Consider the following 72,089-nt stretch of genomic DNA (forward strand, 5'->3'; position numbering starts at 1 on the left):
TATGTGACTATACTGGTATATTGATTGTAGTTATACTACTATTAGTTAGTTGGTAACTATTAAAGGTTACTAATTAAATATTAGTAACCCACCAATTTATTGTAGGTACTAACTAATGGTAACTATTAGGTTCATGGCTCAGAAGCCTCGCAAACTCTTTTCACTAGGTTTCATTATCCCAACCTATTCACAGCCACACAGGTTTGACAACTTAGGGCAATGCTATGAGACCATGAGATTAATGACAAATAGAAAAAGGAAATGGAAAAGGCAAAAGTTTTAAAGGCGTTCCATTGGTTACTGCAAACCCAACAATAATAACCAGATCTAAAATCAGAATAGTGTTCACAGAGTTTTCTACTCAAAAGTTCTATAAATACCACAGCTGTGCACCTGACATGATAAGCTGAATTTCCCTTCAGCGGAAAGAGCTGAAGGAACGCGAGTTGGTCTGTGGCATCTGGAGACTTAGGACTTTGCAAATCCATGAGTAAATAGGCTGTCTGTGGGGCACTACTGTATCCTCAAATACTGACCCAAAAGACTCAAGTCCCAGTGGTGTCTCTCCTTCTGCCTCTCCAACTTGGCATATGCAAACAATCTCACTAATCCCTGGTCAAGTGCAGGCATAAAAAGCCCTGATGAAAGAGGGTAAGAAGGAAATGAAAGAAAAGACGATCCTTGGATCAACAGAAACATTGGGATTTCCAGGATGTGTCTCTTCCGACCTTCACAGTAGCCGGCAAGTGCCCCACAAGCAGCACACCCCAGTGTGGCACGCATGGCTCTCCTGGTCTGTGCCCTCACTGCTACTGGCCAGCACCTTGGGTTTGCAAAGAGCCTCTGGCAGGCAGATCTGATGTCATTAAGGGACCCCTGCTTTCTAGTGCAGAATGCATTCAAAATTGTTTGTGACAGTGGTCCCTCCATTCTCGTAATTATTTAATTCTTCTGAAATGCAGAGATTTGGCATAAGGCACTGGACTGGAAGCCCACGGCAAGTCAGCCTTCTTCTCTCTTGCACAGGACACCGTCCTATCTGGAGCTGCAAGAGTGCCAAAGGTCCATTGGAAAAGAGCTTGTTCCTTTCAGTTGGATCTGGAATTAGATCTGACTGATGTGCTAAGTGCTAAAATTACTTATGTGTACTTGGGAGACAATCAATGGACAGCCACCAAACTAAATGAGTTTGTGACACTTTTTCTCTCTGCTTTTCTCTCTCTCTGGCTCTCTCTCTCTCTCTGGCTCTCTCTCTCTCTCTCTGGCTCTCTCTCTCTCTCTCTCTCTCTCTGGCTCTCTCTCTCTCTCTCTCTCTCTCTCTCTCTCTCTCTCTCTCTCTCTCTCTCTCTCTCTCTCTCTCTCTCTCTCTCTCTCTCTCTCTCTCTCTCTCTCTCTGGCTCTCTCTCTCTCTCTCTCTGGCTCTCTCTCTCTCTCTCTCTCTCTCTGGCTCTCTCTCTCTCTCTCTCTCTGGCTCTCTCTCTCTCTCTCTCTCTCTCTCTGGCTCTCTCTCTCTCTCTCTCTCTCTCTCTCTCTCTCTCTCTCCTTTAAGACACTAAAACTGAAAAGCCAAATCCATTAAACAATTCATACGTTGATTTACAAAAGACAACAAACATATTCTCTGAGCAAGAGAAGCATGTCTTTTCTTGCATCAGAGTTCAGGAACACTGAGTCTTTCCATTCAAGTCCTTCAAGGTACATCAAGTTGAAGGGTGATCTAATAGGTTTTCAAGGCAAAAGGAGCGTTCTTTGTCCACGTTATTCTATTCAATAATTGTTCTGCCATTGAACACATATAGACTGATCATTTAGCCTTGATTCCCACATCTGCGAAAATAAAGAATTAAAAATCCTATTCACATGGCAAACACAGGCAAGCTGGGTGCTCCCAACCCAGACTCGACCCTGGGTAAATGCTGAAAAAGTTTCTGTTCAAAGAAAGAGTGAGTTTTGCTTATGAGAACAAACAATGAATCATAGATGTGAAAGCAGAAAAGGAAGTAGTAATAAACATAGTTTAGCGCTGCCGCTTCACAAGGAAAAAGCTAGACTCTTGCTGGGGACAGCACTGGGGTAGTATCTGACCCAAGGCCATGCAGCCATGTCATGGCAGAACAAGCACTGGAGCTTATTCTCCAAACTCCTAGGCCAGTACCTTTCAACTGCAGGTCAGGAATGAAGTTGCTGCTAGCTAAGTGAGAACCGGAAATCCCCCTTTCTCTTCTCTCGTTTTACATTTTGGTAATAGTAGTAATAATAGTATTGAAAGAGTAGCCTTGGCCACTCCTTGTGTTTTCACATTCCTTGAGAAACAGCAAGGTCAGCGGTACAAGCGATGATGCTGGGGCAGTGCTGCTTAGAGTATCCGAGGGCCAGCAGCCTCAGGGTTCCTGGTAGGTTAGCGCACTCTCCAGGGGTGGATCCTACACATCTGGATTTTAATAAACTCTTCGGGTGATTCCGACGAACACTACATTTTCAGGATCACTGAGCTGGACAAAAGCAATCTGATGACTGGATCTCTGCAAAGGCACCCGCAGCCCTTAGTGGCATGGTGGGGACCATGGCCACTGTTACTGGTTGACCACTGCATTCTTTTCCCTTGCCTGTACCCCAATACGGAGACTTAGAAAGTCAGACATTCTCTTTTCCAGTCTGGCAACTAGGGTTAGCCAAGAAACCAAGTTCTGACTATTGAGATGTAGGGAGAGATGAGGATGTTGGGGAGAATATTTTTCTTCTCAGCAGAAAACAAACTAGGAGAAATTCCAAGGTGGTCTGTGCCCACCTATGTTCCCAACTGAGTTTCCCAGAGAAGAAACTCAAGGAAACCACAGAGATGCTGGCCCAGAACAGCGGTATCACTGAAACACTGAACCACAACAGTGTGTCCTTGATAGGGAAGGATGACCACGTTTCTGCTTATAGATCTATATCATCAAAGTTATCATTTTGCTAAGAACTTTCGTGTCCCTAACAACCATGAGTGACCCTCATAAAACAGCATGGAATGTACATTTCTGCTTAGCATTTTAAAATGAAGTAGAATCAACTCGTGGATAGAAGGCTGCCATGTGAGGAGATGATGACCGTGAAACAACAGGAGAAGAAAAAGGGAAGGAGAGGCCAACTGGGCACAGCCTCGTGAAGGCATGTGTGCATTTCCTAGGACTGCTGTCACTTTGGGAGGCCGAGGCAGGTGAATCACTCGAGGTCAGGAGTTTGAAACCAGCCAGGCCAACATGGCAAAACTCCATCTCTACTGAAAATACAAAACAAATTAGCTGGGCGTGGTGGCACACACCTGTAATCCCAGCTACTCGGGAGGCTGAGGCATGAGAGTAGCTTGAATCTGGGAGGCAGAGGTTGTAGTGAACTGAGATCATGCCACTGCACTCCAGCCTGGGTGACAGTGTGAGACAGAGTCACTCTGTCACAAGAGAGAAAGAATGAAAGAAAGAGAGAGAGAGAGAGAGAGGAAGGGAGGGAGGGAAAGAAAGAAGGAAGAAAGACGGATGGAGGGAGGGAAGGAAGGGGAAGGGAAAGGGGAGGGAAGGGAGGAAGGAAGGAAGGAAAGGGAAGGGCAAGGGAGGGAAGGAAGGAAGGAAGGAAGGAAGGAAGGAAGGAAGGAAGGAAGGAAGGAAGGAAGGAAGGAAGGAGGAAAGAAGGGAAGTCCTGCAAACTGAAATCTGAAAACACATTCATTCTCTCACAGTTCTGAAAGCCAGGATTCATGAAATCAAGATGTCAGCAAAAATAAACTGCTCCACACCACATCTCTTATTGTGGGTTGAATTGTAGTCTCTCAAAATGTTGAAGTCTTGACCCCAGTGCTTATAAATGTGATCTTATTTGGATATGGGCTTCTATTGGTGATCAAATTAAAATGAGGTCATTAGAATAGATCCTAATCTGATATGACTGTGTTCTTATAAAAGTTTAAAAATGTGGTCACAGAGACAGACATGCACAAAAAGAATGCTGTGGGAAGACAGAGGGAGAAGGTCACCTACCAGCCGAGGAATTCCAGAGGCTACTACAGGCTGGAAGGAAGTCAGGGAACAGATTCTTCCTTATGACCCTTAGAAAGAACCAACTCTGCCTACGTTAACCTCCCTCCTGCCTTCTGGGGGCTACCGGCAGTACTTGGCATCCCTTGGTTTGTGGACACATCAGTCCAATCCCTGCCTTCACATCATCTCTCACTCTGTGTCTCTGTCTCAAAGAAGGACAATTGTCAGCAGGTTTAAAACCTGATTTAAATCCTAGGTAATTTTATTTTGAGATCCTTAACTTAATTATATCCGCAAGACCTATCTATAATAAAGTCAAGTTCGCGGTGGCTCAAGCCTGTATTCCCAGCACTTTGGGAGGCTGAGGCGGGTCGAGACCATCCTGGTCAACATGGTGAAACCCCGTCTCTACTAAAAATACAAAAAAATTAGCTGGGCATGGTGGCGCGTGCCTGTAATCCCAGCTACTCAGGAGGCTGAGGTAGGAGAATTGCCTGAACCCAGGAGGGGGAGGTTGCGGTGAGCCGAGATGGCGCCATTGCACTCCAGCCTGGGTAACAAGAGTGAAACTCCGTCTCAAAAAATGAATAAATAAGTAAATACAGTCAAGTTCACAAATACCAGAGTTCAGGACATGTACATAGCTTTCTTGGGGATAAAATCTACAACAATGTGTTACTATACTACCGGGAAAACATGATGTAATGGTTATTAAGAAATCTGCAACGGACAGGGCGTAGTGACTCACGCCTATAATCCCAGCACTTTGGGAGGCTGAAGTAGGTAGATCACAGGGTAAGGAGATCGAGACCATCCTGGCTAACACAGTGAAACCCTGTCTCTACTAAAAACACAAAAAAGATTAGTCGGGTGTGGTGGCAAGTCCTGTAGTCCCAGCTACTCACTTGGGAGCCTGAGGCAGGAGAATCACTTGAACCAGGACATGAAAGTTGCAGTGAGCCAAGATCGTGCCACGGCACTCCAGCGTGGGCAACACAGCAAGACTCTGTCTCAAAAAAAAAAAAGAGAGAAATCTGCAAAAGTCATATTTTGTACCTTATTTTATACTCAATGTGTGTCAGCAAGGGAGGGAGGAAAGGGCAAATGGGGTGGGAAAAGTAATTGAATTCTGAGTTTATCCTCCAATTTAGCTCACCCAGAAGAAAAAGCGTAAGTTCTACTGTGTTTGATTGGGGAAAAAGTTTTCAGTATCTGCATTTTTCTTCCACCTATGGCTTTACTTAAAACAATAATTGGCTATGATTTTGGGGAGACAAAAATCAGCACAACATGTGAATTGGCTAATTATTCGTCCTTGCCATGGACATAGCCAGTTTCAGTTTTCGGTCGCATCCTAAGTATGACATGTCAGTGACAAATTAAATCAATTAGGTTGAGAGCTCCTGGAGGGTGAATAATAGACTGGGATAAGAGATTCTGGGGTTGGAGTAAAAGCTCTGCTTCTAATTAGCCACAGGAGCTTCAGCAAGATCCTATGTTTATCTGGCCTTTCCCTTCTTCATCTGTATAAAGCAGAGGTTGGCCAGGCTCATCTCTTAAGTTCCTTCCACACCATGATTCTTTGCACACGCTTCCTTCAGAATTTGGACAAGAGTTGAATTTTTTTTCTTTTTTCTTTTTTTTTTTTGCATATGATCAGTATGGAGATTTATGGAGATGCTTGCTTTTTCTACAGCTAAAGAGGGAAATACACACACGCACATTATACACAATAGCAGCGAATGAACCTTTGCCAGGCTCACACACATTTATACAGCAACAGCAGACATAGTGACACCAGACTGCAAGTAGAGAGAGTGACTCTGTCAATATTTACGGAGACGAAAATGGTAACGCATCCTGTTTTTCCTTCCTTCCTTCAACAAACACGTGTGGAAGCCGTGTCTCTGCCCTGTGTGCCAGGCCCTGGGTCTAGGCACTGGAGAGAGAGAGAGAGCCATGAATCAGATGCAGGACCTGCCCGGGGGGTGCTCTGGCTTACTCCGAGAGATGGACAGGATGACACAGCACAGTGTCTCGCGTGCTTTAGCTAAACACCAGGTGCTGTGGGAACTTGAAAGTGCATCAGCACCAACCCCAGCCTTGGGGCTGTCAGGAAAAGCTTCTGAGCCAGGCTTCCCAGCCACGTTCTGATGGACCTGTAGCAGAGGGAGGTATGGTTTGCCCTATCGCTACCTTCAAGTCACAAGGCAATTTGGATTCTGCGTTGTGTTGACCTTTAAGTGGACTGCAGTGAAGTGGGAAGTGGCTAGTGCATTTCTGTTGGCTGGATTAAACCTTTCTGGATCTCTCTCAAGGAATCTGACTGACAATTAATTTCACCAGTTATCTTACTCAGCCACAGTCTAGATCAAGCCACATGAGTCCTCCAGAACACTCAGCCCAGCCGCAGAATAGCATCTGAAGTTCAGTCTTCCTGCTAGTCAAGGCCCCCTAGTCCTTGGTTGATGTTTGCAACATCAGCGGGTACCGTAAATCCTGATAAAACATGGCACACCAAATTTGGAGGCAGCTTTACCTTTTTAGGTGTAGGAGGTGCCACAGATATTGCGAAATTCATCCCATTCAAACTGATCTGAATGATTGTTTATAGTCACGGGATGAGCCCCAGGATACTGAGTCCAGAGATTTGGGGATCAGACCTTGCTCTGCTGCCTGTGGCCTTCGCAAGCCTCCATTTCTCCATTTGTAAACTGCAGTCGTCAGTTCCTAGTTGGGCTGCTTTCCTGAGGTAAATCAGAAGCACGGAGCCCTATGTGTACAACCGTCTTCGTTGAAGCTAAGAGGGCTCAGTGTCAAGTACTAGCCTTGATTATAATGCCAGGAGGCCTGAGTTCTGGTCAAGGTCTTCAAGCTTCCCTTTAACTCTTCGTCTTAAATTGCCAGGCCCCTATTTCCCATCAATATACATGTGAAGTCATACCTAGTTCTAGGACCTAGATGATCTTTCAGTACTGCAGGCGTAGCAGGGTATTCTGTGATTCTATCCATGTCTTTGCCATTAAGGACTAACACTTCCTCCGTGTAAGTGACGTGAAATCCTTTGAAAGTGTATACTCACCAGAGAAATCATCATGCTGCCTCTCTGGTCTGTGCATGCAGCTATGGCTGCAGCTGCTGATTTCTTGTGGCCAGTGCTAGACATAGAGGTGAAGGTACATCAAATGTCCTGTAGCAACAACAGCCCTGTTGGCACCAAGGGCACTTGCCTGGCTCGATTTGCTCTATGGTATGCACACATTCCCCACTCCTTGCCAGGGCAAATGGGCAGCCACGGGTGGAGATATCATTGTGTTTGAGACTAAGACTTAGAACTGGGGCTTTGCAGAGGTGTGCCTGGACCCTTGTTCCTCCAGAGCCCGGATGCAGCCCCTCTCTGAGACAACTTGTGATAGCCTCATGGAGTCCCCACTGTGGAAATTGAATTTCTCTCTGAACACAGGCATTCTCCCAGATCGAGCATTTGGAGCAGACTGAACATCTCTGACAATAAGCCCAAAGTTTCATAGCAAAGCAATTTCACTTGGTAATTTGCTCGATACTAAATGCTTTTAGTTCTTCTAAGTTCATCTCTCACTACATTATTTTCCCAGGACCATTCATTTTTAACATAATAAGGCTAGCGTGCCCGCACTGTAATAGGACCTTTGCAAGGTGGTGCATATGTTACAATGCCTTATTTTCTGTCATGGAGATTTAATCAAATTCACTAAGTTGGAGGCCTGTAATAGAGATTTTCAATAATATATGTTAAAAGGGTTTTTATGTGATGTCTGGCAACTTGTGAATAAAATCAGAGTGAGTGTGTGTTTGGTACTTCCACTAGATGATGAATGAACTGACCCAAGGGAGCCCAGATAGTTCCTCCTCCCCCAGATCCATAAGCCCACACAGTCTATGTTGTTTTGTTTAATGAAGTTTCCAAATAGAGGTGCATCTTATCACAGAGTAGAAATATATGTATGTCCTTGGATTCTCTAAAATCTAAAAAAGAATACGAAACAAGCATCGATTGCAAAAGGACTCCTTTAACCGTCCCCTTTGCCATTAGCAGCACCTGATAGATGTGGCTCTCTGGTTTGTTCTCATTTTGGGGGAAGCAGAGCAATAACTCAATCAGGTTCAAAATGCCTGTAATTTATTCCAAAGAGACTCACTTAATAATTAAGTGAATAGAAAATGGCCCGGCTCCTCCCTTTCAAACTGAAATTGTTTCTGTACTCATTTTTCAGAATGACCTGTTAGTTTTGTATGTGATGCACCCACATTTTCCCCCACAACATACATATTTTTGTTCTCTGCCTCTTGTTACTGTTTTTGTCTTATCCTGTGTCTTAAATGTTAAACTATATCTTATATCTTAAAAGGTAAAGAGGCACTTTTATCTTTAGGGAGCAGAGGAATGAGGAACTCCAGAGTGATCTACTGGAAAACACACAATATGTAAAGAAGGTGACAGTCTCTTCTCTCCTATCTCCTTATTCCAGCCAATTAAATTGCTCAAACTATTTTCAGCAGGACAGATCAGAAATTATCAGTGTATTAAACATAACAATTTTAAGTTTTGACTAGACATGTATACACAATTCCATCGAATAAGTACATCTTGTTTTGACATCATGAAAATGACCTCCATCAAGATATCTGAAGCTCTCACATCACCTTTTGTTCCTTACTAACGTGCTTTAATACTGATTATCCACTTTTACGGTCATGTAGACAGTCACAGAATCACAGTAGACAATTCAATGTGCTGTTATTTTACTGCTTCCTTTGCAGTCATTTACTGAATACCCACCAGATTTGTACTCCATGCCAAATGTCTTGCTCGGCTTACACCACATCAGAGCTGGGTTGTGACTGTACATTCCCTGAGGGCAATGATTCTGCCTCATTCTGGTGATCTCTGAGCCACATCTGACTCTGCCTAAAAGGTGAATTAAACTCAGTGAGGCTCAGTTTTCTCTCTGTGCATTGAGATGAATAGTAATATATACATCCCCAAAAGAAAGGGGACAATAGATTGGAAATCACAGATACCACTTGAAGCAATATGCAAAGCATAAAATGGTGCTATATGTAATTACAACAGCTCCAAAGACAGGGCTGTGGATCCATAAAACAGGAGTTTATGAAGAGAATCACTGAAAAAGTGTTTATGCCATTGACAAATAGGAAATGAATTCCTAATACCAAAAAGTAGGCGGTTTTGAAAGGAGATGCTCAAACTATGGCATTAAGTCCTTGATGACAAACTCAACGGGACTACATTTTAATGGTGTGTTTTTGCTAATAGGAAACAGTCCCTTTCCTCAAGAAATTTAGCATTTAGGAACAGAGTCAGACAAGACATTCATCCCAACCAACCCAAGCTGGTGCTCCTCATGCTTTTGTTCTCTCATTCAATCAATGTTTATTCAAGACTTAATATGTGCTAGAATCTGGTCTTGGCTCAAGAGAAACAGTGAAAATAGGACAGTCCATGCCTTCGGCTGCTCAGACACAGAAAGTGAACAAGCAAACATATAAATAATGAAAAGTAGCTGAAGCCAGGCACGGTGGTTCACGCCTGTAATTCAGTGCTTTGGGAAGCCGAAGCAGGCAGATCACTTGAGGTCAGGAGTTCAAGACCACCCTGACCAATATGACGAAATGTCATCTCTACTAAAAGTACAAAAATTTGCTGGGCGTGGTGGCTTATGCCTATGATCTCAGCTACTTGAGAGGTTGAGGCAGGAGAATCACTTGAACCTGGAAGGCAGAGGTTGTAGTGAGCCATGATCATGCCACTGTACTCCAGCATGGGCAAAAGAGTGCAACCCCCTCTCAAAAAAAAAAAGTAGCTGAAAGTCACAGCTAAGGGACATAAAGCTTGTGAACTAGTGATGGAGATAGACAGTGCTCAGGGGAAGTTTAGACTGAGTGATCAGTAAGTTTAGATTGAGTGTTACTGAGGAGGTAACATTAAACTGAAACCTACATGGTGAGGAGCTAGGCATCCAAAGATCATGGTGAGAAGAGGGTGGGGAGTTTACACCAAGAAGAAGGGTAGCAAATGCCACACCACTAGTGTGGCCAAAAGATGGGAAAGTTGGAAGAGGGAAAAGACCAGCTTGGTCACAGCTTAGTAAATAAGCAGCCGCTAGTGGAAGATGGGTTGGGGAGACAGAAACAGACTGAATGAATGAGGGCCCCTTTGGTCAGCAGTTATTGTCAAATATGTACAAAGGTAATTTTGCTGGAATGATTCAGAACCAGAGTGGACAGCTCCATGGATGAGATAGAGCTTTAGCCAGACTTCACGAGGATGATAAAACGTATGTATGTGAAATCGCTCATACCGCAGGTCGTTGACTCTGAGCACACCAGGTGTGTTTCAGAATTGTGCGTGACTTTCAACCACAGTCATCAGCCACTTCCATCTCCAGTCCAAATTGCTGTTGACCTGGGAAGATGCTTTTTCATATTCACCCATAGAAACTTATCAAGAGCTTCATACCACTCACCCCTCCAACAAGGAGTGGAGATACTTCCTGGAAGAAAGATGGTAGCTGTAATAGAAAGTTTATAGACTTTAGAATCAGCTAGCCCTGCATTCAAATCCCAAGCGCCCCTCATGTGAACATGCATGATTGACTCCAACTCCTGCCAGCCGTGGCATGCTCTTTGTGAACCAGAGATAAAACTGTCCAAGCACGGTGGCTTACGCCTGTATTTCCAGCACTTCGGGAGGCCTAGGTGGGCAGAAATCATGAGATTAGGAGTTCGAGACCAGTCTGGCCAACATGGCAAAACACTGTCTCTACTAAAAAATATAAAAATCAGCCAGGCATAGTTGTACATGCTTGTAATCCCACCTACTTGGGAGGCTAGGCAGGAGAATCACTTGAACCCAGTGAGCCAAGATCATGCTACTGCACTCCAACTTGGGTGATAAAACAGGACTCCATAAAAAAAAAAAAAAAAAAAAAAAAACCCTTTTCTATTAAGGCCAGCCTTCATCTATATTCCTTCACTTGGTTAACTCTTGCTCATCTTTTAAGACTGAGGCCAAAAAAACACCCCCTACCACTCTACCTACACCTGCAAATGAAGGTACCTCCCAGGTTGGGCTAAGTCTCCTTTCTAGGCTTATACAGATTCTTGGGGTTATTGCTATGGGAGGATATTGTAAGGTCATTATCCAATTGAATTTTCGGTAGCAGTAAAGTGTCTTTTCTAGCTTGATAATTTCTGGCATAGACTAGGCACTGAAAACATAGGTGTTCAATGGAATTGAACTGACTTATAAAATCTTGAAAGAACATACTTTCAAAAACTGTAATTTGTACTCAGATCAGTGATCTAGGGTAAGTCAGGAGTGAAAACACCATCATTTTGAATTGGCATCACAGATCTCGTCATTTCTTTTGAATACTGTTATTTTTAGTATATGTCAGTATTTTAATGATAAGGAATTTAACGTACATGAATATTTGACAATGCTTCATTTCATTAATAAAAAAAGCACTTAGGATTAAATTGTATAGCTTGTACTTTTATTCTCTAGAATAGATTTATAGATAGCTGCTCTGGTTTTTCTATTATTCAGAGTTTTTAATTCATTATGTCTGTGTGTGCAAAAAAAAAAAAAAAATCTGTAGTAAATATCTTGTTTGATTCTATCTCCTTAATTGCATGAGATAGTTCCTGCCTGGAACTCTAGGGATTTGTTGGAAAGAAGGTGGATCTTCAGCATCATTTAATGGATTTAATGTAGTGAGGGATTTCTCAGTCTGTGAAAAAGCATTCTCAGCCTTAAGCAGGTGCATGCTGCTCCTAAAATTGAGCACCTCAGCCTTAAAGCAGGTATATACTGCTCCTAAAATGGTGTGACACCTCCAATATAGCCATATCCAAAGCATAAGAGATCACCTTTGTTTTTGTCATGGGGAAAGGGACAAGAGTGACTGACTCTGGCTAAATGTGGGTCCCTGGGACTGGGACTGTAAACCTGAACTCCTGGCGCTGCATTGCACAGTACCTTGGTCACAGTAAAAGCTTGCCCAATATTTGTTTAAAACAACAAAATTCCAAAGCACCAGACGGTGGGGTCCTTGAGAGCAGAGGCAGATGTACCTCTACTCCTCAATGCTGCCATTTCACTTCAGTGAGTGCCATGGTTTATTTTCATAAAACTGGACTCAGAAACACTGTGTCTTTTATCTGCTGCCATAACAATGCTATGTAACAAATCCCAGTGGCATACAATAATAAGCAGTGAGTATTTTCCAGGGGTCTCCTGGCACTGGGCAGTTCTGGGCATGAGGCTGGGCTGGTTTCTCTCGGTTGGACTTGGGTGTAAATCTTTGGTCATCTTGCTGACCTCAAGATGGTCTCAGCTAGGATGGCATAACTATACTTTGAGTGGTTTCTCTTACTCCGGCAGGCTGACCTGGACGTGTTCTCCCGGCAATGGTAGGAAGAGGAAGAAAGAAAGTCTGCAAAGCCTGCACCTGAACTGGTGCATCTTCACTTCTGCCATATTCTAAGGGCAAATCACAGGCAGGCCCAATTTTATCAAGGCAGTGGGAAGCAGACTCCACCTCACGGTGGGGTGAGATGGAAGGTCAAGCTGAAGAGGCATGGAACCAAGAAGGGTGCAGCTCACGGGCATATTTTCAATCTGCCACAGTCACAAAGAAAAGCGGAGTTTGTATTTCTCCGTCTCCTCTTTCAAAGAAGGCAGGAGGGTTTCTGAAATATTTTAAAGAGTTTTCATACAAATGGATGAGAGAAAGTCAGCATTAAGCATCAGCCATCTAGAAAATTTAAGATGTGACACATATTTTTTTAAAATATAACCAACGGAATGCATGTTTACTGTATCAAATTTGAAAATTCCTAAAAGGTGCGAAAAAGGAAAAGTCACCCAATTCCCAATTCTCAGAGATAATACTGCTAACATTTTTTTTAATCATGAAAAGTTTCAAATGTGCAGAAAAGTCCCCAAGGGCACTTTGCCCAGCTTTAACAGTTATGGAAAATTTGTCATTTCTGCTTCGTTCCTCCTCCTCCCATTTTTTTCTTATGTTGGAATATTCTAAAGCACTTCTCAGCGATCATTTCATTTACCTGCTGTACTTCTTCAGCATGCATTTCTAACGGTAAGGAGCAAAGCTACACACTCACAAACCCACAGAATAATACCACAGCTAACAGTATTAACAACAATTCCTTAATATCACGGACCAGCTAGTTCACGCAATACATAACTCCCATTTAGTTTTCTCCATTGTCTCAAAAATACATACACTTTTTTCCAGTAGGTTTGTTTGAATAGAGTGTCAAGCAAAACTCACACATTGAATTTGTATTGTTATTATCTTGGCATAAACAATAATAATTTCTCCTCAGGAAGCTTCAGGTTGGCTGATCAGGCTGGGCTCAGCTGTAACTCTGGGTTGTGACACTTGGGGTGGTTCTGCTGCTCCATGGGAGCCCACAGTCAGTTGTGGGTGGAGGGGGGCTGATCTAGCGAGGACATGTTTGAATCATCTAGATCTAAATGGAATAGAGCACCAGAATCCATTTACAGAGTGGCTTTACAGAGAGAAATCATTCACTAGATCTTAGATTGCTCTTTCTGAACGACTGATTGGGATGGTGCCCACATGGTGAGGCATTGTGAGGACAGAGGAGGACATAGGTGTGACAGTGCCCAGGACATAGTAGCTGTGTCTGTCCTTTGTTTGAAGCAGGGTTTAGGAGATAGTGCTGGAGTTCTGGGTTTTCCAGTCCCTTTGTATCAACACACAGGGTGGTCCTTTGGTGGACCATGAGGACCTCATTTCCACTCTTGGTGATCTCACAGATGAGTCTGCTGGAGACTATCCTGTCTCACCACTCTCACTTGCAGGCTGTTTTCCAGGTTTTGAGCCCCAGAGGGTTAGATGCTGTGTCTAAAATGGCTTTTGTTCCTCAGAACAGAGCATATATTTCACAGAGCAAGGTCCAAGCTCAAGCTGATGCAAGGAACTTGCCCCGAAGGAACAGCTCTTGGGTGGCTCCTGAGACTTCCCCTTGCAGCCCAGATTTGCTCCCCTAGCTGATGAGATGTGCCTGAGGAAGTCTATGCATGAGCACAGTTTATGAGTCTAATGAGTAGAAGGAGGCAAAGTCACCTCCTGCCAGCTCCCTGCCTTCCTGGCATCCTAAGGGTATAAACACCTACCCCCCAGCAGGCACGTAGGCACTGCCTCTCTGCCCAGCCCTTTGACAGTCCTGACATTCTTTGTGGAATTGCCAAAGAATGTTGCTGTGCAATTAGCTCTGTTGGCAGGACCTGCATCCCAGGCTTCTGTGTTGGCCTATTCTTGGCAGCTAGGAACTTCCCCAGGTTAGAATGAAGCACCAGGAGCCCCGGATCACAAAAGTTTATCGAGCTGAGGAGGGGAGTGGACCCATGGGTGGTAGATGGTTTGATCCTTCAGTGACAAAAGCTGCTCCACAGCATGGTAATCTCCTGCTTAACAAGGAATTCGAAAACCGAATTTCCTTTTGTATCTCATAATCTTCTTTAAGTAGGCTCATAGGAGACTCAACTAATCTATTTGTTTACTACAAAATGTGTTGAGTATCTTTTTGCAAGGCATAGGACTAAGATACTGAAACAATCCCTTACCCCGCCCCCAAGAGCCCCAGATCTGTAGCAAGTGGTAGACATCATCAATTTCTACAGAGTACAATAACAAGGGGCGGGGGTGCCTCTCTGCAAAAGTCCTTTGGGAACAGAGAGGAGGGACACCTAACCTGAAATGGAAAACACAGAAATGGCAAACCAGTAGGAAGAGGAAAATCTTCACTCAAATTTTAAGAATGAAGAAAACTTACCCAAGCAAAGAATGGAGGGCACAGCAGGTCAGTTCAGAGAGAGGGAAGGGCATGTATACAGACTTGGAGCCATGCAAAAGTGATGCCATCTTTTCCTGAGCTCATGAAGTTCATGAAGGGAGTCTGAAGTGGGAGAGAAGTTTCAAGCAATTACTCTGGGATGTGAGGTAAGGGTCGTCTAAGAAGGACTTTCTACTTCATATCAAATTGGGACTCTTCTGCTGTGGATAATGAGTCTACACAACAAAGAAAGAAACCAGATTTTCCATTTAAAGTGGGTTTTCCCATATAATAAGTGAGAAAATGGAAACTCATAGAGCTTAAGTGACTTCTAATGTCAAGCTGATATTAAGTGCAAAAGCCAGGATTTGAATATGGATTACCTCAAATGGGAAAGATTAGGTAGGCAGAACCTCATACAAAAGATTAAATACAACTGAGTAACCACTGAATGATGGAGAAAAGATAAAATTCGTTCATCAGCAGTAAGACAGAAATTTAAACAATGAGCAACTATTTTAAGCCTATGAAATTAACAAGTAAAATGATAGGTTTCAATGAAACAAACATTCTTGCGCATTAGCGATGACAATATACTAGGTGTCACCCTTCTGGAAAGCAATTTGGCAAATGTGTTAAGAGTCTTAAATATATGTATTATTTGATTCTCAAAGAAATCATCTGAGATGAGAGGAAAAAAAAGAAAATCACAATCTGTGCATAGAAGCCTCATGGCAATGTGATTTAGAGCATAAAGTTGGAAATGAAATATTTTTAAATTGAAGATAGTTTAAGAAAACTTTTCACATCTGAAAAAAAAAAAAAAACATTTTCCAACTAACTTTGGATGTGAAGAGTTTTAGTAAAATGATATGGCAGTACACATATATAATATAGGTGGTCAGTGCAGGATGTAAAATTAAATATAAAAGAAATCCCAAGTTGGCTTAGGGGGAGTTGGTACTGGCAATAAGACGTTTAAAATCATCTCTTTAAAAACAGAGATAACAATATTATAGTCAATAGTGGAGCAAACTAAGTTTAATTGGCAATTTATCTTGAAAAAATAAAAATGTTATTATGAAAATAAATGTATTATGCACTAGAGATACATGTTTATACACACATATAGTTTATAATTATAAATCTGTATATATTTTTAAGTAAGAAAAGAGTAAACATGGTGATTTGTTTAGCAATTATTTAATTATAGAATTGATTAATAGCATTATACTACAAGCTTTATATGATATTTCACTTTTGTAAACTGTTCATAAAAAAGGTCTTTATTTTTTGCAGGAATATTCAAGATTTGTATTAATTTTCCCAAGAGCCTTTCAATCCTTTTTTATTCAAACCTTGTTCATTGGAAGCACGCGTCATTATTTATTCAGCAGGTGTCTATGGAGTGCCTATTGTGAATCAGGCATTTTTCAATGACCTGGGGTGGAGAAGTAATGGCAACAATAACAACAACAGCAAACAGACCAAGCCCTCAGGCTCACTAACATTCTAGAAGGGAAAGAAAGACATTCACTTATTGAATAAATATTGCTAGAACAGCTACATCTACTGTATTCCATAGCACACTGCTAGGTGCTTGGAATTCATTGAAGAACAAAAAAGACAAAGATCTCAGCTGCCGTGAAACATACATTCTAACAGGGACAAAACACATACATAAATAGAATCAGATGTACAGTGATAACAACTCTGGAGAAAAATATAGGATGGTAATGATGGCAGTGGCTGCAGGCTGCGGCAGGGAGGCAAGGCTGAGGCTGCACTCTATAGAGCCAGTGGGAGCCCTGCCCCTTCTGAGTTGGGGTGGGACCACCCTTGGAACACCCCCACACACTCAAACCACAGCCGGAGTCCCAGGACTCCTGCTCTAAGGAGCAGGCAGGAACCCTGCCCTCCTGGGGGTGGGGCGATAGCCACACAAACTGTGGCTATGGATTCAAGCCTCCCTGTGCTCTTGGGGTGTGGGGGTAGGATCTGCCCTACTGGGTGCAGCTGCAGACCTGGGCCTCCAGCTCAAAGGAGCAGGCAGGAGCCTGGGATAAGCGGGAGTCCGGCTCCTTCTGAGTTGGTGGTGCAGGAGCTCCTGGGTGCAACTGTGGCTGCCCTCCAAGGCACAGAACCCCAGTGTCTTTGTAATCTACACCCTTGGGAGCCCCAGGAAGGACCCTCCTACCTATCGCTGCAGGCTCGGGGGTCTGCTCCCACTGCCTGGCTTCTCTCTGCTCCGATCTTGGAGCAGGGTTTGGGGCCAAGCCCCAGGAGCCATGAATGGAGCAGATTGGTTCTTGGGTGGAAGAGGACTGCTTCTGAAGGCTGGGTGCTGGGCTGCCAGCCTGGTGATCAGAGCAGAGACTCATGGTGCCTCTTCCAGGCCTGCCCATGGCCACCCATGGACCAAACAGCAAGCACTTCCTCCCCTCTGGGATTCATAGAAGACCCAGGCTCAGTCAGAGCATAGGAGAGGATGGCCAGAGGAGGAAGAGGGTAGATAAACAATGAGATGACCCGTTGCAGAGAGAAACACTCTCTGCTGATAGCTGGAGATGATGGGACAACCAGTTGCAGAGAGGAGCTACCTTGTCTGCTGAGAGCTACAGAGGCAACCTGCTGGCAGAAAGGAGCGATCCTCTCCAGGACCTCCTCTCTGCTGAGAAATGAACACTCCATGGATGACCTGCCTACGGAGAGGAGCTATCCACTACAGGTCTCCTCTGAGCTGTTGCAACACTCAGTAAAGCTCATCTTCATCTTGTTCACTCTTCACTTGTCTGCATACGTCATTCTTCTTGGATGCAGGACAAGAACTGGGCAAAGGCGCCATGGCCACAGAGGTTTCCAGCCAGAAAATCGACATCCCACAGATCTGTAACAGTAAGTCTGTGATGGGACTATTGACTTATCTCTCCCTCCAAGATACCTATTAATCAATGTCTTTAGAGGTAATTTGAGCCATTCTTCCAAAAGTTTTGTCAATTTGATGAAATCCCACCTCTTTTGCAAGACTTGCAAATTTGCTTCACAAGTGATATGCATCTCTTTTTCGTTTAATTGAGAAATTTAGAAAGAATCTCTGGTGAATCAGTAGAAGGCTGACCAACAAGGAGGGGGACTGGCCACTGTCCAGCTCTTAAGTAAGGAGGCATGTTCGAATAGTGTTATATTTTGATAAAATATTACAAATATAACATTTGTAACATTACAAATGAAAATAAACATTTTCATTTTAGTGACGGTCTTGCATCCCCAGGGCACCTAGCAGGCATAGGAAATGACATGATGAATATCTCTATAGTGTGCATGTAGGTGCAAGAATTCAAGCATTTCTGTGTAAATCATTACTCTGTACCTCACCAATGGGAAGGCAGAAAAATCATACTCCAGGTAGCTTTGGTTTCTTACCACAAATGCACTACATACCTTTGAGATATTCGTTGGTAAACAAATGACAGAGGTCTCATTATTCTCCTAGGGAAGCTTTCCAAAACCCACTGACTTCCTTCAGGAAGTCTCAACATTAGTGAAGATAGGCTTTCTAACCATCTTAAAGGAAATTTCAAAAAATGAAAAAGGCCACTATTACCAAACTATGGTAATATGTAAGTTTTATCTTCAAAGGAATCCTGTTCAATTCATGAGGTAGAGGAGCGAATCCAAAGACCTCTTTTTCTTGGGGTTTAAATACTTTTAAACAGGATGGGTCCATTTTCTGCTCATCTTCCAGTTGGAGATTTGGAAGTTTCCATTTGGCATCAGAAGATCGTTTTGCAACACTGTATTATTTTTAAAGGTGTGTATTCCTCCTCTAGGGATTGAGAGTGGAAAAATGTGTTATGTCTTAATTGGAATCATAGACTATTAAGGGAAATTAGAATAACCCGAAACTTTGTCATTTTCTTTTTTCTTTTTTTTTTTTTTAATTTTTGGAGAGGAAGAAAGAGGAAGAAAAAGAGGGAGAGAGAATGGGAATGTAGCTTTATTCTAAAAATGGGTATTAATAATTGCCAATCAATATTTTGTGTATTTAAGGTGGAGAATGTATATTTTGTCTATTTAAAATGGAGAGCTCTATAAATATTTATTGAGTTTACTTGTTCGGGATCTGACTTAAAGTCCTAGATTTCCTTATTAATTTTCTGTCTCGTTGAGTCTAAATCTCTTTATGGGTCTTATGTATCTGGGTGATAGGATCATTAGCTTTTATTGTTGCATTGATCCTTTTACCACTATATCTTTGTTGCTTTGAAATCTATTTTATCAGATGTGAGAATTGCAACTCCTGCTTTTAATTTATTTATTTATTTTTGCTCTCCATTTGGTTGGTAAATCTTTCTCCATCCCTTTGTTTTGAGTCTTTGTGTATCTTTGGATGTGAAATGGGTCTGGATGTAGCATACCATTAGGTTTTGGCTGTATCTTTTGATTGGGGGATTTAGTCGATTTGAATTTAGGATTACTGCCATTTTATGTTAACTGGCTATTTTATCCATTCGTTGATGTAAATTCCTCTTTATGTTGATGCTCTTTACTTTTGGGCATATTTTTAGAAAGGCTGATACTGGTTGTTCCTTTCTATGTGTAATGCTTCTTTCAGAAGTTCTTGTAAAGCAGGCCTGGTGGTAGTAAAATCTCTGAGTACTTGCTTGTTCATAAAAGATTTTATTTTTCCTTCAGTTGAGAAGCTTAGTTTGGCAGGATATGAAATTCTGGGCTGAAAGTTCTGTTCTTTAAGGATGTTGAATATTGGCCCCCACTCCCTTCTGGCTTGTAGAGTTTCTGCTGAGAGATCTGCTGTAAGTCTGATAGGCTTCCCTTTGTGGGTAACCTGACCTTTCTCTCTGGCTGCCCTTAGTATTTTCTCCTTCGTTTCAACCCTGGTGAATCTAACGATTATGTGCCTTGGTGTTGCTCTTCTTGAGGAATATCTTTATGGTGTTCTCTGTATTACCTGGGGTTGAATATTGTCCTGCTTTGCTAGATTTGGAAAGTTTTCCTGAATAATATCCTGAAGGGTATTTTCCAGCTTGGATTCATTCTCTCCATTGCATTCAGGTACATCTATCAAATGTAAATTAGGTCTTTTCACATAGTCCCATATGTCTTAGAGACTTTGCTCATTCCTTTTTATGCTTTTTTCTCTATTCTTGTCTTCTCGTTTTATTTCATTAAGTAGGTGTTTGACCTCTGATATCCTTTCTTCTGCTTGATCAATTTGGCTATTCAAACTTGTGCATATTTCGCTAAGTTCTCATGTTGTTTTTCAACTCTGTAAGTTCATTTACATTCCTCTCTATATTGTCTATTCTTGTTAGCATTTCGTCAAACCTTTTTTCAAAGTTCTTAGTTTCTTTACATTGGGTTAGAACAAGTTCTTTTAATTCCCAGACGTTTCTTATCATCCACCTTCTGAAGCCTACTTCTGTTAATGGTACACAGTCCTTTTCCCTCAGGGCTTGTTCCATTGCTGATGAGGAACTGTAATCCCCTGTAGAGGGAGAGGGGTTCTGATTTTGGGTATTCTCGGCCTTTTTAGGCTGGTTTCTTCCCTTTATTATAAATTTATCCATCTATCGTCTTTACGATTACTGCCTTTCCAGTTGGGTTTCTGAGTGGACGTCCAGTTTATTGATTCCCAGCACTGGAATCCAAGCAACCCACTGCGCTGGCCAAAACAGCGGCGTTAAGACTGATGGTGCTCTTCTGCCCGGGAATCTCCTCCCGTTTACTCTGCATGAAGAGCCGCCGCACTGAGGCACCAGCCAAACCACTGCGCCGGCCATAAGAGTTGTGCTGGAGACCCGTGGGGCTCCTCCACTGGCAATCTTCTGGTCCGTGAGCGATGAAAATTTGTCTGAAACTGTGGCATCCTCTCATTCTCTGCACTTTCACTGGGAGCTACAATCCCGAGCTGTTAGCAATCAGCCATCTTGGATCAATCCTTAACTTTGTCATTTTCATATTTAAGGACACTGTAAAATTAACAACACTTTATGCAACTGCAAGCTTGCTTTCTTTTCTTTCTTTCTTTCTCTCTCTCTTTCTTTCTTTCTTCCCTTTTCTTTTTCCTCTTTCTTTTCAACCAATAGTGGCAGGAAATAAATAGGGAACAACTTTATAAGACTGTCAAATGGTAAGGCAGCCTTTATTACTTCAGACATATTTTTAAAGTTTTAGGAAGCTTAGAAATGGCTGAACTGGGCAGGGCACAATGGCTCACTCCTATAATCCCAACACTTTGTAAGGCTGAGGTGGGCAGATTCTTCTTGGATGCAGGACAAGAACTGGGCAATCATGAGGTCAAGACATTGAGACCATCCTGGCCAACATGGTGAAACTCTGTCTCTACTATAAAATACAAAAAAATTACCTGGGCGTGGCGGCATGCACCTGCAGTCCCAGCTATTTGGGAGGCTGAGGCAGGAAAATCAATTGAACCCAGGAGGTGGAGGTTGCAATGAGTCAAGGTTGCACCACTGCTGGTGTGGCAACAGAATGATACTCTGTCTCAAAAAAAGAAAAAGAAGTGGCTGAGCTATGCATTGTAATTCTAAACAACAAAGGAGAAATGCCAACACAGCCGTAGAGTAAAGTCTGGCAGAGGGAAAGAAAAAACATAGAGCTTTGAGGGGAATAAAAAGAGAGCAGAACTTCGGGGAGGAAGAAGAGTGGAATACTGGAAGGCCCATCAAACATGAACACTGAATACAATTAACCAGTTTTGTAGACAAGAGTATAACTTCAAAAAGCAACATGGTTATGAGGGTACTACTCCAAGCCATGCATGCTTCTCATCTTGTCTGACAGCAATATGCCTCTCAGAGTTAAAAAAAAAAAAAAAAAGACAATTTTAAGATGATTTTCCCCTCCAGTGATCTCCAATATACAGTGGCTGGATTTTGCAGCCTCTGCTTCTACCTCCTGAAACCTGTATTTAGTCATAGACTAAAGGTTACCCTCTTGGGAGGTCAATTATTAGACTAACAATTGGAAGTGACAAGAATCAGTGCATGTTTGCAGTAAAATATATGATAAAATAAGTAAAATGCATTAATATTTTATTAACAACCATTAAGATCTACTAGAATAGAGTGTATTCCACTGGCAATAAAAGGGATCATAACATCATCGCAACAACAATAAAAACAATTGCGCTCATACATTGCTGGGTTTCTCCGTGATGTACTTGGTGACGGTCACCTACTGAGCATTGTTTTTTATCCTAATAACCTACACGCAAGGGAGGTATTCGTTCTGGACAGCTCCCCTTCTTCTGTTTGCTCAGTGCCTTTTAGATACTCTTGGTCTTTGGGGAGAAATGTCTGGCCTGCTGTGAGCTTAGTTCCTGCAGCAGGACCCAGGGTGTTTTCTTCCCCTGCCTTCACTTATAGCCAGGGTGCAGACTTGGAATGTGTTCCTGTACATGTGCCCCTGGGATGCCGAGACAGGAAGCACGCAGTGTGCAGAGAGCGGTATCATACCCAGTGCACTTTGCTAGTGAGGCTGCTGGCTGACACTAGGCGCCAGAGAAGAAAGCTGCTCCAAGGGTTGGGTGTCTGGTGCAAGAGTGGACCAGCTCATGGTGAGGGGACCAGCTTCGTGGCCACTGTAGGGTAAAGGCACCAGCAGGAGAGGCTGCGGTTGCTGTTTCCTGTCCAGCCAGTTCTGGAAAGTTAACAGAGTACCTAATTCTGCAGACCTCCCGACTGTTCTGCAAGACACACAATAGGCTTTAATTTTTAAAAATAAATTGTGGTAAAATACATGTAGCATAAAACTTAGCATCTTAATCATTTTTAAATGTACAGTTCAGTGGTGTGGAGGACATTCACCTTACTGTACCATCATCACACCATCCATCTCCTGATCTCTTATCTTTCCAAACCAAAACTCTGTCTCCATTAAACAACAACAGCTCCTCATTCTTCACTCCTCCCAATCCTGACAACCACCCTTTTCTGTCTTTATGAATTTGACTACTCTATGTAATTCATGTAAGTAAAATCATGCAGTTTTTGCCTCTCTGCAAGTGGCTCATTTCATTGAATATAATGTACTTAAGGTCAACCTGGTAGCCTGTGACAGGATGTCCCTCTCTTTTAATGCTGAATAATATTTTGTTGTATGGATCGACCCCATTTTGCTTATCCATTCATCCATCAGTGGACACCTGGGCTACTTCCACCTTTTGGCTCTTGTGAACAGTGCTGCCATGTTTGAGTGTCTGAAGACAGTTAGACTTGAGACGTCCTCTCTTACTTTCAGAGGTCAGACATTTTCTTCCGTAATGGCCTTCCACTGAATGTATGAGACCCAACCTGCTTGAAGGGGGAGAGATCCTTTTTACTCAGTCTGCCAATTTAAATGTTAGAAATACTTAGAAACACCTTCATCTTTGGACTCAAGCTAAGCATCAGCTATTCCTGGGCCTCAAGGCTAGTGGTCTTTAGGCAGAAGCTACACTCTCAGCTCTCCTGGGTCTCCAGCTTGCCAACTCACTCTGTAGATCTCGGGACTTGCCTACAGCCCTGATCCTGAGAACCAGTTTCCTATAATGTTCCTCCTTCCCTCTGTCTCCCACCCTTCCCTCTCGCTCTCTCTCCGTATATATACACCCACTCACATGTGCATATGTATCTCCTACTGCTTCTGTTTCTCTAGAGAATTCTGACTAACACAGCAGCCCACTCTGTGGTTCAGTCACAGCCCTTCTGTTGGCCCATAGAGTCTTGAGGTGAAGACACAGTGAGGTGGAGGAATCGGAGGCAAAATACCTGGAGAGTGTCTCCTTGCAGGATGGCATTGCGAAGGTTCTGCGAGGTGACTCTCCCAATACACCTTTGGTGTGTTTGTTTGCTAGTGTTGCTATAATCAAGCACACAAACTAGGGAGTTTAAACAATGTAAATGTATCGCCTCACAGTTCTAGAGACCGAGACTCTGTGATTAAAGTATCCACAGGGTTGGTTCCTTCTGCAGCCATGAGGGAGAATGTGATTCCTGCCTCCCTCCTGGCTTCTGGTGGTTGCTGGTGAAATGGTGTGGCCATGTCCCCACCCAAATCTCATCTTGAATGGTAGCTCCCACAATTCGCACAGGGAGGCCTCCAGTGGAAGGTAACTGAATCATGGGGGTAGGTCTTTACTGTGCTGCTCTCATGATAGTGAATAAACCTCATGAGATCTGATGGTTTTATAAAGGAGAGTTCCCCTGCACAAGCTCTCTCTTGCCTGCTGCCATGTAAGACATCCCTTGCTCTTCCACCACGATTGTGAGGCCTCCCCAGTCTTGTGGAACTGAGTCAATTAAACCTCTTTCCTTTTTAAACTACCCAGTCTCAGGTACGTCTTTATTAGCAGCAATGAGAAGACATTAATGCAGCTGGCAATCTTTGTCCTTCCTTGGTTTGTAAAAACAACACCTGATCTCTGCCTTCATCTCCATGTGATGTTCTCTCTGTGTACTTCTCTGTGTCCAAATTTCCTCTTTCTATAAAGACACCAGAAGCATATTGGATGAGGGCCTCACCTGTCTCCAGTATAACTCATCTTAATTAACTACATCTGTAACCACCCTGTTTCCAAATATGATCATAATCCGAGGGACGGATGGTGAGGACTGCAATGAAATGTTTCTCAGAAGGACACAATTCAACCCACAACACCTTGGTTAGAGTCATTCATTTCTGAGTGTGTGCTACTTATACTATCTGGGCAAACACACACACACACACACACACACACACACACACACACACACACTTGCACTTATGGAGTTGTCTCTCAATGAACCAATCACAGACATGACCTCTGCAAGGCTCAGAAGTAATACAACCTCTTCCCCTCATTCCCTCTCCTGGCCTGGGGGTTGATGCATTGCTGGCCATGAATTATTGATAGACCCCCAAGCTTGCCAAGCTTGTTGGCTCTGTGTGTGTCTGTGTGTCTGTGTGTGTGTGTGTGTGTGTGTGTGTGTGTGTGTGTGTGTGTGTTTGAGACATAGAGAAAAAGGAACAGACAAAAGAAATGAGCAAGGAGGGCACCTCTCATTGCTAGGAATTCTTTTATTAAGAACATTTTCTGCCTGCTTTCCAAAGGTGTCCTCTGACCGTGGCTGTGGAGCCATGGAGGATGCGGAGTAGCTTTTGAACTCCAGTGGATAAACAGAAAATGAAATCGTGTCCAGGCCCTTGGTAACCTGCTTTCGGAGGTCTGACTTGTCCTTCCTGCCTCCTTTCTCGGCCTGCCTCACCCAGACACAGCTTTGTGGCCCCACGTTGTCATATTCAGCTCTTGCTGCCCCTGATGCCCCCCCACCTTCTTTCTCCTTAATGCTCGCAGGTCCTCCTGGAAGACTCAAGCACTTACAATTGTTGAGTGATTAAATATTTATAATCAGGGCAATGAGTGAGATGCTGAATAATAAATACTATGGTTGAAGCAGCCTTAGACAATTTCTGCAGATCTCTTTATCCATGGCCTCTTTGATTTCAGAGCAATATATATATAAATTAACATTTTTGGGGGGTACATCTGTGACACTTGATTGGTCTTTATCATGGATTGGTTCACAAACAGCTGCCTTGCCATAGGGCTAACTCTGCTGTCAACCCCCCCAACCCCACAACCATGCAGATAGCACATGGTGACGTGGGTCTTCCCTTGTTTGTTTCTGAACACTCAAAGCAAATGCATTGTTTGAAAAAAGTTCAAATCCCAGGCCCACAAATGCACTATAGACATTTCTGAATGTGGAAGAAAGTTTTTGAAGCTTATTACCAACAGAGATGGGGCTTCCTTTTCATGGACATGCAGCAAGAATTTCTTCTAATATTTTATACACTGTTGCATATGATTCTCACCACAATCCTATGTGGGAGATATTGGTATTATTCTGATTTTTGTAGCTGAGGAAGCCAAAGAACAAAGAGAGTAATAATCTCTTTGGGGCACAGAGCTGTGAGACCTTGGAGTTTGAATTAGGACCCTGGATTCCACAGCTCACTCCCCCATGTCTGTGCCAGGCAGCATTCCAGGAACGAGGGATAGAGGGATCAAGAGGTGGGTCAGAAATAGTCCTTGCTCTGGTAGAAAGTTCAGAGCAGGAAGGAACAGATGCTCAAGAGCTCAACAAAAAGGGTTGTCATAGACTGAATGTCTCTGTAACCCCCAAATTCACGTTGAAACCTAATCCTCAGTGGGATGCTATCTTGAGATGGGGACCTTTGAAAACTGATTAGGTCACGAGAGTGGAGTCCTCACAAAGGGGATGAGTGCCCTTATAAAAGAAGCTAGAGAAATGTCCCTCACCTCATCCACCCTGTGAGGACACAGTGAGAATACATCTATGAACTAGGAAGCAGGTTCATGCAGGACACCAAATCTGCTGGTGCCTTGATCTTGGACTTCTCAGCCTCCACAACAGTGAGTGATACATTTCCATTGTTTATAAGCCACCCAATGTATACCAATATAGAATCAGCCAGAAGGGACTAAGGTAGAATTTGTCCTGGGAATATTGAACTATGAAAACAAATATTGTGGAAGTAGGTTTGAAACTAGGTGATGATTAGAGGCTAGAAGAGGTGTTTTGTTTTGTTTTGTTTTGTTTTGTTTTGTTTTGTTTTGTTTTGTTTTTTTGAGACGGAGTTTAGCTCTTGTTACCCAGGCTGGAGTGCAATGGCGTGATCTCGGCTCACCGCAACCTCCACCTCCAGGGTTCAGGCAATTCTCCTGCCTCAGCCTCCTGAGTAGCTGGGACTACTGGCGCACACCACCATGCCCAGATAATTTTTGTATTTTTAGTAGAGACGGGGTTTCACCTTGTTTACCAGGATGGTCTCGATCTCTTGACCTCATGATCCACCCGCCTTGGCCTTCCAAAGTGCTGGGATTACAGGTGTGAGCCACCGTGCCCAGTCAGGGCTAGAAGAGTTTTGAGGTGCATACTAGGAGGAGTTTACGTTGCCATGAATGGACCTTTAAAGGTGATGCTGGTGAGAAACACGGAAAAGGAGAAGAGAGTTAGAGAGAAAGCCTCAACCTTAGAGAATATGCAGGTAGTCCTGAAGAGAGTATTGGTAGAACTATGGACAGTCCAAACCATGACAAAGTCTCTAGTAGAAATGAGAAACATGCTATTGGACAATGTAGACAAAAGTTATTCTTATAAAGTGGTAAATAACTTGGCTGAATTGTGTTTGTATTCAAGTGTTTTTTGAAAGGCACAACTTTGATGATGATAATGGAATGGAATCTGATGAAGACAATTTCTTTTTTTTCCCCTAAATTTATTTTAAGTTCAGGGGTGCATGTACAGGTTTTCCTGTAGGTAAGTGTGTGCCATGGTGGTATGCTGCGCATATTATGAAGGATGAAATTTCTGAACAAAGTGTCAAAGAAATTGCCTGGTTTCTCCTGACAATTTACAGTAAAAATGTAAGAAGAGGGAAATGCTTTAAATGAATTGTTAACCAAAAGGGAAGCTGAACTTAAAGATTTGAGAAATTCTCAGGCAATCTATATTGAAGAAACAGAAAGTCTATTCAGGAGAGAACCTTCTGGGGTAGCCAAGGTACCGGTAATAAAGAGATTAATTAGTTATCTCCTTATCTTCTGGAGGCAGAAGCTATTGTTGAAAACTTTGGAAGAATGACCCCTGAAGGCAGTTCAGAAATCATCAGGGTCACCCTCCATCACTGGTCTGGAGTGGAAAGGCCCTGGAGGCAGAACAGGTTTGAAGAAGGGGCTGCTGGTGCCTGTTGGGCCTCGGGGTGCACTGCCCTGCACTGTTCCTCAGCCACCTCAGGTGCAACTCTGATGGATCCCTGTGTGGCTCTGCAGGGCCCTGGTAAGTTGTGAGCTGTGCTCAGTGAAGTCATGGGGCAACAGCTGTCTCCATTAGATTTCAAACCGTGGGGCCTCCTGCAGAGCCTCAGGCTCAGGATCCCAGCCCTGGAGAGCCTCAGGGCCAGGGATTGAATGACTGCCCCATGGGGCCAAGGCACAGAACATGTGGGGCTGATGACACCCGAAGCCATGGGTCAGGGCCAGCTGGAGCCTTGGAGACCCAGCCCCAGCTTGGCAAAACTGGGGCCAGGACCACCCTTCCAATGGATCCAGAAGAAGAGACCTCTGCTCCAGGAAACCTGGAATGCAGAGCATTCAAAGAAGATTACTTTCAAGCCTTAAGATCTAATAGAATACACTCTGTTGGGTGTTGGACTTATTTGTTATAGCAGCCAGACAGACTAAGACAGGGGTGAACCACCACAAGCAAGGTAAATAGAAGAAAACTATCTGAACAGAAGAATAAGTGGCCAGCTTTGCATAGATGGGTCTGGGCAGGCTTTGCAGGGCAAGAGACACGAGCTGGAACTAAAGTTGTGTAGAAGTTTGTCTCAGGATGAGCTTGGGATCAGCCAAGTCTTGTATTTTCTGAGTGGTTCCAACGTGTCCATTTGAAATTCCTTCAGAGGGAACGAGATCAAGAATGCTGTGTCAAACCATCTTTTCCTTTCTGAATAACATTGTAGTATTGTACACTAAAAGCACAGAACCTGAGAGTATTTGAAGGTAATTTATGCATGTTCATGTTGACCAGAAGAAAACTTTTATTATCCAACCTAGACAGTGATAATATCAAAAATCACTTATTTTTTTTTTTTTTCAGGTTAAAACATTCTCTTTAGAGAAAAGGTCACTGGGGACAAAAGCCACCTCATCTCTTCTCTGATATAAAAGGTAATGATATTAATGACAAGGGCCAGATACTTAGTTAAATACATATATTTGCATTTTTTTTGTTTCTATTCTGATTGAAAATAAGTCACTTTTTCACAGCATGTAAAAATAAAAGAGTCAGGTCTCAACAGGTCCATAAATGGGACCCATTACCTATTGTATGCCATCCAATAGATTATGGTCACATTTATGCACCTTCTATCAGATGTTCAACAATGTCATGTTCTTCTCTTTTTCCATTTCTCCTTAGGGACATTGGTACATGTTTGGGGGAGCTCAGATGTTATCTTGGGTAGTTGATGGGGACAACTTCTATTTCCTAAACACTTTACTTGTTTGAGAGGCTAGGGGGTTATTGCTTTTGGCATTAAAAAAAAAAGTTACTTTCCAGCTTCCTTGAGGAAGAACATCGAAAGTTACATTCTTGTGTGTCATATCATGCATTTTAACTGTCTCTCCATGCAAGGCATTTTCTCACACCCATCTCTATCCGTTATAGCATGTACTTGATCCATAACATTTTATAGGTGAGAAATTTTAATCTCAGAAATAGTTAAGTGACAAGCCCAAGGTCACAGAGATGGAAATGGCGACATCAAGATGAAAACTCAGGCTCCTGAATCCAACTTTTATTCCTGATTCTAAGATTCTCCTTATACCTATTGTATTTATGTGAACACAACACATAATGGTGTCAATGAACACTCAAATACATTTATTTTATAGAAATTTCTCTTTTCTCTAGAGCTGTGTTTTCCTAAGCTTATTTTTTTTTTAATTCTAGAATATTAGTGTCATGATGAAATCATGGAAAAATATTCTCTCAAACAAGTTTGGAAAATGACAACTTAAAGTTAAGTTAATTTCTTTGTTGCTGGCATTCGGGGAGTTTTAAATATGCTGATGTGCATTGTGAATTTCCAAACTTGTTGTCAGTGTTAAATTTAACAAGTGTGCATTGTGTGCTGGACGGTGATAGAGGCAGCATCTATCACTGGCAGTCCATCCCCACCCGGAAAAGTGTCTAACAGGACAGAGGAGTGTAGAACAAACAATTACACATCCTCCCACTTCTGATTTCCTCTCCAGTTGCTTTTTACTTCTGCATTCTCCATGAATTTCTCTCCCAGAGCATATATGACCACTAAGTGAATTTTTTTACAGCTCTTGAGATTTTAGCTTTTAGTAGGCCATGTGGCCACTTCTTAAACCTACCCTGCTCCTGAGTACCAATCACAGAGCTAAGAAAGAGTAGACTGTGCTTTAAATTTATTAGGTGGCAGTTGAGAATAGTGGTTAAGAGCACAGATTTCAATACTGGCTTGACTCTTGCTAGCTAGATGGAACGCATTGTTTAATTTGAGTCTCAGTTCCTGTCCCTGTAAAATGTGGCTAAAAACCCATGTTTATAGGGCGGCTGGAAAGTGGGAAGTCAGTAGGGGCCTGCTCTGCAGTAAGCAGAGGTCTCCTTCATGAGGCCTCCTCAACCTCTTTGCGCAAAATTGAAACCTCTTCACTCCCCACTCTCAATGCTTTTGTAAAAAAACAAAATTGTAGCCCTTATCACTTTCTAACATCCTATATGATTCATTTCTTTACTGTATCTGTTGCTCATTGTCCATATCCCTCATTAGCATGCTACCTCTAGCAGGCAGGGGCCGCTCTATGTCTGTTCACTAATGTATCCCATGGGCCAAGACAAGAGCTGGGCATTTAAGAGGTGCTCAAAAACATGTGCTGCATTTACCTGTACAAAGTATAATTGTTCATCTAACAGTGAACAATCACCATACAGAGGCATGGTGGTGGGGATCTGGGATGAGCACACAAAGACCAGATTAGAGGAGATCTCTGAGGACTTGTGTCCAAGGCCCTTGGGAGCCTCACATAGTAAGGACTGATCATACACACCTGTCCCTCTACTATATGATACATATGACTGGGCCTACATTGTGGTTGAGAAAACTGAGACTCAGAGAGAAAGGTTAAATAACATGTCTGAGTCCATACCAAGAGTCCTAACCCAGGTCCTGGACTTGAGAAGCTACATCATATCATGCTGTCCTGAGTGTTAATGAATGGTGAGTGGATGTGGGAGAGGAGGAGCATGAGAGACCCACCTATGTGACTGGTGGAAAAGATTTTAAAAGCAGCTTGAGGTTGTCAGTGATGATGACTGCATGCTTCCTTTCATCTGGAGTTCTTTTCACACAGGCTCTTGGTATTTGGCTGTGTTAGTTAACCTGTAGGAGACAATAAACCCAAGGCATCATACATGGAAAATCAATACACAGGTCAAAGTTGTAGCTTGCCAGGGAAGAGCCATTCTTTTCAGGCACAGTTTGCTTGCTACACAGTGGTATTTACAAAGCCCTGTTCTTGCCCCCGGGTGCCCAGAGAAATAGCCTACAGCTACCTTGCTCCCAGCTCACAGCAAGGCAAGGGGCATGGTGCTAAAGGGCTCTGTATAACCACTGTCTCTGTTTAATCCTCTTCCCAACAAATGAAAGAGAGTAATTGCTAAGGCACTGAAGGCTACAGAGATTTATCACCAGTTGCCAAACCTTGCTGATAAGTTCAGGACTTCCTGATCCTAACGGAGACCACTGCAGAGCATTAAGCAGGAAGCCCAGGATGGTAGGATGAGGGCAGGGCAGGAGCCGGCACCAGGTAAAGATGAAAAATGCCTCTCTGGGAGATTAATCCTTCCTGTAGTCCACTGGTAAAGCAATAAAAGGTTTATGATTCATTTCTTTCTTGATAATGGAGGAGACAATGAAGTAATTACTGGACTTATGGTATTTGTTGTGTTAACTCAACCAATAAAGTATCTAGCCAAATTGTGCTTTGAAGCACTGTTACAGAATAATCTGATGAATAGTTAAAAAAAGAAATCAGCTGCACCACTCATCACATACATTTACAGGCAGGTGGAGGGATAGGCAATGCCCATCTGAGACCTAAAAATGGTGTTTCCGTTACTAGTTTCCCCATTTGAGTCTTTCTAAAGTCAAGTCAAAGAAGTGGGATCCAGCATCTGATACCACAACTTTTCCTTAATTCACTTTCTCGGGAACACACTTTCGCAGCTCCATAGCACCGTGGATGGCCCCTGTAGGCCCTCAGGACCTTGAATTTTGCATGTACTCATGTGATTGATTGACATGTCTGCCACCTTCTGCCGGTTGGCCCCTCCTGTCTACCTCCACCAAGCCGAGTGCAAGGCGTATTTCAGCTCCTCGAGGAATGTTTGCTGAATAAAATGGATGTTTTAAAAAGACCCAGCAAATGAGAGTTTCTCCTGCTCTCATCAGAAATGTTTAAATTCAATGAGTATGACAATGGGCATATAATTTAGAGAAAAATCTTCAAATATCTAACAAGAGAATTATTTAGACAGATCCCAGTGGCTATCAGGCCACCTTAATAAATGCAACATATGAATGCTGTAGAAATGAAGTCAACGTCTTACAAATGATAATAACTGATTAGCGTAGATAACCAAGGTATATACTTGGAACAAGTATGCGTGTGAATTTAACCCTAATGCCCAGCCTAAGTGCTTGCAACATAGTAGATGCTTAGTGAATATTTGTGAAATAAATGTAAAAAGTAGTGGAAAAGGAAAATCTGTATTAGGAGAGAAGGTGTGTGCATATGAGTTTAATATTTATATTGTTGCAAAGGCATGTGCATTAGAAATAAAATGCTTAAGCCAGGTGCAGCGGCTCACAACTGTAATCCCCGCACTTTGAGAGGCTGAGGCAGGAGTTGGACACCAGGCTGGGCAACATAGCCAAATCCCATCTCTACAAAAAATACCAAACAAATTTAGCCTGGCATAGTGACATCGTACCAGCTGCTTGTGAGGTTGAGGTGGGAGGATCATTAAACCCCAGAGGCAGAGGTTGTGGTGAATCATGGTGCCACTGCACTGAAGCCTGGGAGACAGAACCAGACCCTGTCTCAAAAAATAAAGTAAAATAAAGTGCTTAAGTGATTGGCACTTCAGCTGAGTATTTCATTATGGGTAACCCATTTTTATTTACAACTACAGTTAAGTACATTATCTAACTAAAATGAGTAATAATTCTCAATCCATTCTGGCCAAACTTTATTGAAAGACTCCAAAAAGGGTGTCATCTAGAAGTAGAATATTTTCATTTCACATGATAATCACCACCTATACAGTGTCACGACAGAGATGCCCTTTCTTTATTTAAATGGCAAAGTAAATTATCAACACAGTTTACAAATGGCATTTAAAAATATTTTTGAAACATTAATATCACTTTATTGGGTGCTCTTACTCAAGAAGGTTAACTTATACAAGTTGATGGGAGGAAAAAAAATTCTTGCTGCTTGCTGTGTTCTTTAGTACTTATGATTTCATAGTTCAATCATTGCAGTCCCTATGCTGTTCAATAGGCCTTCTTGCCTTCTTCTTTTCTTTTCTTGCTTCCAGGCTGGAGTGCAGTGGTATGATCTCAGCTCACTGCAACCTCTGCCTCCCAGTGCAAGTGATTCTTCTGCCTCCGCCTCCCAAGTAGCTGAGATTACAGATATGCACCACCACACCCAGCTAAATTTTGTATTTTTAATAGAGATGGGGTCTCAAACACCTGACCTCAGGTAACCCACCTTCTTCAACCTCTCAAAATGCTGGGATTGAGCCATCATGTCCGGCCAGGAGTAGGCCTTTTTAGCAGGATATCACTTCCCATTTTCTTTCCAGTGCTGCAGCACAGGAGGCCTTGAGAGTCCACTACTTTTTAATAAGCATAAACTTACACCTAAATTCAGGCCCCTCCCTCAACACCCAAGTGATAAACATAAATTCAACTTCGAGTTCAGTAACTCTCTTAAAGTCAAACAGTCTTGATGATACCCTTTGGGCACATACATTTTTGCCTTCATTGAACTTGGAGAGTCCAGAATTTTCAGAAAGACCAAAGTCCCATGGTTGGAGCACTGTCTGTTTTAAAGTAAACATGTTGACTATTATTTTTGAAAACTCATAAGAACAGAACAAAGAGAAATGAAGAACTTGAGGTGATTTACTGAAGGTCAAATGGCCCCAAGAGTAGGGTATATATTCCCCACCCTGACTTACATGGCTTCCAACTGCTGGAGAACTGTTTAAACAATCAACTTCCACCCGCCTTGGTTCAGGTCCTCTGAGGCCATCAACTTGGCTGTTAAAGCCATTATGAACTAACGGTGACCTGTAGGCTAATTCATGTTGAGCAACAATAGGGAAACACATTAACAAATGTGTCTATCATAAAGCCAGAGTCTGTTCAGAACTAAAACATCCATAAAATGTTGGTCTCTTAGTAGTTTGTTGTTCAAAAGTGGATCCAAGGAAGTAGCACTGGATTTGAGTTCAAAAGACTTAATCATAGTCACGTGGCTTTGGGGCCAATTGCTTTGAGTCTATAAATCTCAACTGAGTCATCATGAAATGAAGATAATAATGACACCTATCCTGTCTATGGCATCAGTGAGGACTATAAAATGTTTACTATTTATAATTGATCACTTCCGTAACTTAAAGCTCACTGGTAGCAGCTAGAATTTTTAAAATCTCATTTTTCAAGGAAGAAACAAAGATCATAGAAGTTCAAACTCAAATACCAGTTCAGCTAGTGAAAAATAGAAAGCAAAGTAATCAAGTGGTCAGACATCACGCTTCTGCACAGAAAAAAAAAAAATTAACTGAATAAAAAACAGCCTGTGGGTCGGGAGAAAATACTTATGAGCCATATATTTATCAAGGAACTAATACTGTAAATATATAAGGAACTCACACAATTCAATAGTCAAAAAATAAATAACCTGATTTTGAAAATGGGCAAAGGACCTGAATGGACATTTCTCCAAAGAAGGCACAGAAATGGCCAACAGATACATGAAAAGGTGCTCAGAATCACTATCATTAGGAAAATGCAAATTAAAACCACAATGAGAAATCACCTCATACCTGTTAGGATGGACATCATCAAAAAGATACACAAGTGACAGTGAAGGTGTGGGGAGAAGGGAATTCTTGGACAACAGTGGGAGTGTATATTAGTGCAGCCACTGTGGAAAACAGTATGGAGGTTTCTAAATAAATTAAAATAGAAGCACCATATGATGCAGCAAACTCCCATTAAAACATGAATGGATATAGAAATTGTGATTTATAAAAGTTAATATATGGAATATATACACTATTCCATTGTGCATGTATGTGCATATGCATGTGTGTGTATGTATGTATAATTTAAAAAGGAGGACATTCTGCCATTTGCAGCAACATGGATGAACCTGGAGGACATTATGCTAAGTGAAATAAATCAGACAAAAAAAGAGAAATACTGTATGATCTCATTTATATGTGGAATCTAAAAAAAATTAAATGGAGTACATAGAAAGGCAGTCACTAGGGGTGGCAAGGAGGCAGAAAATATAGGTCAAAGAGCAGCTGCATAGGAATAAATAAGTCTGGAGATCTAATGTACAACATGAAAACCAGAGTTAGTCATGTTTTATTGCATACTGGAAATACACAGAGGTGTAGACTTTAGTGAAAAGAACAAAAGAAAGAGAGAAAGAGAGAGAGAGAAAGAAAGAGAGGAGAGAGAAGAGACAAGAGAAAGGGGAAAGGAGAGAAAGAAGGAGGAAAGGAGAAGGAAGGAAGGAAGGAAGGAAGGAAGGAAGGAAGGAAGGAAGGAAGGAAGGAAGGAAGGAAGCCTATAGAAGATAATGGGTATGCTAATTTGCTTGACTGCAGTAATCATGGTGTATGTGTGTATTAAACATCATGTTGTACATCTTAAATATAAACAATAAAAAGAAAAAGAAGAAAAAAAAAGAAATGGAAAGCATTGAATTATTTGCATAGGAATTCCAGTAATGCTGCTTGGCTGTGCATGGCAAAAGTAGATACTTGGTGTTTCATCAATCTTCGATCACCCACTTGGGCCACTGGAATATTTCTAGAATAAGGAAGAGTAAAGAATGGACTGGGCAGTTACAACTGAGACACCAAGAAAAATACGCATGGGGGGGATCAAAATTTGGTGCTTCCCCTTGAGCAAATGTTCAATCTCATTTTAGTTCTTACAACAAGGTTGGGAGTTAGATGTGACAAGATAGTGAACCGGATAAATTTTGTTGGGCTCTCTAAAGTCACTCATCTAGCAAATGTCCAAAATGCATTTTACCCATGTCTCTTTCCTTAAAACTTGTCCTTCTCTTCCAGCCCCAAGAGGCTGTCACTGCAACACAATCTTTGTGAGTCTGTGTCATGGATCTCCTAGTGGTGCCATGGGCTTCTAGAACCCTCTATCATGATGGTACAGAACTCCAGCGTGACTGCTTCTCAACTCAGGTCATGTGCAGTCCCTCAGCCTGAGATGACTGTCTCAAACCCTCATTTGACTAGAATAGAAGATGTGAACTTTTTTTTTGATTTTTTTTTTTTTTTAATGAAAGTCATTTTGTAATAGTGAAGAACGTGAGAACATGGGCTTTGGGGCACTTGGTTTGAATCCCACTTTACCCTTTCCATGATTCTTTTCTTGGCCAACTAATTCAGCCTCCTCCTTCCTCATCATGAACTTCAATGGGCTCCTCTAAAATTATTATTAAAAAGCATGTGTCTGAGTGCAGGGGCTCAATCCTACAATCCCAGCCCTTTGGGAGGCCAAGGCGGGTGGATCACGAGGTCAGGAGATGGAGACCACCCTGGCTAACACAGTGAAAACCTGTCTCTACGAAAAATAAAAAAAATTAGCCAGGCGTGGTGGCACATTCATGTAGTCCCAGCTACTCAGGAGGCTGAGACACAAGAATAGCTTGAACCCGGGATGTGGAGGTTGCAGTGAGCCTAGATCACGTCACTGCACTCCAGCCTGGGCAACCAGGGAGACTCTGTCTCAAAAGAAAAAAAGCATGTTAAGTGATTTAAATGATTCCTGGCACATAAGAGATGGTCAACATTTATTACAAAAATTTACTTTTAAACTAGTATTAGGAGTGACTTTAGGCATAGACCAGAAAATCTTTACTTTCCTGCAACCTCAGAGGCCTGATTTGAAATAAAATACTTTTATCTTTTTTTTTTTTTTTTTGCACCAGAATCATTATAGAGTTAACACATATCTGTGTCTTTAATATTGTTCAGTTGAAGAATCACAGCGCAAAATGTTTAGGTGACTTTACAAAGTAGCTCTTCCCAAATCATCTGGAGCAGAAGTGGATTAGCACCAGGCAGCGAAGCCTGCAAAGTCCTCTGGCTGAACTGAGCCGTGCGGAACGTGAAGCCCTGGGGGCAGAGAGATGTCCTCTAGACTGGCCATGTTTGCCCCCTGCCCTTAGGTTCATTTGGTGGTGTTTTTTTAATGCTGTCCGACCCCAGACTCCCAAACAATCCCTTTTGCTTCACTGGCATAAATATGATCCCCAGGAAATTACAGGAAAGACTAGAAAAGTTGCAAACAGAGAAAAGTTAAAAGCCAGTTTTTTTTCTCTGAAATTTTTATGTGCTGAAATGCAAAATTCACTGTCAAAAAAATAACACTTCTTCAGGGCCTCCGGCATCAGAACATCCTAAAAATAGTGCAGGAACAGGTAAATGTGAACACCGTGCCAGGAGGCCTCTAGCGCCTTTTAGCAGAAATCCGCACATCTATTCTCAATGCTCACAAACACTCCCCACCCTTTGGGAAGAGGCCCACGTTGGTTTTGCTCTCATTCAGCATTGGAGACCAGCTGATCCCGAATCACACAGCATGCTGGTGATTCAGGCCGTGGAAATGGGAAGCCTTATGTCAAGCTGCCCCCTCTGACTATGTACAAATAACTTTCTCCCCTGAGCCTCACATGTAAGGAAAATAGTTCAAATGATGGATTTTCATGTCGTTTTTAAAATCCAAATGAGAAAAACATCCCCAGTCTGAATTGATGTATGTGTGTGCATGTATTTATGAGTGACAAGGAAGGACAGGGGCCATCCGGCTGGGTTGGGACCCTGTGGAAATCAGACATCGGGGCAAACCTCCCAAATGTGAAGTGCAGAGAAGAAATCGATCAAGTAGACAGCTTCCTCTCAGCTGTGGTCTCTGGTCATTCCACTGTTTAACACGTAAAGGGGAAGAGTGTGAGATTAACATTTCTTGATATAAAGTGCAGGGCACTTACTATGCCCTGCACTTTATATCATGAGCCCCTTTAATTCTTACATCCACCCTCTGAATTAGGCTTTCTGAGCCCCGTTGAACAGAAGAGGGAGTGGAAGCCCAGAAACGTAAGTGACTTGCTCCAGTCACCAAGTTGGAAAATGATAACATTAGGGATGAAACTGAGGCAGGGCATGGTGGCTCACACCTGTAATCCACACTTTGGGAGGCTGCAGTGAGAGGTGAACTAGCGACCAGAAGTTCAAGACCATCCTGGGCAACACTGGGAGTTCCTATCTCTACAAAAAAAACGTAAAAGTTAGCTGGGCGTGGTGGCACACATCTGTGGCTCTGGCTGCTCTGAAGACTGAGACTGAAAGACCTCCTGAGAGGTCAAGACTGCAGTCAGCTGTGATTGCACCACTGTACTCCAGCCTGGGCCATAGAAGGGACCTTGTCTCAAGACACAAATTAATTAATTAATTAATTAAAATGTACACGTCCCGTTGTATGACTCCAAGCCCTGTGCACCCTCCATTATGCCTTTGCTGACGTCTTAGAACCGTGCAGGTTGCAAGGTCCATCTGGTCAACTCTGCAGAATCCCCTTTCTCTGGTTGCAGTACCTGCAGTCTGCCTCAAGTCCTCCAGGGATGGAGATACTATGTGTGGCTCTGTAACTGACTGCTAAACCAACCCTCTAATTGTACCAAAACTCACCCCTGTTTTGCCATCCTGAGTCGCACAGTGTGTATCTGTCAGACGTGAAGATAGGAGGCCTTGGATTTACTCATTCTCTAAAAATTGATTAAGCCCCTGCTATGCTATATGCCAGACCCTAGGCATGGCTCTGGGGACATAGCCATGAACAGAAAGACACAGGCCCTTCCCTCATGGATTTTAATCATCCCATATTTCAAGACACATCGAGACAGTGACCAGAGCATGGACTCAGGCTTGCAGAATGTGACAGGGATCTATGATAAAAGCAAGGAAGCCTAGAGGGTACGATCTGGTCTCCCAGTGAAAAAGGAAGCTCCACTGTTGAAATGTTCACCAAAGCTGTCTGCTGGCTGAGCCTGTTTTCTGAAATGTTCAACTTACATCAAGATGGACTACACCCTTGAGGACCGATCGGTGCTGGGCTCACTGGGAGGATGTGGTGAAGCCAACTTCGTAAGGAGAGGAAGGGAAAGCTGAGGCTGGGAGGCAGGTCGTCTTTGGCAGCCCTGTTTCTGTTCACTGGGCTACTCTCCTTGCCCATACACTGTCCCCCTGATGCTGGGTTGGGAGGTAACATTCATCTCTTGATGTGCCCTGGAGTGAAGGAGGATTAATTGCTTTGGACCTGGAATCTTAGCAGTCTTCCTGGAATGCAGTTACTCAGCCTTGCCTCACTAGCTTCCTCCAAAGGCCCATCGACTAATCTTCTCCAGAAGCCCTGCTAATCTGCAGAGACTCTTATCTCCCTCCAGAGGTTACGCATAGAAGAGATCAGAAGGCCACAGCCCTACTCAGATGTAGCTGCAGAAAAGCCTCTCCCCAGTGGGTGGACAGCTTGTCCACTGCTGATACCCCTTGAGCGAAGAAGGGATTAATCCAATTAAGCAATTAGGCTTATTTAAACAAGCAGTTAAAGCAGAAGGGAATCCTGCTGATGATAGAGGAATAGCCTTTCTTCTGTTGAGAAGAGATGAGAAAGGGAAAGCATTTCCTCTGAGCCTGGGGAAACACAAGAGCCTTCTCTCAGTGTCCATAAATGAAACTCTTAGGCAAGTAGAATTCCAGGTGGTCAACCACCTCTCATATCCCAGATTAGGATGAACTCTGGCCTTGACTTCCAGCTCTAACTTCCCCTCCTCTTTTTACACAACAGGCTTCACAAATGCTCCCCTGGGAGCCCAGGCCCAGTCAGTCTCCAAGGCTGCAGTCAAACCTGATGTACATTGGTAACATTTCAGGAAACAGAGCTCAGCCAGTGGAGAACTTTGGGTGAATATTCCAACAGCAGAGCTTCTCTCTTCATTGGGAGAACAGCCCATACCCTCTGGACTTCACACTCTCCAATGTCTCCCAACTGGCACCTTCTTTATATCCCCTCTCTATTCCACAGGCCCTCACCCTGTCTTTCTTCTGGGCTCCAATACACTCACCAGCCTCAACTGTGTCCCCACCACCAGCTATGCACAGTCAACCTTTGTCCACACCGTTCCCTAATCACAATCCTGATCCACAGCTCCTGTACCTTCTAGATTAATTACAGATGGCCACTTCATTTAGGAATGTAATTGCTTTTAGCACTTAATCTTTGTGCAGTTCAAGTGGGGTGCAGAGAGAAATGCTCAACCTCAACATGGGTCTGGAAATCCCTGAGCGCTCTGTCCAACAGGTAGAAGCCTCCGTAAGACCTCTGTGTTAGAGAGAGGTGTGGAGAGGTGTCAATAGTCATTCAGCCTTTAATGGGTTCACTCAACAAATATTGGTTAAGCTCCTATTATGTGCCAAGCAAAATATCAACCACTGTTTCTATTCTCTCAGATTTTAAATTCTAGCAGGAAAGCTATACATTAAGCAAAGAGTCAGAAAACCAATCAATTGATTAGCTACAAGTGAGAGGCTAACGAACATGCACTTATCAAGGTGGGCCTTCTAGGGCAATAAAAGACTCGATGGCTGAAGAGGCATCAACTCGAAAAAGGGAGAACTTGTAGGCAAATCAAAGATTGTATCAGGGTCCAAGGTGAGGGTCTGAAAAGTAGACGACACTGGCTTCAGAGGGGTAAGAACTGCAGCTGTAGGAAGAGACAGCCTCAAGGGCCCCATCAGATTGGCTGGAGAACATCTATAGAAGAGGATCCAGGGCCAGCTGGAGAGGGCAGGCGCTCCCAGAGCTGATTTGTTTCCTTCCATCCTCATCCTCTGGGAGCTAGTGTCACACAGCAGGAAGGAGGCTGCCTCTTCAAGCCAATGAACTTGAGTTTGAATTCTAGTTCCTCCACATTTTAGCTGTGAATCCCCAATTAATTCACGCCAATTGTTCTCATTTTCATTATCTGTAAGATCATCACAATTATTCTTTGCTGAGAAGATTAAACAAGGCAATGCATGTAAAAGCTAGCTTTGTGTTGTCCATGAGTAGCAATAAGAATTCTCGGAACCCGGACATTGATTTCTAAATGTCATTCTGTGACTAAAACAAAAATTGATCTGAAGAAGTGGGTGATTCCAGGACTAGGGCAAGGGAAGTACAGGATGAGCCTGGAATATCTTAGTAGTGTCTCAAAGTAAGGATGTGCTCAGGAAAGATGGAAAAGATGGGGGAATGTTAGAAGAACATGGAAGCCAAGTTGAAGGGCTGCCAGTGGCCACACCTTGGACAATTTAAGCAACAGGATATATGATGGTAATGATAGGCTGTATCCCCTAAGCAAAAGAAGAACCTATGGGTTCATACTGATATAAATATTCAAATAAGTAAATAAAGAAAAGGGTAAGGCTCTTCCTTGTAGTAGAATCTCAATTTAGACATGTATAAAATAATATAAAACTTTTTAAAATCATTGTTTGGCAAATACCACAGTACAAATTGTTTTAGTCAAGGGTCATCAATGCTTGCTAAAATGAGTGGATGAAAGAATGAGAAGCAGGGTAGTCACAGTCTCAAGAAGGACACAAAATCACTTCCTTAACTTTTCTGCAAGAAATACATAGCTGGGGGTAGATGATCCAAGATGGCCAAATAGGTACAGCTCTGAGTGCAGTTTCCAGTGAGAACAATGCAGAGGGTGAGTGATCACCTCATTTACAAATGAGTTTTTACTGCCCACAGACCAGGAGATACCCTGGTGGAAAAGCACCACGAGTCTCCAGCATGGCTGTTTCAGCTGGCACAGTGGGTCTCCACACAAAAACTCACACCAATTTGGGCAGCCATTTCAACTGGCACCAGGAATGCCTGGGAGACAGAGTTGCCCATTCATCTGAAAAAAGGGGGCTGAAACAGGGAGCCAGGTGATCTGGCTTGGCAGGTCCCACCTCGAAAAAGACCAACAATCTGAAATGCTCTGGATTGAGAGGTTCACAGCAAGCACAGCTGGACCCAGGATGGTCCAGCTTTATAGGGGAAAGGGCATCTGCCATTACCTAGGCAGTCCACCACTACCGAGGCAGTCCACCATTACAGAGACAGTCCACCATTACTGAGACAGACTGCCATTACCAAGGCAGTTCTAACTATACCTCTATAAATAAAACTGCAGGGAAGTTCACACAGCAGCTAGGCAGAGCCCACGGCAGCTCAACAATGCCTCTGCTGGCAGGCTGTGAGTAGGCTACCTCCTTGTTGGGAAGGGCATCTCTGAAAAAAGGCAGCAGCACTTCAGAAACTTATAAATAAAGCCCCACCTTCCCAGGACAGAGCACCTGGGAAAGAAAGGCAGTTATGAGTTCTGCCACAGCAGACTTAAATGTACTTGCCCAGCAGCTCTGAAAGGAACAGCAGAGCTCACAGCTCAGCACTTGAGCTCCTATAAGGGACAGACTGTCTCCTCAAGCAGCTCCCTGACGCCCATATATCCAAAGAGACATCTCATAAAATAGAGCTCGGGCTGACATCTGGCTGGTATCCTTCTGGGACAAAGATAACAGAAGGAGAAACTGGCAGCAACCCTTACTGTTTTGCAGCTGCCACAGGTGATTCCCCAGGCAAGCAGGGTCTGAAGTGGACCTCTTGCAGTCCTACAGAAGAGGAGCCTGACTGTTAGAAGGAAAACTAAAAAACAGAAAGAAATAACTTCATCATCAACAAAAAGAACATCCACTCAGAGACCTCACCAGAAAGTCACCAACTACAAAGACCACAGGTAGATAAATCCACAAAGATGGGAAGAAACCAGAGAGCAAAAAGGATAAAAACACCCAAAGCAGAATGTCTCTTCTTCTCCAAGATATCACATCTCCTTACAAGCAAGGAAACAAGGCTGGATGGAGAATGAGTCTGATGAATTGACAGAAACAGGCTTTAGTAAGGGGATAATAACAAAATTCTCTGAGCTAAAAGAATATGTTCTAACCCAATGCAAAGAAACTAAGAACCTTGAAAAAAGATTTGATGAAATGCTAACAGGAATAAACAGCTTATAAATGAATTGATGGAGCTGAAAAACACAACAAGAGAACTTTGCGAAGCATACACAAGTTTCAATAGCTGAATCAACCAAGCAGGAGAAAGAATATCAGAGAGTGAAGATGAACTCAATGAACTAAAACAAGAAGGCAAGATTAGAGAAAAAAGTAAAAAAAAATGAACAAACCTCCCAGAAATATGGAATTATGTGAAAAGACCTAATCTACATTTGATAAGTGTACCTGAATGTGATGGAGAGAATGAATTTGAGCTGGAAAACACTTTTCAGGATATTATCCAGGAGAACTTCCCCAACCTAGTAAGGCAGGCCAATATTCAAGTCCAGGAAATACAGAAAACCCCACAAAGACATTCCTCAAGAAGAGCAACCTCAAGGCACATAATTGTTAGATTCACCAGGGTTGAAATGAAGGAAAAAATGCTAAGGTCAGCCGGAGAGAAAGGACGGGTTACCCACAAAGGGAAGCTCATCAGACTCACAGCAGATCTCTCAGCAGAAACCCTACAGGTCAGAAGAGAGTGGGGGCCAATATTCAACATCCTTAAAGAAAATAACTTTCAACATAGAATTTTATATCCAGCCAAACTAAGCTTCATAAGCAAAGGAGAAATAAAACCCTTTATGAACAAGCAATTGCTCAGAGATTTCATAATCACCAGGCCTGTCTTACAAGAGCTCCTGAAAGAAGCACTAAACAAGGAAAGGAACAACCAGTACCAGCCACTCCAAAAACATACCAAATGATAAAAGGCATCAAAACAATGAAGAAACTGCATCAACTAATGGGTAAAACAACCAGCTAGCACCAAAACGGCAGGATCAAATTCACACATAACAATATTAACCTTAAATATAAATGGGCCAAATGCCTCAATCAAAAGACACAGAATGGCAAATTGGATAAAAAATCAAAACCCATCAGTGTGCTGTACCCAGGAAACCCATCTCACATGCAAGGACACACATAGGTTCAAAATAAAGAAATGGAAGAAGATTTACCAAGCAAATGGAGAGGGAAAAAAAAGCAGTAGTTGCAATCATAGTCTCTGATAAAATAGACTTTAAACCAACAAAGATCAAAAGAGACAAAGAAAGGCATTGCATAATAGTAAAAGGATCAATACAACAAGAAGAGCTAGTGAGCCTAAATATATGTGCACCCAATACAGAAAGCAGATACATAAAGCAAGTTCTTAAGGACTTACAAAGAGACTTAGACTCCCAAACAACAATAGTGGGAGACTTTAACACTTCACTGTCAATATTAGACAGATCAACAAGACAGAAAATTAACAAGGATATCCAGGACTTGAACTCAGAGCTGGACCAAGCAAACCTAATAACCATTTACAGAACTCACCATTCCAAATGCACAGAATATGCATTCTTCTCAGCACCACATTACACCTACTCTAAAATGGACCACATAATTGCAAGTAAATTACTCCTCAGCAAATGCAAAAGAACAGAAATCATAACAAACAGTCTCTCAGACCACAGTGCAATCAAATTAGATCTCAGGATTAAGAAACTAACTCAGAACTGCACAACTTTGTGGAAACTGAACAACCGGCTCTTGAATGTTGACTGGGTAAACAATGAAATGAAGGCAGAAATAAATATATTCTTTGAAACCAATGAGAATGAAGGCACAATGTACCAGACACATTGAAGGGCAGTGTCTAGAGGAAAATTTATAGCAATAAATGCCCACATGAGAAGCAAGAAAAGATCTAAAATTGACACCCTATCATCAAAATTGAAAGAGCTAGAGGAGCAAGATTTAAAAAATTCAAAACCTAGCAGAAGACAAGAAATAACTAAGATCAGAGCAGAACTGAAGGAGATAGAGACACAAAAAACCCTTCAAAAAATTAATAAATTCAGGAGCTGGTTTTTTGAAAAGATCAACAAAATAGACTGACCACTGGCCACATTAATAAAGAATAAAAGAGAGAATAATCAAATAGATGCTATAAAAATTATAAAGGGACTGTCACCACAGATTCCACAGAAATACAAACTACCACAAGAGATTACTACAAACAACTCTAAAACAGGAAGAAGTCAAAACCCTGAATACATCAATAACAAGGGCTGAAGTTGAGGCAGCAATTAATAGCTTACTAACCAAAAAAGCCCAGGTCCAGATGGGTTCATAGCTGAATTCTACCAGCCATACACAGAGGAGCTGGTACCACTTTGGAAACTATTCCAAACAATACAAAAAGAGGGGATGGAGGCAGCAAACCACATTGCCATGTATGTAACTTCCAAATGATTTTATGAGACCAACACCATCCTGATACTGAAAGCTGGCAGAGACTCCACAAGAAAAGAAAACTTCAGGCCAATATCCATGATGAACATAGATGCAAAAATCTTCAATAAAATACTGGCAAACTGATTGCAACAGCACATCAAAAAGCTTATCTATCACGATCAAGTAGTCTTCATCCTGGGGATGCAAGGCTGGTTCAACATATGCAAGTCTGTAAACTTAATCCATCACATAAACAGAACCAAAGACAAAAACCACGTGATTATCCCAATAGATGCAGAGAATTCAACAGCCCTTTATGCTAAAAACCTGTCAATAAACTAGGTATTGACAGAACGTATCTCAAAATATTAAGAGCTATTTATGACAAACCCACAGCCAGTATCATACTGAATGGGCAAAAACTGGAAGCATTCCCTTTGAAATCTGGCACTAGACAAGATGCCCTCTCTAATCACTCCTATTCAATATAGTACTGGAAGTTCTAACAAGAGCAATCAGGCAAGAAAAAGAAATAAAAGGTATTCAATTAGGAAAGGAGGAAGTCAAATTGTCTCTATTTGCAGGTGACATGATTGTATATTTAGAATTCCCCATTGTCTTAGCCCAAAGTCTACTGAAACTGATAAGCAACTTCAGCAAAATCTCAGGATTCAAAATCAATGTGCAGAAATCACAAGCATTCCTATACACCAATAACAGACTTAAAGAGAGCCAAATCAAGAATAAACTGCCATTCGCAATTGCTACGAAGAGAATAAAATACCTAGGAATACAACTCACAAGGAACGACCTCTTCAAGGAGAACTACAAACCACTGCTCAATGGAATAAGAGAGGACACAAGCAGATGGAGAAACATTCCATGTTCGTGGTTAGGAAGAATCAATATTGTGAAAATGACTGTACTGCCCAAAGTAATTTATAGATTCAATGCTATCCCCATCAAGCTACCTATGATCCTCTTCACAGAACTGGATAAAACCACCTTAAACTTTATTTGGAACCAAAAGAGAGCCCACATAGCCAAAACTATCCCAAGCGAAATGAACAAAGCTGGAGGCATCATGCTACCTGACTTCAAACTATGCTACAAGGCTACAGTAATCAAAATAGCATGGTACTGGTATCAAAACAGAGGTATAGACCAGTGTAACAGAACAGAGACCTTGGAGGCAATGCCACACATTTACAACCATCTGATCTTTAACAAACCTGACAAAAACAAGCAATGGAGAAAGGATTCCCTGTTCAATAAATGGTGTTGGGAAAACTGGCTAGCCATGTGCAGAAAGCAGAAACTGGACCCCTTCCTGACACCTTACACTCAAATTAACTCCAGATGGATTAAAGACTTAAACATAAGACCTAACACCATAAAAAACCTAGAAGAAAACCTAGGCAAAACCATTCAGGACATAGGCATAAGCAAGGACTTCATGACCAAAACACCAAAAGCATTGGCAACAAAAGCCAAAATAGACAAATGGAACCTAATCAAACTCCACAGCTTCTGCACAGCAAAAGAAACGAGCATTAGAGTGAATTGGCAACCAACAGAATGGGAAAAAACCTTTGCAATCTACCCATCTAAAAAAGGGCTAATATCCAGAATTTACAAAGAACTAAAACAAATTTACAAGAAAAAAAAAATCCATTCAAAAGTGTGCAGAAGATATGAACAGACACTTTTCAAAAGAAGACATTTATAAGGCAAACAAACTTATGAAAAAGTGCTCATCATCATGGGTCACTAGAGAAATGCAAATCAAAACCACATTGAGATACCATCTCACACCAGTTAGAATGGTGATCATTAAAAAATTTGGACACAACAGATGCTGGAGAGGATGTAGAGAAATAGAAACACTTTTACACTGCTGGTGGGAGTGTAAATAAGTTCAACCATTGTGAAAGACAGTGTGGCAATTCCTCAAGGACCTAGAAATAGAAATTCCATTTGACCCAGCAATCCCATTACTGGGTATATACCCAAAGGATTATAAATTGTTCTATTATAAAGACACATGCACATGTATGTTCACTGCGGCACTATTTACAATAGCGAAGACCTGAAACCAACACAAATGCCCATCGATGATAAACTGGACAAGGAAAATGTGGCACATATACACCATGGAATACTATGCAGCCATAAAAAATGATGAGCTCATGTCCTTTGTAGGGACATAGTGAATCTGGACTTGGAAACCATCATTCTCTGACACAAGAACAGAAAATCAATCACAGCATGTTCTCACTCATAGGTGAGTCTTGAATGATGAGAACACATGGACACAGGGAGGGGAGCATCACACCCTGGGGTCTGTTGGGGGGACTGGGGAGGGACATCAGGGGGTAGAGAGTTGGGAGGGATAACATGGGGAGAAATGCCAGATACAGGTGATGGGGATGAAGGCAGCAAACCTCATTGCCATGTATGTACCTATGCAACAATCCTGCATGTTCTGCACATGTACCCCAGAACCTAAAGTGCAATATAGACACACACACACACACACACACACACACACACACATATATATAATGCGTAGCTGGAATTTAATCATGAAGAAACATTAGGCAACCCAAATTAAGAGGTTCTTTACAAAATAACTGATCAGTTCTCTTCAAAAGTGTCAAAATCATGAAAAAAGGGGAAAGACTGAGGGACTTGTTCCAGACTAAAGATGAGGGATCTTGCAACCAAATGCAGCCTAAGATCTGGAATCAGATCCCAGACCACAGAAAGGAAGACTGACAGATCCAAAAGAGGGCTGGGATGAACTCACAGGACCATGTGGATGGAAATGTGCTGCCTGTGAGCCTCGTTCTGTGGACATTCACAGTCGGGGTAGCTGGGTGAAGGGTATAAGGGAATTTTGCACTTTTTGAAATTTCAATACATCTAAATTACTTCAAAATTCAAAATAAGAACATTTTTTATTAAATAGGAAAACATACTTGGCATCATATATAAAAAAGATGCTCAGCAAATGGCATTCATCATTCCTTTTCACAAGAAGAATTGACGGCTGAGGGTGCTTTTAGCCCGATGTCCCTGAGAAAGCATGCCTTGGCCTCGGAAGGGCAGAGTGAGGAAGCAAAGTTGTTTTTATAACTGCTTCAAATATCAAGGTTGCTGAGGGACTCTGTGGAGGAGAAAAATGTGCTGGGTTCCGGAAAGAATGGTCCTTTTTCCTTTCACAGAAAAGAAAAAGTGCATGAAACAAAATTCAGAGAGCACAATACGTCTTCCACAGCCTGTTGCTATCAGGCAAGCCATTGTTCAGGCCTGGGTGTTCAGGGCCACAGCCTGAAAAGAGATGCAGCTTCCTCACTTCCTGGGCAATTCACTTGGAATGACATTGTCTCTGTGAAAAGAAAAACCCAGAGCCTGGAAGGGGAAAGCTAGCTCCTGCCTGCTTTGGCCGCCCACTTAGCTTAGGGTGGGCGTATTCAGATGAGGGGGCAACGTCACCCTGGCATTGACTCAGGATCCCAACACCAATGTATGCAGGAAGGCACTGTCTTCCTCCTGTAACTCATGGTGCCTGAGATGACGTTCTTTTAAAAACAAAACGAAACAAAACAAAATAAACTCCAAAATGTCATCCTAATGCTCTCATATATTTGACGTTGGGATTCTGTGCCAAAAAGAATGAAGAAGGCAGGAAGGGATATGTTTCAGGAACCACCTTGGATTTTTAGGTTTCCTTGCTCTGCCTCAAACAATTATCTATTAGGAGCTCTCAAAATATATTCTAAAGGACTTGGTGTGGCTCACCAGGGCTTCTAATTCAGATCACCTCCCATCTCTTCCTCCTTGAATGTTGTGATCCAGGAATAAGGAACTACTTACAGTTTTATGAGCATGTCTTAAAATCCCATGCCCCTGTGACATGTCAGTTCAGAAACTACCTCTTCCTAGAAGTCACTCCCATACCTTATTTCAACCATTCTGGAGAGCATAAATCATTTCCTGCTCCGTGGCTGCCTCTCTCTTCCCTGTGCCATACTGAGCACAAGTCAACGTCTGCATGCCTGTCTTCACCCCCAGACTGTGAGGTCCTCTCAGTCAGGGACCTGAACCAAACCCATCCCTGTATCTCCAGTGTCAAAAATAGAACTGGGGTTGATAAAACTTTTTTCAATTGCAACTGCCAAGTACTTGAAGATAGAATGAATAGGGATTGAATGAACAGTATTTTGGGATGCACACAGGAGTATTTAAATTTATGTATTGATAAACTATAAATTCATCTTTCTTCTGTTTCTTAAAGAATGAAGTATTTGATGATGAAATGTTTATAAAATTTAACGACAATCCAACACATTATAAAAAGATGCCCAATAAAGAGAGAGTATTTCACATTTAAAAATATCATTTATTACTTTCCATAAACATGCATCTGCTCAAATTGATTCTCTCACTTTTGCTGAATAGCCTGGCAGAAGGAATAAACTGCAGTTTGGTGCAACATTCTTTCATCATAGAGGAGCTAGGGCTGATGTTAGGCTTTATAAAGTCCAATAAACAAAGGAAGTTTAAGCCCTAATCAAATGTAACACATTATAGATGAATATGTATCATTATGCCTGTGTATTTTTTTATTGATTTGAATTGTAAATCTTCTAATTATATTACTAATGTGGGTGAGAACACCTAGACTTTTCCTTTGCAACCCAAAGTATACAATCTTCATGTGATTCTGATATGAAAAACAATATGTTGCTCAAAGAATTTCATGTGGCCAACTTCATTTTATGAATGAAACATATATATTGTCAGACTGACAAGGTCTCATAAAGAAAATAAACTCCAACCTAATCAAAAACAAAAGAACTGCAGACTGTAATAAATAAAATTAACCAATTAAAACTCAAAGGCAACAGAAACACGAGCAAATCCTTTAGAATCATATAACTCACAAATCCTTGATTACCAAAAAAGCCACTCAAGTCAACTAATAAAAATCTTAATGTGATGATGAGATCAAATGTGCCTATCCAAAGTAATTCTGGAAAGAGTCGTTACATATTTTTAAACGATTTTCCATTTTATTAAGTACTGTCTCCATCTACCCAGTCACACTTGGCAGAGATCCGGAAGTCATCCTTATCACCCATGACCAAATATTCGCGGAATCTTATTGATACTAGCCCTAATTATTTTGCTTGCTTGTTACCTTCTTTCCACGCCCTCACCTGGTCACCATTGTGTCTTTAGCAGATTCCTACAGCTCCTTCCCCTACATCTTCTGCATGGGTTCCTCTAAGCCCCTCCCTTGTGACCAGATTTATGTTTTCAAAGCAAATCTGTCACTTGCTCTTGAAAGCCATCCAGTGGTTTCACCTCACCCTTGGAGAAATGTCCACATTTTTACATGAGATCAACTCCCTTGGCTCCCAGTTCTATTCATTCATTCTTTGATAAGCTCCCCCCAATATGTATGCAATATTGTCTGTTTGCCAGAAACAGCATGAAAAAAGCCTAAAATAAAGCTCCTGACCTTGGTGATTATTTAGCCTCATGAGGGGCCCAAACCTGAAGAAAAGAAATGAACACCAGCAGACATCCTGTATGTTTGGAGAGGAAGGAGATAGAGCCAAATAAACAGGCAGGTTGCTGCCAGACTGAATAAGATACCTATTAACTGTGCTAGAGGTTTTGCTGTTTTCTTGTTGGCAAAAGTGATCCCACAGACGTTTGTAATCAGGAGAACCATCATAATCATTTTCCTTTCGAGTAACTCATTATCTCAAGGTCCTTTTCGTCATTCCCTTGCTAAAACCTCTTTGCTGAGACTGAATTTTGTCTGTTTCACTAAAATTATTTAGTATTTAACTTCTGTTGACTTTTGAAGCTGCTTGTCACAAAATAGGAAGGGCGGAAATAGTCCAGGATGGTTAAAAGAAAGCTGGGAGAAGGGAGGTCCCAAAGTCACCTTGTCATTACTTCTGCGCAAGGTGATCCTGAAGGTCCAGTATAAATCCGAGCACTAAATTAGACTTCAAAAGAGATTTTAGTGCTTGTTTTCTAGGGACCACGACTGCAGGCCTTGACTGACCTAACATGTCACGGGCTCATGTCACTCCATTCTGAAGAGGGGACATTGCCGTAGTTTGATAACTGATCTAATAGCGAGCCAGACATCCCTCTGTTGCCCTGGGTTCATTATGCTCTGTCACCTTAATAAACACCCTCGTCCTCTGCTTATTCAGCCATAGCCTGGTTCTCTGACTTGAATTATTTGGGACAGCTGGGTCTCTCATGAGTGACTTGTCGAGTTATATTACGGTATCTGACCTACTTTGTACAGGTCTCAGACTGTAGCACAAGCAGTGCACAAACCCCATAAATGTCCTCAGAATGTGTGGGTAGAGACGGCCTAGACCCAGAATCTCTGAAGAAATCTTCAGGGTCAGCCATGCTAACGTCTTCCTCTTCCCTACCATTTATAAGCTTCGCTCAGCTGCATGGTCACTGAAGAGGGTCCAACTGACCGACACCCATGCATCCCTGGTCATGGGCAACTTCTTACTTCCTCCATCAATCCACTCGGCAAATACGTATTGATCCCTGGTTCTGAGCCAAACTCTGCTTAGGCATTGGCGCTGTAACAGGGACAAGAGAGACATTGTCCCTGCCAGTCCAAGCAACACTCTGGATACTTAACCACAGAATTGCTTAATCACAAACAGTAATTATGCCTTAAAGGGACAGTATGGAGAATAATGGCAGCATGGACAGAGGGACTATAGCTTGGCCTGAGGTGCAAGGAGTTGTTTTCTTGAAGGAGAGACTCTAAAGCTCAGAGCTGGAGAATAAGTTGGATGTAAGCAATGAGCAGCTCAGGGAAGAATTTGCAGCAGAGGATATATAACTTACAAATTAATTAAGAGTTAACAAGAAAAATGTGAAGGCGGTAAGACCGGTGTGGTGGGATCAGCAAGGGAGGGAGTATTAGGTACTGTGTGTATGGGGTACTGCAGGGTCCTTCGGGTCCCGGTGGGCCACATTGTTCTTTGCACTGCGAACAATGAGAAAAGTTTTAAGCAAAAGAATAGCATGATAAAAATGGCCTTCAACAAGTATTTCAGCCAGCTGAAGAGGAAAAAAAATATCATCAGGTCTTATTATTAGAATATGCAATTTCAGTTTTTCTTTACATTACATGGAACACCGTGGTATCTGAGGTCAGTCATTGCTGTGTCTGAATTCTAACTCGATCTCTTACTAGGTGAATAATTACAGAAAAAGGCAAGTTTTTCTGTAATTTTAGAGTTTCATTTCTTTCTTACACATCAGTGTACCAAGTTACCTTTATCTGAATGAGCCACTAATCATTCAGGGTGGATCAGAACTTGCACAGCTGGTGTTTTCCAAAGCTCCCCTAGGAAAGTGTGATTAGATTCAACCACAAACAATTCCCAGACACCTACTCTGCATAATGCCCTGGGGACTGGAAAACAAATAACACATCATTTTGCCCCTAGGGACCTCACAGACAGAGGTCATAATGGGAGACTAGTGGGCTGGATCTATCCAACAGAGGTGTTCTGTTTGGGTGGCTCAGTGTTTCAGAAAAACAAAACAAAGAATTGGAATTCCTTCAGCAGGCGTGTGCTGTCTAGATGCTCACAGGCCCCACCACGCCCTCATGCTGTAGCCCTTCCCAGATTGATGATCGCTGGCCTGGCTCAGGGAGGTTTTTGAGTCTATGACCCTGAGCTAGGAAGTATTTCCATAAAAGGAAGCAGGCTGCTGCACAAATGGAGCAGAGAGGAAGAGAGAATCGTGCAGTGAAAAAGCACACTAGGAACGTACCAAAAGTTTTTGGATCTGCAAATGCGCAACAGTTGTGAATTCAGCGAGAGTCACAGCAGCAACACACCCAAGCTTGGGCTAGGTTTGTTGAGGAGCACAAAAGAGGAAGCAGACACTGGTGGTGGTTGTACAGTTCGGTCCAGGAAACAAAACTTCTATGTGTGAAAAAGAGCTGGAGAGTAAGTCAAGGACAAAATATCAAGATGCCCAAGTTCAACCTGCAAATACATTTACACGTGATTTTCACAGACCTAACACAACTTTGTCCCTGCCTTGCTTTTCTAGTTCTTCAGGCTGAGTTGTCACTCCATCTGCATAACCCCCCAAGACTACTGAGGTAGGACTGGGGGCCTGGTTCTGTACTCTCCCGACTCTCCCGCACATCAGACGTGGCTCACAGTAGGCATTGTGCATTGCCTGTTTACGTCTCTGTCTTCCAAAGCAGCTGGAGCTCATTGAGAACAGGGACGAAGTCACTTTTTGTTACTATTATATCCTTAGATTTATCAAGGTGAAGATCACTATTATTTGTGCCTAATAGATCAGTGATGACACTGAGTGAAAGAATGGATGAATGCTGCGTGCCATGTTTGTCATGATGTCGGGCTAGCATTTTCTGGAATACAAGCTAAAACTAACTCTAACCAGCTAATCTTGGATTTGTTTAACATGGCTTTCGTTGATTTGCTTATTCAATATATTATTTGCTGATCAAGGGTTGCAGCTTGTGGCTATACTGCTGGAGTATAAAAAGATCATGCACCTGTAATCCCAGCACTTTGGGAGACTGAGGTGGGTGGATCACAAGGTCAAGAGATTGAGACCATCCTGGTCAACATGGTGAAACCCCATCTCTACCAAAAATACAAAAAATTAGCTGGGCACAGTGGTGCATGCCTGTAATTCCAGCTACTCAGGAGGCTGAGGCAGGAGAATTGCCTGAACCCAGGAGGCGAAGGTTGCAGTGAGCTGAGATCATGCCATTGCACTCCAGCCTGGGTAACAAGAGCAAAACTCCGTCTCAAAAAAAAAAAAAAGTTCATGCAAGCCATGCCAGTGGGATGCAGGGGAGATGAAGAAGGCAAAGGAGGGGAAAATATGGCAAGATTTTCCATGGAAAGGGACCAGACAGCTGAATCTGTTAATGCTCACCAAAAACATATATTGGTGACCTTTTTAAAGAGAAAATTAACAAATTTCATGATACGTTGTGAGGAAGTAAGCTGTTTCTTTGTTTTTGTTTTTCCATAAATGCACTTTTTATTTATTTTTATTTTGTATTATACTTTAGGTTCTGGGGTACATGCACAGAGCATGTCGGTTTGTTACGTAGGTATACACGTGCCTCGGTGGTTTGTTGCATTCATCCTGATGTAGATGATGGGGGGATGGTAGTAAGCTGTTTCTACAAGTAATTTTTTTGCAAGACGAGTACGCTGCAGGACTATAATCCTGCAATATTTCTGCAAAGGGGGAATTTTAGAAAAGAGTATGCAGACAAATCAATTTGGGTGCCTGTTAAAAACTTAGATTTGTGGGTTCCACTCATAGCATTTCTTACTCAAATTACCTGAGGCAAGCCGGAATCTGTATCCAGGTGGTCACTGGAGTGCACCTCTGGAAACAGCCTTAAAGACTATGAAATCAGGCGTCCTCACTGCACACGTGAGGGGACTGAGGCTCAGGAACTTTGTGTGACTTGCCTGAGTTCATATGGCTGCTTAGCAGCACACCGCAGGCTCTAACCTAGGATTTCCAGCTCAAAGCTGCGTTCTCCTGTAACAGAGCACTTTGCTTTGTGTTCTGGTGATCGTTTCTCTATGAAGCAGATGGAGGAGATGTTACTTGGGAGAAATGAACAAATATGTATTTAACAAAGCACCACATGGAAGAAATGTATCCACGTTCCATGATGCCGAAAGAAAATGCACTAGAGAAATGATCTTACAATGCTGCCATTCATTTATTCCCACCTTCAACAAAAAACATGGTCACCTGTTCCCTTGGGTACACTGAAGTAGAGAGGGATTTAAGAGTAATTTAGTGTGGGAGGCTGAAAAGGAAAGAGGTGGCGTGAAATCCAAACACGAAGAATACTGAAAAGTACAGTCTTCCATGGGAGACAAACTTGAAGATACTTCACCAGCTGCTATTCTCAGTGATGGGGACATAGTGCATGCAGGTCTGAGAGATCAGGGCACATTTAAGGTTTAGAATAAGAGACCCCTGGGGGCATTTAGTTCCAAAAGCAAAATGAAGTCTATTAAATTACAAGACCCTGGGATCTGTGAATTGGGCATAAGGTAGATTCTGTGCCAATAGAACTCACCCTGAAAAGCGTTGGGAGGGGTCAGCCCAAACACCAACCTCTGTTTCTGGTGTTAGAGTTAGTAGGTCGTTTGACATGGAAAAGGAAGGTGTCAGAGTTGCCCTGTAGGTCTGTGTACTCCCTGCCCCCTAAAGCCAGAAGCCATCATTAAGGTTCACTTGTTCGTTTTCTGTACTTTTAAGTCAAGTCTTTCTATGTGCTGTATTTCACGCTGAGGATTTTATTTACATTATCCACTTAATCCTCAAGATTATTCTCCTAAAGTTTGTTTCTGCTGTTTTGCATTTTACAGACAAGGAAACTAAGCTAGGGAAGGAAGGTGGCTCGCCTAACATCGAACAGCCAGTAAATATCAGAATCCGAATTCCAGCCCAGACCTGGTAGCTCGCACACCGTACTGTTCAGTATTTTTGCCTCTTTTCTTGACGTTCATTATTCTGACCCCAACTAGACACCTCTCTAGTGTGGGGCATGGAGTACTCAACAACAACTCTCACATGATTGCAAATACAGGGGAAGAGACCCACTCACAAGCCTGGAACGTGAAATCCCACCTTGTAGATGGTGAATGCCTGAACCACAGGCAAGAATATATAAAATATATGTGTATATATTAAATATTCATATCTGACTTGTGAAATATGAAATACACTATTTAAAAATCTAACAAGGAATACATGTTTCATAAGTTAGTTTTTTTAGAGAGAAGATATCATTTCTTTTGCTTCCATTATACTTCCAGAATACAGCAGAATGTAAACAAACGCCATTTCTTGATTGTAGTATAGTTAGTATAGTAACTTAAGTACAATGCAGTAAAGTACTTTGTAGTAAAGTAGCGTGTGTGTGTAAATATCACCTTAAAATGTGACATTAAGAATGTTACAAAACATTTTTTTTGGCTGACAAATATTGATTGTAATAATAATGATTATAGGTACAATGGCTTGAGAACCTACTGTAAGCAAGGCACTGAGAGCTTGTAAACGTCCTCATGCAGTCTCATAACCTGCCAGACTGTTGCTGACATAACCCCTCTCGTGTGTCTCCTGACACTCAGCTAACTAAATTTCCTAGATTCCTCTGCAGAAAGGTTTGTCCCTGAGATTAATTTCTGGCCACTGGAACACGGCTGAAAGTGACACACAGCACTCCCAGTCTTTCCTCTAAAATGAGTCTTCTGTTTCTCTGTGCCCTCTTGCTTTGCATGTCGGGTGGCTGGAGGAAAGGACCCAGCAGGGGACTCAGGCCGTACCACAAGGCAGAACCCATGACAGGGTGGAGATTGAATAATAGAGCAGCTCTATGAAGCAGAATGTTCTGTCCCACCTCCTGCGGTGCTCACCCCCATTGGATTATGACATGAGTAAGAAGTAAAGCTTGTCTTAAGCCACTGACATTTGAGAATTGTTTATTACCACAGCTAGTATTACTTCCCTGGATAACACAGTATTATTAGCCTCATTTTGCCAGTAAGGAAACTGATTTATTCAAGACCTCGCAGCTAGTAATCGCAGAAGCCAGGCCTGACAGGCTGCACCCCCATGTTCCCTGCCACACAGCAAGCTCCACCACCACACCCTTGTGCTGCCTGCGCATTTCAGATGAAATGACAGAGTGGCACCATGAAGATGAACTCTGCCATCCCATCTGGGAACCCTGAAGATTCTCAGTGGCACGAAGGGATGGCACCGAGGTGAGTGTTGCTGGATTTCTCCTTTGGCCAACGATTGCCTTGAGCTATTCCAGAGACTCCTTTCCCTCACTCCTGGGCCAGCAGTCGATTCGAGGAGGCCCAGCTGGATGCCAGCTGCAAAACATTCCAGTGGCCTTGGACATGGCTCAGGGAAAGTCGGACGCCTGGCAGGGGGATGTCACTGGGAACCACACAGACCAGTTTCTTGGAAGGACAGTCTATGTTGAGTCCAAGGACAGGAATGGTTATGTATTTATGCAGTCTGGCATAACCAAATGTATTATCACATGTTTACATATGAACGCATGTGCAGATGTGTGTGTACATAACATGTCCATATCAGTTTGTATGTAAAGCGTTGTTCATATATATAGTATATCCATTCTACTTAATGTATGCATATGCAAAGATACAAACTAACGTATATCCACATACCTTTGTATATGTGTGTGTATGTCTGTAAACGTATTAAAGTATGAAAAACTCCTCAAAGCAAATAGAAACACATTTTGCTTCTCTCACAGTTTCAAGAACCACCAAATATCCACATGAAAGTAGAGATCGGGGACTTCAAATAAACACCAGTGTCCTGTTAAAGCAGTTGCTGGTGTGAGAATGGTTTAAAAACCCAGTGACTCAACAGTATGTGCTGATCCCCGCCTTAATTTGGGGGAGAACTGGGCAGGAGGACTCGTGCGGCTGCCAGGAACTGCAGTCCATGCCTGGCCAGTGCCCCCCTGACCACCCAAGTCTGCTCTCCGCACTACTGATAGATATGTTTTGACAAGTTCTATTAAGTACAAAGACGGCCACTGGGACAACATGTGGAGTTGATAGAGCGAGAGGCAGAGAGGCAGAGCACAGTGTGAGGCCTGCTGATGTTGACAGAATTTGCCGTAACGAAATGAGTCCGTGCTCTGTGTCATCTGTTACCGAATTTCAGTAAGGTCTCTGGCACCCACGACGCCCAGGAGGGTAAGCCTCTCCTGGGTTTCCTGTTTCTGTCCCTGATTGCCAGCAAATCTAGGATTTTTTGAAACTCTAATTGGTTGTCTTGATTTACACGGAGTCGCCAGAGATGCCAACAGAGGAAGGCCTGGAGTTGCTGAAGCCAGAATCACCCGTGTGGCTCTCCACTTCTTCCCAGCTCCTCAAACCCCTCCCATACCTGTGTTGAGAAAATTCACAGGAAGCAGAGTTGGCAAGCACACCTGGGCTGATTACTCTTGCCTCTCTCACCATCTTGAGTACATCATCGTCACCCTCCAGAGCCCTCCTAAACAAGGTTTGGCGACAGCAAAAACAAACACTATTTTACAACATCTTTGGATTCACTTCTAAAATGCAAAAGCAATTGATCAGTTTTCTCCCTGAGACTCTGCTCCGTGTGGCTGCTGCCTTTGACATGGACTCGGCTTTGACGGGAGCCAAAGTAGCACATGAAGACAGCCCAAAAAGTGGTGATGGGCTTCAATTATTTATCTGTTTAGAAGACTGGGGAGTAGAACTTGAGCCACAGGCACGTACATAATCCATCTAAGATGCTCCCAACAGTGAGGTCTTTAACTCCCTGCCTGAGCTTTCTGCTTGGAAAGGAATGGGTATTTTCACCAAATCTGGCATGGATCCAAAGGTTTCCTCTGTGTTTGTGTGTGTGTGTGTGTGTGTGTGTGTGTGTGTGTGTGTGTACATATTTAAGAAAGCTATATTTGGGATATCTGAATATCTTTGAGCCTTGTATAAAGACTGCTGTTTCTAATTACTAGACACCCAGCCTGTACCACTAGTTTCTAATGAATAAGATTTCTGTGTGCTGGATTTTTGTGCAACTTTATGGAAAAATCAAGACTGTCTGTTCTCTGAGAGATTCTTTCATTTAGCAGTGTATTCTCAAGACATGGTGTAATCGTCTTAATGATTAATTGTGGGAAAGTAAGTCACTTCCAGCCTAAGTTACTCTCAGTCTTGAACTTTGTCCTTGGTAGTTTGTTATACACGTGGCAATATCTTGATGGATCTATCATCCCAGGAAATTTACAACAGCAGACACCGTGCCCTTTATATTCTGTGGGCTGACAACAGAAGAAGTGGTTGGGCACATTTGCTCTTCTGAAAATACTGATGTGTGAAGGAAAATGTTACCATCCACTTGCACACAAAATTTTCTAAGAAACAAATTTTGTTCAGAAAGAATAATGAGACATTTTATACCCATGTTTATACAGATCTCAGTAATTGTAGTTCCTGTCTCCTAAACCCTTTTTCATATGCTTGCAAATCTCAAGATGATGTTCAAAATTCATCTTTTCCACAAAGTCTTACCTCATTTATTTTGCTGGATGTGGTCTCTTTCTGGCCTGAATTCACATCACACCTTATTTGCGGCCATCTTCTCTTGAAATACTTTTGGTCATTTCATTTCTTACCACTAGTTCTGAACCATAAGTACCTTGAGAGAAGGGGCTAGTTTTGCTGGTTTTATTAGCATAACACTTTGGGAGGCCAAGGCAGGTGCATCACGAGGTCAAGGGATCAAAGCCATCCTGGCCACCGTGGTGAAACCCCACCTCTACTGAAAATACAAAAAAAATAGCTGGGTATGGTAGCATGTGCCTATAGTCCTAGCTACTTGGGAGGTAGAGGCACGAGAATCGCTTGAACCTGGGAGGTGGAGGTTGCAGTGAGCCAAGATCACGCCACTGCACTCTAGCGGGGCAAGAGAGCACAAGACTCCATCTCAAAAAAAAAACAAAAACAAAACCTGTACTTGGTACTTAGTTTATAATTATTGTTTAGCAAATGTACATTGGATAGATAGATGGCTGAATAGATGGATGGGTAAATGAAAACTTTCACCCTCTCTCATTATATATATATATACATATATACCGGTATCCCAGAGTGGTAATCTTATGTGATATAAATTTTTGTATCTCTCTGTATTGGGTTGAATAGTGCCTCTCTGAAATTAGGTCTAGCTGGAACCTCACAATGTGGCCTTATTTGGAAATAGGGTCTTTGCAGTGATAATCAATTGAGTTAAAATGAGGTTATACTGGATTAAAGAAAAAAGACACACAAAGGGAGAATGCCACATGAAGACGGAGGCAGAGATTGAAGCCAAGGAACACCAAAGTTTACCAGCAACCACAGAAAAGTGAGGAAGAGGCAAACAATGCCAAACAAAAGATTACCTTCTATCACAGTCTTCAGAGACAACGTGACTCTGCCAATGCCTTGAATTTGGACTTCGGGCCTTCAGAACTGGGAGAGAATAAATTTTTGATGTTTAAGGCACCAAGTTTTTGGCACTGTTATTGCAGCCCTAGGAAACGAACGCACTCTCCAAGAAGCCACCTTGCAAAGAAGGGACTAACCACATCTAGCGAGGCTTTAACCGAGATCCCAAAATAGGACTGTTCCCTCTGTCAGGGAAGCCCAAATTCGTAGGATGCCCAGAGAGTCCTGGAGCTTTGCAGTAAGGCAAAGAAGAGCCAATTTCTCAAAAGCAGGAGAAAAGGTAGCAAACATAAGGGAAAATGGGGAGAAGACAGGCCTGGGACCTACGTTTAGGTCTCAAGCCACAAGATGCGGGTCGCAGTGATGGGTTAAGGTCATGCTGGTTGGGCTCCACAGGCAGAGGATGAGCAGCGAGCTCCAGGAGTGCCTTGGAAAGCAGAGATTTCTGACTCGGTTGTAGTTATTGGCTGAGCATGAGACACGGGTGGAGTAGCCTTGGTTAGTGGACCAACGACGGAGCAGAGAGAATCCTAAAATTGCCTCAAACTCAAATTCCATTTGGGCATTTTTCCTTTCCAAGTATTTGGCCATCTCTTGTTTTTTTTCCCCTGTTATACTTACTTTCAAATAAAACCTCAATCAAGGCTACAATTTAAGTTCTTCCAAATAATCCGTAAGTGGTGAACAATTTGGGAAAATGCCATCACATATTCACATTTCTCCAATTGGTGAGTTCTGGGCAATGTGTAAGACATTAAAGCAGAGTGACCACAAAACCTCACCAGTTCAGATTAATTATCTAAAGGACCTTTCCACTGAATGGTGAGAACTTGAATTTAGAAAATATCTTTAAAGAAATCCAATTTTATCTCCTTCAAGAACACACTCGCCAGAAGTAGGCCAGCGTACTGTTAAGTAGCAGCCTTCAGAGGATGAGGCTTAATGAATAGATAAGAATGGCTTGTAATTAGTCCGTCATTTGTTTGGATGGTAAAGGGTGCTTGGGAAGTGCTTGAGGATGCTTGAAAACAGTGTGTGCTCTTAGGTAGTTTAAATATTTCCCCAGAAATTTGGTTCCACAACTGATTTGTTTAGTATTGCTGCTGTTGCTTTCACCAGGCCTCCAGTCTACTTATTCCAGCTTTTCCATGAGAAATGTACACAGCAGTGAGGTCTCACTTGGCTTGTAAATCAGGGTGAGCAGACACAGGAGGGCATGTCCAGGGAGGGCTTCATCCCCCTCAGCCATAGAGGCTGAGGGGGATGTACCATTGGCCTTCAATGGACACAGTGCCTGTCAGTGAACTGACCATCTCATGGGGAATGTCGGCTTACATCAATCGCAAACAATGCTTATTTACTCCTCATGATCCAAAAAATCAACCTTGTTTCCAAAGGCAAATATACTTTCTGTTTTTATACTGTGAAAGATGATGGCTGAACTCGGGTTAGAGGACCCGATCTTGAGTTTGAATCCCGTTATCCGCTGTGAGGGCATAACATGTAACTCCTCTTTCCATTTTCTCTGTGAAGGTTTAATAAGATGATATATATGATCTTTTTAAACCATACATAATATACAAATATAAGGAACTATTATCATCCAATCGTTGACAAGCAAATCTCCTGGATACAGAGTTTCAATGATTTGAAGTTGAAAGTTCCAAAGTTTGAAAAGCAGTTTGCTTCCTAGGTCACACACATCTGGTCTGAATCCCAGTTTTATTTCTTGCTGAGGGTGGTTTTGCCACAGTCTTAAAAGCCTCCACTCTTTAGTTAAATGAATGTCAAGTTGAGTTGGAAAAATAAATGCTTACAAGAGGTGGAAAGTGCTTTACACCATGCTTGGCACATAATGTGTGCTTAATAAATGCCAGCCCAATATAGGATGGTCCAAATAAATTCTTACAGCCCATAAGGGGACTGGCCAGCAGACATTCACCCCAGCAGCACATGTGCTGGGAGAACACCGCAGGCAGCGTAGGGTCATCACAGGCAAGGCGGCCTGTCTAGAGGGCCATATGGTACCGTGGATTACCATGAAGCAGTTAAAACCAACAGGTTAGATGTACACATGGGAGGACATCTTAAAACGTGAGCCAAAAAAAAAATAATAGAAATATTTTAAAATGCAACATTTATGCAAATTAAAATGCATGCACAGAAAACAAAATTCATTTTTCAAGAATTCATTGAATACACATTGAAGATGAATAGGGACTATGAGAATGGACTACAGGGATGGAAGAGATGAATGAATGAATGAATGAATGAATGACAGGTAGCAATAATGTACCATAAACATATTATAGGGTATAATTAGCTTAGCCTTCCATTCTTGAAGTGCAATTGAAAAATAAAATGTAATACTGTAATGGCGTGATATTCTTGTTATTACATTAGCTGGTGAGTCCACCTTAAAAGGAATTATTTTTTAATGTCACCTGTTAAATTAATTTTCAGAAGCTCCTGAAACTAATTACCACAAAGGGGTGGCTTAAAGCAACAGAAATTTATACACTCCAAGTTTTGAGTCTGGGAATCAGAACTCCAAGTGCCGGCCAGGCTGTGCTCTCTGTGGAGGCTCTAGGAAAGAACCAATTCTTTGCCTCTCCCAGTTCCTGTCTTGCAGTCACAACCCTCTGATCTCCACCTCCAGGGTCAAACTGCTCGCTAGTCTTCCACTTCAAATCTCCTGCTTTTCTCTCTGATAAGGGCACCTGTCATTAAATTAAGGGGCCACCCAGATAATGGAGGGTAATCTCCTCATCTCAGAATCTTTAACTTAATCACTTCTGCAAAGACCCCCCTCTCCAAATAAGATAGTAATCACAGGTTCTGGGAATTCAGCCACTACACTGCTTTACCAGGTCCCAAAGCTGCCCTTACTAGCAGGTGATCCATTTCTCCTTCCCATTTAGGGACCTCCTTTATGGAATGCCGAGGAAATTCCCAGAGGAGCTGATTTAGCTCCTAGTGCCAGTCCTGGCTCCTCTCCTGAAGCTCCTGAGGCAGAACCATCAAGGAATTCCTGGGATATCTGCCAGTGTGCTACTGGTGCACACATAAGCATGTGCTGCAGGGAAATTCAGGCCCTCCCAGACTCAGGGTGGCTCCTGCTGAAGTCACAGCACCTGCCACCACCTCCAAGACCTGGATGACTTCATCGGTTCCCACCCTACCTGGATGCCCACTGCCCCTGCACAAATGCTATGCTGTCATGGAAACCTTTCTTGATGGCCACATTCAGTCCACCCTCTGCTCTGCTCCCTTCCAGGTCCTGGCAGGTCCCTTCACTGCTCTTAATGCTATTTGAAATACACACACTTGATGTGTAACTGTGATGTAAGCTCCGTGAAGACAACAAAAGAATGAATGTCTGCTTTGCTCAAAACTGCATCAGCAGCAGTTAGCACCGTGCCCAGCACACCATCAAATTATCAGAGTTCCTGGTGGGTGTCCTGTGTTGCAGCTCTGCAGTGCTCAGCCGGAGATGCTCCTCACACAGAGCTACTGCCTCTGAGTGTGCTCTCCAGGCCGGGGTGATCAGCAACTGCCCTGCTCACTTCTCAGCACACGATGTCAGAGTGGGTTCCAAGACAGAGGCTTCAGTGGCAAGTCATTCAACAGGATGGAATCTTGTCTTGGACTTCAGTGAAGCCGCTCACACTGGGCAAGTTTCCTAGTTCCTCTCAATCAGCAAGCCTCACCCTGCACCTGTCTCATTCTGGAAAAAAGGTTAATAGTACCTCCACATGAAGGCTTTGGAGCGTTGATTGGAAATAAAGCATGTAGCACGATTAATTAGCATCTATAATCAATATTAACTCTAATCATTGGCCATTCATTTATCATCATTTACATTTGAAAATGTATCTTATCAAAAGTTCTGGCCAGTCTTTGGCTTATTTACTTAAAATTCTAAGTGGCCATGAACAAATCACATCACTTCACCTCTCTGATGCTCGGTTTCCTCATCTATAAAATGAGAGGATTTGACCAGATGAGTGATTCTTCTTCACTGCAATGGCAAACTGTCCACCCCAAATGCTTAATGCCTCTGTTCAAATCCTCTTATACCTTATGGGGAATCTCATTATTATTATCTAATATCTTCTCTTAATCCCACTGATCTAATCGTTGGGGAAGATTGATATTCCTAAGTATCAAAGTCTAAGAAATGAGCAAGTTGTTTCCCAAGTGACGTCTTCCAGGACACTGAGCAATGATTCACTTCATCAATGATTGTAGATTCTGTAGCCAAAATTGGGATCTCAATCCACTAAACAATTCAGTAAGGCACCTTCAAGTATAACCTTTCAAATTACAAAATGAGCCTTTTGGAGAGTGAGCTAGATGGGTGAAAGTAGAAAACGATCAATCAGTTAGGAGACTTCTCACTTCTGAGCTGTGCAACAATGTCTCCGTATAAAGCCCGAGAGAGAAAATCAATACCTTTGCATGGTAATTTGGTAATTACATTCATCTTGACTTCCCGGTGTCGGTTCTTTGGGATGCCCATATTTGTACACAACATAAAATTACCCATTGATGGTAACTCTACCTAATGTCATCTTAAGCATTTCGTATTTCAAAAATAAATGGGTAGATGAATGAAAGAACAAATAAATAAATTGTAGCAATTATTGACAATACCCATTCACACTTGTAGAGCTCATAAGAACTCACTTATGTAGTACCTCATGGGCACTTTCCAACACATGAATTTACAAGGTGTAGGGGGAAGGATGAGAAATCTGCACAGGTTAAGTCCAAAGCTGCCTGCGTGGCAGGCAGAAGAGGCCAGCATTGTCCATAAGCTCTGATCTCTATATCTGTGCCCCATTTATTCCTTACCTTTTGTGGGGACCAACTCCATTTATTTTGCTTATTTAATGTTCTGATTAAATTATTACACAGACACTTTTTAAAAGTTAAATTGTCTTTTAAACTTAGTAACGACAAAGCAGTCTTTTTTACTGCATTGTGCTACTCCATAATCAGCTCCCAAGAACATTCATTTTCCATTTTTTATCTGTTCCTGTTGGTATTTATACCTCTGTATTTAATGAATGAATGAATTGATTGATTTGTTTATTTTTAAGATGGAATCTCGCTCTGTTGCCCAGGCTGGAGTGCAGTGGCGTGATCCTGGCTGACTGCAACATCCCCCTCCCAGGTTCAAGTGCTCCTCCTGCCTCAGCCTCCCAGACAGCTGGGATTATAAGCATTCACCACCATGCTCAGCTAATTTTTGTATGCTTTATTCTATTTTATTTTCTAGTAGAAAAGGGTTTCACCATATTGGCCAGGCTAGTCTTGAACTCCTGGGTTCAAGTGACCTTCCCTCCTCCGCCTCCCAAAGTGCTGGGATTACAGGCATGAACCACTGCACCCGGCCATACCTCTGTAATTTAAAGTAACATACCTTCTATAGCTGCCATTTCTTAAAATGATTTTCACTTTTTTGACATTTTCTCTCTTATGTGGTCCTTCCTATACATAGCTCTGTTCTCTACATTTTCAAAATATTATTATAGCATAATTTGGGGTTATCTCAATACAGCTGACCCTTGAAAACCTGAGTTTGAACTGCCTGGGTTCACTTACATGTGAACTTTCTTTATCCTCTGCTACTCTTGAGAGAGCAAGACCAACCCCTCCTCCTCCCCCTCCTCCCCCCCCTCCTCCTCCTCCTCCTCCTCCTCCCCCTCCTCCTCCCCCTCCTCCTCCTCCTCCTCCTCCCCCTCCTCCTCCCCCTCCTCCTCCTCCCCCTCCTCCTCCTCCCCCTCCTCCTCCTCTTCCTCCTCCTCAACCCACTCAACAGGAATGTGATGAGGATGAAGGACTTTGTGATGATCCACGTGCACTTTGTAAAAGTATATTCCAATAGTAAATATATTTTCTCCTATGATTTCCTTAATATGTTCTTCTCTCTAGTTTAATTGATTGTAAGAATACAGTACATAACACATATAACCTACAGAAACAGTATGTGTTAATCAACAGCTTCTGTTGTCGTTAAGACTTCTAGCCACCAGTAGGCCATTAGTAGTTAAGTTTTGGGGCACTCAAAAGTTATACATAAATTTGTAACCCTGTGAGGGGCCAGCACCCCACTTCCATGTTGTTCAAAAGTCAACCATATTTTGTGAGCTCCTTAATGTTCACAGCTGAGACACTTAGAATTTATACCCAAATGATTACATTTTCTGTACAGCCTTTTGTTGAGTGTGATAATTGCCTATAATTTGTTTCCACTTTTCTCTGTTTTTAAGTACCAACCACTTTTTTACAAAGCTGCGAAACTCTTCTCTCTCTGGTCAAATACAAAATAAAATAAATGAGTACTGTTTGTATCTTTACAGGCAATCGTTCGAGAGCCCATCATTCTTCTCCTGCAGTGGACTGACTGTTTTCAAGAACCATTTCAGCTCTCCACCTGGGGCCTCTCTCACCTTCATTCTGGGAAATCCCTTCACTGATATTTTATGTTAGATCCCACATCCTGAACTCTGCATATTCTTTCTTTGTTGTTTTTATCATTTAAATTTTCTTTTATCATCCTCAAAAATCTTCTTCTGAATATATGTATTTACTTAATAGTTTAGATGCATGTAGAATTCTAGGTTACTATTTTTGGTCCAAATTTTCAAATTACATTTATATTCTCTTTCAGTCCAAATACTTCCATTGAGAATCCCAATAATATTTTGATTCCCAAAGTATTGGATGTATCTGAGTTTTCCAATCAGAAGCCCTCTAGAAAAACCTTTTTAAGTTTTTTGGAGTTTTGGGAAAGTCTTGTGCCTCAGTTGAGTCTCTTCTCATTCACTGTGCTCCAAACTTAGTGAGCCTTTCCATCTAAAAGCTCATGCCCTTCCTTTCTAGGAAATATTATTGTATAATTAGTTGATTGTTTTCTCCTCATTATTACCTTTGTTCTCTCTTCTTAGAGATTGCATTAATTGGATGTTTGATTTTCTAGATTGATTCTCTCACTTCCTTATTCTTTCTTTCTGATCACATGTATTTTTGTCTGTTTTGCTTTCTAATAAAAATATTCTTAACAGCTTTATTGAGATATAATTCATATGCCACAAAATTCATCCTTATTCAGTGACTTTTTGTATATTCCAAGCTGTGCCACCATCATCACTACATTCTAATTTAAGAATACTTTTATCATTTCCTAAAGAAACCCCATCAATATCTAATAGTATTTACTCCCCAAGCCCTTGGCAAGAGGTAGTCGATTTTCTGTTTCCATAGCTTTGCCTATTTTGGTATAAATAGAATCATATCATGTGTATCCTTTTGGCCAACGTATTTTATGTAACATATGTCTTCGAGGCTCAAGTTACTTTCTTTGGCCTTTCTTTCTATGGCCAAATAATATTCCATTTTACGGATATGCCACATTGTGTTTATTAATTTACCAGATGATGGACATGTGGGTTGTTTTTACTTTTTGACTCTTGTGAGTAATGCTGCTATGAACATTCATGCACAGGTTTTTGTGCGGACATTTTTTTTTCAATTCTCTTGAGTATACTCTGAGAATATAACTGGGGGCTGAATTAATCCATTTTCATGCTCCTGGTAAAGACATAGCTGAGACTGGATAATTTATAAAGAAAAGAGATTTAATTGACTCACAGTTCAGCCTGGCTGGAGAGGCCTCTTACAATCATGGTAGAAGGCACCTCTTCACAAGGTGGCAGGAGAGAGAATGAGAACCAAGGAAAGAAGGAAACCCCTTATACAACCATCAGATCTGAGAACTCACTTACTATCATGAGAACAGCATGGGGGAAACTGCCTCCATGATTCAATTATCTCCACCTGGCCTCACCATTGATGCATGAGGATTATTCAGTTCAAGGTGAGATTTGGGTAGGGACACAGAGCCGAGCCATGTCAGGAGCCATATGGTAACTCTACGCTTAAAGTTTTCTGTTTTCCAAAGTAGGTAAAATATGTCATAGTTCCAACAGCAGTTCTACATGTACCACATTCTCAACGACACTTTTTATTGTCTTTTCAAAAAGTTCAGTCATAAAGTCAAGGTAAAGCAGCATCTTATTGTGGCTTTTATTTGCATCTTTAAGTGACACATGGTGTAAAACTATTTTCATGCTTTCACTGGCAATGTGTATATCTTCTTTGGAGAAAATTTGTTTTTCTGGGAGAATTTTAAACTTTGTCTTCCAACTGTTCTATTGAATTATCAATTCTTTGCTTTATATTTTTAATTTTTAAGGACTCTATTTCTCAATTGTTTAGACAATCAACAGTTTCTCTTAGGAAATTAATTATAATTTTATTTATATTTTTACTAAGGTTTATTAAGTTTTTTTCTACTCTATTTGCTCTGTTTCGTCTGTCCCCCCTTTTTTAATGCTTTGTTCTCTGTCTTTAACATTAGTGAATTTCTTAAAATGTTTGGAGATCCTGATTGTTCATTCATATTTAAGAATAGGACACTGAAATGTTGACTGAAACCTTGCATGTGTAAGCAGGGCATGCAACCTGGGCTTTCACTATTCACAATTAGGAGATGCTCAAATGTCCTTAACTGTAGCTCTATTCTCTCAGGCTGGTCAGTTTTCCAAAGATTAATTTCTCTAATTTCTTGCCTAGGTATAAAGGCTAGGTTTTTAAAAATTATTTATTTATTTATTTATATTTTATTGCGTTTTAGGTTTTGGGGTACATGTGAAGAACATGCAGGATTGTTGCATAGGTACATACATGGCAATGTGGTTTGCCGCCTTCCTCCCCATCACCTATATCTGGCATTTCTCCCCATGCTATCCCTCCCCAACTCCACACCCTCTGCTGTCCCTTCTCTAGTTCCCCCCAACAGACCTCAGTGTGTGATGTTCCCCTCACTGTGTCCATGTGTTCTCATTGATCAACACCTTCCTATAAGTGAGAACATGTGGTGTTTGATTTTCTGTTCTTGTGTCAGTTTGCTGAGAATGATGGTTTCCAGGTTCATCCATGTCCCTACAAAGGACACCAACCCATCGTTTTTCATGGCTGCATAGTATTCCATGGTGTATATGTGCCACATTTTTCCTGTCCAGTCTGTCATCAGTGATCATTTGGGTTGGTTCCAAGTCTTTGCTATTGTAAACAGTGAGAAGCCAGGTTTTCAGTGGTCTGGGAGTTGAGAGGAAAACTCTTGTCTGGGGTCTCATAGTTCTGTAGCAGTTTCCATTTACCTTTACTGTCCCCTTTTATTCAGCCTGACACCTGACCCCTGTATCTGGAATTCTACAGTCCTGGACTGCTCTCACTCCATCCTCTCTGAGCATGGGTGAAGGGAATCGTCTGGCTGTGTAGAGTAAGGAAAGAGAATAAGGGGGGCTACTGCTACTTTCTCAGTTACAATTTCATTCCAATTTTCAAGCCCACCCCACATTCTGGCCTCCAGAGGTAACAGGACCTTCACATTTCCTTTTATTTCTTTCTTGTTGTTGCAAACATGTGCCTGCTTCTGAGTGCGTCCCCAGACAGAAAGCAAGCGCTCCTCTCTCCTTTGCAGGAGCAGCGGCCACGTGTTCCTCCTCCATGTTTGAACACATCACATTTGCTGACACTACATTTCTGATTCTCTTCATCCAGTGACTGTGTACTTTTGATATGATTTTTACTCTACTTTTCTTGGTTGTCAGGAAAGCAGCAAAAATGCATATTTTTACCCCATCGTATTTAAGCAGAATTCACTAACATCTCTACACGCATCTACTCCATTCCTTTGATCATAGAAGGAATGGATAAACAGTTTTTGCAGTGAGTCCCAAACAGTCAACCACACAGCAGATCACAAAGAACTTTACTATTTTTTTTTAAAACAGTAAGAGCTCATGCTATGATATCCGTGTTTCAAACATGTGTTCTATGTAGTCAATTAAGAAATGCATCTTATCTCTCAACTTATCTTGGGTAACTTTAGTTTGTTACTCTGACTCATTCAGTTCACCACATACAGATGACTACTGAAGAGTCATCTTTAGTAACGGTAAATATATGTGTTTATCCACCTATATATTTACCTATCCATCTATATACTGATATATATATATATATATATATATATATATATATATATATATATGTACATACTTACATATGTGTATATAAAAGCAGATGTGTATATATGCATGTATGTGTATATGTATATAACTGTATTCATATATGTATATTTTTATTTGTATTTTTATATATTTTTTCTTCTTAAGGAAAGAAAATGTCAATTTGTGAAAGCCATGCCTATGCTCTGCTTCACGAAGATTTGTATGCAATATGAAATTACTCAGTTAAGGTCTGAATTTCCACCTTAGGGAGGCTAGGATGCTTCTTAAGTCACCACTCAGATCCAAGGTATTTTAGAAATATGAACAGTGAACAGTGAGCAAGTTCACAGGCCTGTTTCACTTTAACACTTAATTTAGTATCTGGATTCTTTGACAACTGTTTAGTTTTCGCCACTGAGGAGACTTGATGACAAAGTGGAATTGCTAATATACGATATATTTTACGTAAGGGTCTCAATACCGTTTTTATCTTTCTCTCTCTCTCTCCATATATACACAAACATACATATACACAAAAACAACCCAAATTTAGCTAGGTAGATGTAGATAGATAAAATGGAAGCAATATATAGATATAGGACACAAGCCTTAAATGTATTCAGGATGGGAAATCTCTCTTTTTATTCTTTATTGTGGAAAAAACTTATCTGCCCTAATTTTATCACCTGATTCTTTCTCTATAATAAAGATCTATAGGTGCACTGATTTCATTAGAAGGTGGTATTTCCATGATTTTTTAATTAACAAAAAAAAAAAAAAAAAAGCCTAGCGTAACGACCACCCAGTGTTCGATTTAAGTTGCTGGGCTGACATTTCCTGGTGTAAACAGCAATAACCATCATGTGTTTCCACCAGGAAATTTATTTTGACCACTTTTGTTAGGTAACAGGTATATAACAAGCATGCCTCCCAGCTTTGGGATCAGACTTCAAATGCAGTCTTTGCTAAAGTGAAGAACAATCCAACCCCTATAACTGCACCAAGTGACAAGTGCTGGGAACTGGGTAGGACAGGATGTGAATACAGAGCTGGGCAAGGGAGGGGCACTGACCGAACCTAGCTTCCCTCTCATCCCCCCTCTCTAGCCCCTTCTTGCACCCACTGCAGGACCAGGGACCAACCTGCTGGGCAATAAGAAAGGCCAACCAGGTCTCTAGACACAGTTTTATCAGTTTTAACCTCAGAAGAGACCATGGAAGATGCATTTCTTTCCTTACTCCTGAAAACACTTATGAGGGCTCTTTTCATGGGGGATTTTCTCCAAGGATCATCTATATATGCAAAGTGAATTTACTGAGGCCTTAAAAATCATAAACACTCCGGGATTGCTTCTATAATTTAAAACAAGGTGATGGCATGAGTATTTACTAGACAATTTTGGTTAAATAAATTGTGGTATATCTATTCAATGGACTAATCTGCTGTCACTGAGATGGCAGATGTAGCTCTCCAACAACACAAGATTTCAGATATATTTGGTTTTAAAAGAGCATTAAAAAATACAGTATGGTTGCATTTATATAAACACGCAGATAAAAAAATATACTCCTGAAAATATGTTCAAAATGTTAAAATCATACCTTTGGTTTATGAATTGTCAGGCGAATTTTCTTTCTATTTTCCATACAT

This window comes from Callithrix jacchus, chromosome 8 (genome assembly GCF_049354715.1).
Source record: "Callithrix jacchus isolate 240 chromosome 8, calJac240_pri, whole genome shotgun sequence".
In the NCBI taxonomy this organism is placed as follows: domain Eukaryota; kingdom Metazoa; phylum Chordata; class Mammalia; order Primates; family Cebidae; genus Callithrix; species Callithrix jacchus.